At 43.1% G+C, this 72,089-nt stretch overlaps 2 protein-coding genes across 4 annotated transcripts in view; both read left to right on the plus strand.

Annotated features, from left to right (window-relative positions):
- Positions 1 to 1,745: 1,745 nt before the first annotated feature.
- Positions 1,746 to 40,224, plus strand: TNFAIP6 (TNF alpha induced protein 6). Its single transcript, XM_056534438.1, has 6 exons — positions 1,746 to 1,915; positions 19,773 to 19,910; positions 33,553 to 33,714; positions 34,526 to 34,754; positions 37,296 to 37,336; positions 39,617 to 40,224. Exons 1-6 carry the CDS (start codon positions 1,816 to 1,818, stop codon positions 39,772 to 39,774), a joined length of 828 nt encoding a protein of 275 aa, XP_056390413.1. The 5' UTR covers positions 1,746 to 1,815; the 3' UTR covers positions 39,775 to 40,224.
- Positions 40,225 to 60,350: 20,126 nt separating this feature from the next.
- The window catches only part of RIF1 (replication timing regulatory factor 1), a 57,623-nt gene continuing 45,884 nt past the window's right edge, over positions 60,351 to 72,089 (plus strand). For 2 of the 3 annotated variants that reach the window (XM_056534426.1, XM_056534428.1), the window contains exons 1-6: positions 60,351 to 60,487; positions 65,829 to 65,942; positions 66,349 to 66,427; positions 68,088 to 68,184; positions 70,195 to 70,325; positions 70,911 to 71,002. In XM_056534426.1, coding sequence (XP_056390401.1) covers positions 65,836 to 65,942; positions 66,349 to 66,427; positions 68,088 to 68,184; positions 70,195 to 70,325; positions 70,911 to 71,002 — 506 coding nt within the window. In that variant the 5' untranslated portion in view covers positions 60,351 to 60,487; positions 65,829 to 65,835. Of the gene's footprint in view, positions 60,499 to 65,828; positions 65,943 to 66,348; positions 66,428 to 68,087; positions 68,185 to 70,194; positions 70,326 to 70,910; positions 71,003 to 72,089 lie in introns of all 3 variants that reach the window. The other variant, XM_056534427.1, reaches the window with a different exon arrangement.

Consider the following 72,089-nt stretch of genomic DNA (forward strand, 5'->3'; position numbering starts at 1 on the left):
AGCTCGACCAAATTACAAGATTACAATGAAACACACATACACATAGCATCTCCCACATATCCTACCGGTATATGCAATTTGATCAGATAACAGCACTGTCTTTTATAGTGTAAATTGTCCATTATGACATAGTTCAGCCAAACCGGAGAAAAAAAAAAACCCATCTACGTTGTATAGTCTTCTTATCTTTATTCCATATGGTTCTTGGCAGGGCGTGATGACATGGGCGTATTACACTCATAAGCAAAACTTAGAAGGAGTACATTTTGTAAGAAAAACTAAAATCCTCGTGAAAAAGCAAAGTGTAATTGTTTCATTGTCTTTTAAGAATCAACTTGATATTAAACTCAGGAAAGGTGGTAGAAATTAATTGATTTCTTTAACATTTCCCTTGGGGCAGATGGCATTGACCCCTTGTATTCGTGTCGCCAGGGCATGGTTTAGTCTAAAACCACCCAAAGGTATACCGCTGGATCCTGGGCAAGGCACAGGGGCAATAAAGACTCCGACACCAAGTTACGGACAACGGAAAGCTTTACTGAGGGTAGACAGTTGGTAAAGTCTATACAGATCAGTCAGGCCCAAGGAGGTGACCAGTGACGCAGAGACCTTAAGGGCTTACTGGGACTTGCAGTAGGACTGGACAATGTAATGAAGGCCATGATGACTTGACAGATGACAGGGACTGACTTGACTTTACTGAAGACTGACAAAGCTATGACTCTAGCTTACTTGCATTTGATGGTGGCTGCAGGACCTGACTTTGAGGCCTCCAACACTCTGGACACACACACACTAGGCACGACTGACCTCAGCAGGAAGCAAGAGCTAAGAGAGAAGGGAAGAAGCTAGCTCAAACCAGAGCTTATATGGGGGAGACTAGCAGGGAGCCCATAGGTCACTCTTGGGATCACCTGGTCACTGGTACCTCCTGGGTAACAATCACATGACATAACTCTTATAGATACAAGAATATTTATAATACAATACACTGCAGAACATATGTACTGGTGGGAAACAGGTGCAAGGGGCCCTGGGGACACTGACAAGATAGCAAGGGTACGAGGTAACATCTCCCGTACTGGGCCACCACATAAGGTTTTCTGGCTGGGCTGAAAACCGGTTCAGGTCACCATAACCGGATCCCGTCACCGTAACTACAAAACGTTATGTGAATGCAGCCTAAGCATGTCCATAACTGTCTGGCAGGTAAGTACTAAAGTCACCTTATGTTGGATAACCCCTTTAAATAAAGTAGATATAGGGTCTACGGTAACAGGGCCCATGTCTAATGTGCACCTTTGGGCCTCCTAAGGCACCAAGGCCCTGTTGCGACTGCTACCTCCTCTGCAGCCCCTATAGTCACACCCCTGCATACAGCAAGAAAGTAGTCACTGAGTTCATCCCAATCCCATTGACTATACCTTACCAGTACTCTGTCCAGACTATATGTGTCATATCGAATATTCCTCCCCTATGTTATCTAAGACAGGAAGGGTAATTGCCGTGAATGTTCGCTGACTCTCCCGGCAGACGGCGGTGGGTCATAACCGCATAGTAAGTCATTCCGATTAGGTATACTATCACCATCATCATCCTCTCCTGCCTTATATAGTCTGACGTCACCCTCATTGTGAAATACTACAGCTGCTTATTTAATAGGACCGAGCTCACCAGACTAGTAGGCAGAGGGGAAAAAAAAAAAAAAAAAGAAATCCTGCTTTAAAAGATCTGGTGACCAGATGTTTCAGAAGGGGCTCTGTCAGATGCAAGAGTAGTTTCCTTGGAAGAAATCCCTGTGAAAATTGCTGAAACATGAAAAAAATCATTTTCCTCTTTCTCGTTGCCTTGCACTTGGATGGGACTTTTGGATGGGGAATTAGGAACGGAATACTCCACAATTCCATCTGGTTAGGTAAGTCATCGTGTCAATGTCGTTGTTTTAAGGCAAATCTAAAAGCATCTGCTGCAAGAACAGGCAAGCAGGGTCTCTCTGGATGCTGTGGAACTACAAGTCCCAGGATGAGCGGGTTAATGTATAGGTATGAATGAGACGGCGACTATACGTCCATAGCAACTTCTCAAAGAGCAGGACCTGAGGTAAGAAACTAACAGGGGATCTCTCACCATACTGCTGCGGGAGCTTTACCATCATGTCCTTCCAGCCAAAGGCATGCTTGGACCTCTGGATCAGTGTTTCCCAAACAGCATACCTCCAGCTGTTGCAAAACTACAACTCCCAGCATGCCCGGACAGCCAAAGGCTGTCCGGGCATGCTGGGAGTTGTTGTTTTGCAACAGCTGGAGACATACTGGTTAGAAAACACTGCAGTAGGTCTATAGCACTACAGTATCTATACGTTACCTAAACCTTATTAAAAAATAAATATATATATATATATATATATATATATATATGAAAAAAATTATATAAGATAAATAAATATATATATGTAAAAATAAATATATATATGTATATATATATATATATATATATATATATATAGATATATATATGGGGAATTTTTTTTATAAATAAATATATATTAAAAAATATATATATATATCTTTTTTTTATTTTTTATTTCTATTATATGCACCTCTGTCCGTAGCTAAACCTTTCCTTGTTGTACTTACACTCCGCATAGCAATGAAACCCTTATGTATTCCGCTTTGATGTGAATTACTGGTTGGCAGGATTTTTCCAGGAACTAAATATATATTTTAAGAAACTGCAAACGGTACAATTTTCTTTTGTTTGCCATCTCTTTTATTTGTTCTTGAACATTGTCATTTTCTTATCCGATGTTTTTCCGCATTTTAATTTTTTTTTTTTTCATTTCTTTTAAACCAATTATATATATATTTATTTATTTATATATATTTTTTTTATTACAAGATGAATAGTTGTGACTGTGTGAGATAGTACAAATGTTTTACTAGAAAGCTTTCCAATGTTGTAAAATTTTAAGTAACGGTAATATAAAGGTAAGAACTAGGTGTCGGGATGTATATATGTTAGGTTCTGTTTAATGCGTTTTACACACTTGAAAAGAGAGAAAAAACGGATTCGCTCACAGATGATAAAAATGGATGCTGCTGTAGGTCATACAGCAGAATCTGTTTCCCATTGACTTACCCTATTAAAAAAAATTATTGAAATGTATACTTTTTTTGGTGTACACAATAGTGTCGACTATGTTTTTGCATACAACTAAATTAAACCGAAATAGTATAAGGTGGAGTAAAAAGTGTGCGGATCCAGCCTTACCTGTCATATGTCACATGATGGATAACATGTCCTATCAATTTTAGAATATCAAAAGGTGTTGCATATAGTTTAGGTCTTCCCAATGTTTAAGTCCATAGGTAGAATAAAGTAAGTACTGCACTGCTGCATACCTGGTTAAGCGGGAGGTAGTGTGAATACGATCCTACACCTGGGCACGTGAAACTTGTTACAGTGCTCAATCCTCCGGGAAAAAAGACAAATGTTCATGCTTTAAAGGGGTACTCCGGTGAAAACCTTTTTTCTTTTAAATCAACTGGTGGCAGAAAGTTAAACATATTTGTAAATTACTTCTATTAAAAAATATTAATCCTTCCAGTACTTATTAGCTGCTGAATGCTACAGAGGAAATTCCTTTCTTTTTGGAACACTGATGACATCACGAGCACAGTGCTCTCTGCTGACATCGCTGTCATTTTAGCAATCGTGCATAGTAGACGTATGCTAAGGGCAGCATGGTGGCTCAGTGGTTAGCACTACTGCCTTGCAGTGCTGGGGACTTGGGTCCAAATCCCACTAAGGACAACAATAAATAAAGCGTTATTATTATAATAACGTCAGCAGAGAGAACTGTGCTCGTGATGTCATCAGAGAGGATTCCAAAAAGAAAAGAATTTCCTCTGTAGTATTCAGCAGCTAATAAGTATAGGAAGGATTAAGATTTTTTAATAGAAGTAATTTACAAATATGTTTAACTTTCTGCCACCAGTTGATTTAAAAGAAAAAAGGTTTTCACCGGAGTACCCCTTTAAAGAAGAGAAGAGGAGGCACTTGCATTGCTACCAACGTGAAGATTATTCTTTGCGGTCAGAGATACAGCATCGGCCGACGGACCGTTTCTCGCTCACATGCGCTTAATCATGGCCATTACCTCTAACACCTCCCCCCACCTTTATATCGGGAATGTGAACAACTTTATTAGTACGCAAACCAGTAAAACACATTGTGATACAATCATAGCACTTCTCAATGTTTACATGCCACTATTCCCCACTTAAATAACTAGTCAAAGGACCTCCAAGTCTATGATCATACTTTATGCTACTTCTTAAAGGGGTACTCCCGTGGACAACTTTTTTTTTTTTTTTAAATCAACTGGTGCCAGAAAGTTAAACGGATTTGTAAATTACTTCTATTCAAAAATCTTAAACCTTCCTTAGCTGCTGAATACTACAGAGGAAATTATTTTCTTTTTGGATCACAGTGCACTCTGCTGACATCATGACCACAGTGCTCTCTGCTGACATCTCTGTCCATTTTAGGAACTGTCCAGAGCAGCATAAGTTTTCTATGGGGATTTTCTCCTACTCTGGACAGTTCTTAAAATGGACAGAGATGTCAGCAGAGAGCACTGTGGTCATGATGTCAGCAGAGAGAACTGTTTTCCAAAAAGAAAATAATTTCCTCTGTAGTATTCAGCAGCTGATAAGTACTGGAAGGATTAAGATTTTTTTAATAGAAGTAATTTTACAAATCTGTTTAACTTTCTGGCACCAGTTGATTTAAAAAAATAAAAAGTTTTCCACCGGAGTACCCCTTTATAGAGGTACTCCGGTGGACAGGTTCTCTGTCCATGTTAGGAACTGTCCAGAGCTGGAAAGATTTGCTATGGGGATTTGCTCCTACTCTGGACACATTTTTATCGAAAGGTTCCCTACTAGGTGTGACGGATGCCTGCGGTGTGGGGCTGGGTTCACATATGTCTGGCATCTGGACGCAACTGATGCCACAACTGATGACAAGTTGTCCTCAGTTGTATGGCATCTGGCATCCATTGTTTCTGCACAGCCGACAAGGACCCTGTCCAGTGCCCTCCGGCGTGTCCAACCATCCGGCGTCAAAATCGAGACACTGGATGATTGTGAACTGTCCCATTCAAATGAATGGGATCAGTTCTAGCATGTTTCCATCCAGTGCACGCCTGAGGGAAACTATGCTGGACGTCTTTTATATGTGTGGCCCTGAATATGACCCTGCCACACAGTGTTCCCTGAATATAATACTGCCACACACTGTACCCCTGAATATAACCCTGCCACACACTGTTCCCTGAATATAATACTGCCACACACTTTTCCCTGAAAATAACCCTACCACACACTGTTCCCTGAATATAATACTGCCACACACTGTACCCCTGAATATAACCCTGCCAAACACTGCGCCCCTGAATATAACCCTGCCACACACTGTGCTCTCTAAATATTTTACTGCCAGACATTGTACCTTCTGTATATAATCCTGATAAACACTGTACCCTCTGAATATAACAATGTCACACCCTGTACCCTCAAAATAAAAAAGTGTCAGACACTGTACCTTCCGAATAACCCTGAATAACACTGCCATAGACTGCACCCTCTGAATCTAAACCTTCCACACACTGTGCCCTCATTGCCACAGCCCATACCCTCTAGAAAACAACACTGCCACATACTGTAGCCCCCGTAACTGTGCCACCCTAGAAATTGTTTACAATATAGACCATACTCCTGAAATTGGGATATGGTATATGGAAAAACAGGAACAGAAAGAAGGTGGCGCTATCTAAGTGCCGTAAATAGTGGTATAGCAATATAAAAAACAATGTATTGCTGTACAAATATATATAGTTCTATAAAGGGGGAGCCAATGTGACCATATATATTGGTTTTCATGGAAAATACAGTAGATGGAAGGTGGTATCTTACAAGCACAACAATGTTGAGCACGTGTAGTGAATCATTTCACTCTCGCGTAGTCCTCTGGCAGTCCAGCATCCTGGCCCAAACATCAATTGATGCCGGTCTTTCCAACTGGAAGGAGTGGTTTTGGAATCGGCTGCTCCAGCAGTTTCCAGAAATGAGAAACAATGAATGGTAGCGGCGGCGCCTCGAGGATAAAATATGTATTCTCAGCAAGAAGACAAGGGTCCTGAAGGTATTGGATACTTGTTTATTGGAGATAAAACATAAGTAGGGTAAAACAAGAAAAGCAACGCATTTCGTGTGGTGGCCCCCACTTCATCAGGCTGGTATCATAAGATCATGCACAACTAGTGTATATATAGGCAAACAGTGAAGGAGTTTGAATCTGCGCGGGTGAAAATCTGTGATGTCACTCCATGGCGGAAGTTGTGTATTTGCAGGTGCGTTCTATGGTTGGCACGGACGCATATTGATGTGATGGCTGTCAGATTAGGGTATTGGTATTGCTAGCTGTTCATGAACTATTTCTCCCGTTACTATCTTCCGAAACAAACTAACGTCCGTTATCAATAACGGACTATAACGGATTAATATGGATATTCGAAAATCCCATAGACTATAATGGGATTTTCGAACGGACGTATAGATTTTTGTTACTGCCATTTTCAGCTGATTTTCACACGGATCTTCCTATGGATGTTTAAAAAAAGAGGATTTTGTAGTGTGAAAGAAGCCTTATCTGTCAGCAATATTAATGGCACATATGTGATTATTACTATTATCTGTCAGTGATATGAATTGTGAATATGCAAATATTATCATTGGTCAGTGATATGAACTTAAAACAATACCCTAATCTGACAGCCATCACATCAATGTGCGTCCATGCCAACCATAAGACGCACCTGCGAATACACAACTTCCGCCATGGAGTGACGTCACAGATTTTCACCCGCGCAGATTCAAACTCCTTCACTGTTTGCCTATACAGTGATCCCTCATCTTACAATGGCCTCAACATACAATAGTTTCAACATACAATGGTCTTTTCCGGACCATTGTAAGTTGAAACCAGACTCAACATACAATGCTACCGACAGTCCAGATCTGTGAAATGTGTCAATGACTGGAAGATCTGACCAATCAGAATGGGCATTTTACAGCAGCTACCCCTGCTGTATTACTGAAGTGTATGCACTGACTGGTGTCTGGTAGCGCCCCCTACAGTACAGGGTGGCAAAAGATGTTCTGTACTACTCTTTACCTGTACCAGGGTTAGCTGCTCCTTTGGACACCAGGTGAGGACGGCTCCATGTTACTTTTTTAGGACTGTGTGTACTGTACAGGACCCCGAAGAAGCTCCTGTCCTCTTCATAGACCAGTGTTTCCCAAGCAGGGTGCCCCCAGCTGTTGCAAAACTACAACTCCCAGCATGCCCGGACAGCCTTTGGCAAAATTTTTTGAGTAGTAAAATAATATAAAACCTATATAAATTAGGTATCCTTGTAACCGTATGGACCTACATAATAAAGATATGGGGTAATTTTTACCGAAAAGTGCACTGCATCAAATTAGAGGCCCCCAAAAGTTACAAAATGGCATTTTTTTTTTTATTTTTTTTTTGTGGTTTCGCCGAAAATTTTGTGGTGAAATGATTGATGTCATTATAAAGGACAATTGGTGGCGCAAAAAATAAGACCTCATATAAGTCTGTAGGTGCAAAATTCAAAGGGGTACTCCACCCCTAGACATCTTATCCCCTATCTTATACCCACCGTATCTGCTTCCGGATCCGCTGGAGGTTCTGGCTCCCGACCACGGGGACGGAAGATCGTGACATCACTCCGTGTGTGACGTCAGGCCCCGCCCCCTCAATGCAAGTCTATGGGAGGGGGTGTGACAGCAGTCACACCCCCTCCCATAGTCTTGCATTGAGGGGGCGGGGCGTGACTTCATGAGGGTGTGTGGCTATGACATCACAAGTAGTGACAGGGCGTGGCGTCACACAGGGGCGGAGTGGTGATGTCACGATCTTCCGTCCCCGTGGTCGGGGGCCAGAACTTCCAGCGGGTTCCGGAAGCAGATACGGTGGGTGCTGCATGCTAGATTGCGGGGGTCCCCAGCGGTGGGACCCCCGTGATCAGACATCTTATCCCCTATCCTTTGGATAGGGGGATAAGATGTCTAGGGGTAGAGTACCCCTTTAAAGCGTCATGATTTTTTAGATGGTGATGAGGAAAAATGAAAATGCAAAAACAGAAAAAGCTGTGGTCCTTAAGGGGCTAGTGGAGCTTATCTGCAATACCAGACACAGACAAGAGTGGCGCCTTTTGTGTAGAAAAGAACAGACAACCCATGGGGGTTTTGAATATTTGGGAACTGCTTAGGATAAATTGAGGCTTTGCTTAGATTTGCTGTAAGGCACTTGCCATACTTGTTTCCTCATAAATGATTCATGTTTTCTAAGTCCAGGACTATGTAAAATGAATTATGCAATGAGCATGAAATGGTCTGAACACAAGTGTAAGCCAAGATATTACATTTCTATGGGAGCGATTATGGTGCTTGAACATACACCCAAGTCTCCCCTGCAAGCTGCTGCTAAATGCATTAGGACATTAATGTTGATCACCTAAATTAAGTTTTAATGTGGAAACTATGCCCAGCGCGGTCAGGGAAGGTGACGCTCATTATGTTTTACTTCATAATAATTGTTCTAATTTATCCGTAAAAAAATATGGAATTCCTCCTGCGGTTATGATTGACAGGACGCAGCTTGCAGGCAATTATAAGACCTCAGAAAACCTCTCTCCCCAGAAACACAGAGAATATAACATTTTCTGGCATTCAAAACCATTAACGGTATAAAGGGGTACTCCAGTGTAAAAAAAAAAAAAAATGTTTTCATATCAGAAAAAGTTAAACAGATTTGTAAATCACTTCTATTTAAAAATCTTAATCCTTCCAGTGCTTATCAGCTGCTGTATGCTCCACCGGAAGTTGTGTAGTTCTTTTCAGTCTGACCACAGTGCTCTCCGCTGACACCTTTGTCCATGTCAGGAACTGTCCAGAGCAGGAGAAGTTTGCTATGGGGATTTGCTCCTACTTTGGACAGTTCCTGACATGGGCAGAGGTGTCAGCAGAGAACACTGTGGTCAGACAGAAAAGAATTACACAACTTCCTCTGGAGCATACAGCAGCTTATAAGTACTGGAAGGATTATGATTTTTAATAGAAGTAATTTACAACTCTGTTTAACTTTCTGGCAGCAGTTGATTTGAAACCCTTTGTTTTCCACCAAAGGAGTCTTCAAGAATCTGGACACATCCCATCATGCTCTGCAAAAATGCAGGAGGCCAAACTTATATACAACCCTTGATTTCCCTAGAGGAGCCACAGCCAGATATCTCCACTACAGGGTAAATGTAGATGAATGGTCATCCATATAATACAGTGATCCCTCAACTTACAATGGCCTCAACATACAATAGTTTCAACATACAATGTTTTTTTCTGGACCATTGTAACTTGAAACCAGACTCAACATACAATGTACAGACAGTCCAAATATGTGCAACATTTCACAACCGGAGGAACAGACCAATCAGAATGGGCATTTTACTTGTAAATTACCTGTATTATTGAAGTGCATGCACTGACTGGCTGTCTGGTAGCGCCCCCTACAGTACAGGGAGGAACTACATGTTCTGTACTACTCCTTACCTGTGCCAGGGTTAGCTGATCCTTTGGACACCAAGTAAGGGCGGCTCCATTTGGGACACTGTGTGTACTGTATAGGACCCTGAAGAAGCTCCTGTCCTCTACATAAACCATTGTTTCCCAAGCAGGGGGCCTCCAGCTGTTGCAAAACTACAACTCCCAGTTTTGCTGGGAGTTGTAGTTTTGCAACAGCTGGAGGCTCCCTGCTTGGGAAACACTGACATAGACAGTGATTACAGCTCCCAGCAGATCTTTATTACTTTTATATGTAAGGATTTGCTTTATCTATATTAGTTATCTATTTATTTTTCTTTCATCCTCACTTTTTCCTATTTTTGGATGACATTTTGGTGGCTTCAGAACCAATTACCAGGTTTCCATAGAGTTATGGTCTCAACATACAATGGTTTCAACATACAATGGTCGTCCTGGAACCGATTAATATTGTAACTTGAGGGACCACTGTACACGGTTGGAGAAAGAGACACTTTTATATTATGTCTCTCTTTTCCTACACATGGAAGGGGCATCCTGAGAAGATAGGAGAATCTGGCACAGCTTGTGTCTGAACCGCGCCCAATCAGACATAGGGGTGACTTATATACTCCAGTCCAGATGCCACTCTTATAGGACCGAATTCTGTTCTGGCATAAAGAGGGTTCATGGGACATACCTCCAAGATGGCCATCTGCCTCATAGAGCATGTGCACTGGGTTTGTTTCCATGAGACACCTCCTTTAATTCCTATTAGGATATTAGGAAATGGGTCCTCAGAGCAGGGGTTCTCAACGGGTGGTACGCATACGCCTAGTGGTACGCCACCGGTTGTGCGGGGGCACGCAATGCGCTGACCAATACCGGCCATGCATTGCCCAGTATTTGTCAGAGCACAGCGGAGAATGGCCGTGGCAGCTCTCAGTAAAGTATCACGGCCGCAGCTCCGGCCGCGGCTACTTTATGGGAGCTGCGTGGTTGCTGGGGAGACGTGTGCGCGGAGGCGCCACACAGCGCAGGAGGACATCACCCTTCTGTGCGGTGCAGAACAGGACTCCAGGAATGGGACTCTGGGAGCGGTAACCGAACAAGCCAGGTAATGTAAAAAAAATTAAGTAAAAACTAAGTGTATGGGAGGGATGTTATATATATATATATATATATCTTAGCCCAGGGGGATTGGAGGGGGGAGAGAATGGCTCAAGGGCATTAAGATGGACGGGGAGAGAGGGATAATAACAAAAGGGGATCAGAGGGAGGGGGGAATTATGGCACTGGGGGATTAAGATGGAGGGGGGGGGGATTGATTATCCCCCCCTCCATCTTTATCCCCTTTTGCCATTATTCCCCCCTCCCTCTGATCCCCTTTTGCCATTACCCCCCCCCCCCTCCATCTTTATCCCCTTTTGCCATTATCCCTCCCCCTCCATCTTTATCCCCTTTTGCCATTATCCCTCCCCCTCCATCTTTATCCCCTTTTGCCATTATCCCTCCCCCTCCATCTTTATCCCCTTTTGCCATTATCCCTCCCCCTCCATCTTTATCCCCTTTTGCCATTATTCCCCCTCCCTCTGATCCCCTTTTGCCATTATCCCTCCCCCTCCATCTTTATCCCCTTTTGCCATTATTCCCCCCTCCCTCTGATCCCCTTTTGCCATTACCCCCCCTCCATCTTTATCCCCTTTTGCCATTATCCCTCCCCCTCCATCTTTATCCCCTTTTGCCATTATTCCCCCCTCCCTCTGATCCCCTTTTGCCATTATCCCTCCCCCCTCCATCTTTATCCCCCTTTTGCCATTATCCCCCCCCCTCCATCTTTATCCCCTTTTGCCATTATCCCTCCCCCTCCATCTTTATCCCCTTTTGCCATTATTCCCCCCTCCCTCTGATCCCCTTTTGCCATTATCCCTCCCCCTCCATCTTTATCCCCTTTTGCCATTATCCCCCCCTCCATCTTTATCCCCTTTTGCCATTATCCCCCCCTCCATCTTTATCCCCTTTTGCCATTATCCCCCCCCTCCATCTTTATCCCCTTTTGCCATTATCCCCCCCTCCATCTTTATCCCCTTTTGCCATTATCCCCCCTCCATCTTTATCCCCCTTTTGCCTTTATCCCTCCCCCTCGATCTTTATCCCCTTTTGCCATTATCCCTCCCCCTCCATCTTTATCCCCCTTTTGCCTTTATCCCTCCCCCTCCATCTTTATCCCCTTTTGCCATTATCCTCCCCTCCCTCTGATCCCCTTTTGCCATTATCCCCCCCCTCCATTTTTATCCCCTTTTGCCATTATCCCTCCCCCTCCATCTTTATCCCCTTTTGCCATTATTCCCCCCTCCCTCTGATCCCCTTTTGCCATTATCCCTCCCCCTCCATCTTTATCCCCTTTTGCCATTATCCCCCCCTCCATCTTTATCCCCTTTTGCCATTATCCCCCCCTCCATCTTTATCCCCTTTTGCCATTATCCCCCCCCTCCATCTTTATCCCCTTTTGCCATTATCCCCCCCTCCATCTTTATCCCCTTTTGCCATTATCCCCCCTCCATCTTTATCCCCCTTTTGCCTTTATCCCTCCCCCTCGATCTTTATCCCCTTTTGCCATTATCCCTCCCCCTCCATCTTTATCCCCCTTTTGCCTTTATCCCTCCCCCTCCATCTTTATCCCCTTTTGCCATTATCCTCCCCTCCCTCTGATCCCCTTTTGCCATTATCCCCCCCTCCATCTTTATCCCCTTTTGCCATTATCCCCCCCCCTCCATCTTTATCCCCTTTTGCCATTATCCCTCCCTCCTCCATCTTTATCCCCCTTTTGCCATTATCCCCCCCCCTCCATCTTTATCCCCCTTTTGCCATTATCCCCCCCCCTCCATCTTTATCCCCCTTTTGCCATTATCCCTCCCCCCTCCATCTTTATCCCCTTTTGCCATTATCCCTCCCCCTCCATCTTTATCCCCTTTTGCCATTATCCCTCCCCCTCCATCTTTATCCCCTTTTGCCATTATCCCTCCCCCCTCCATCTTTATCCCCTTTTGCCATTATCCCTCCCCCTCCATCTTTATCCCCTTTTGCCATTATCCCTCCCCCTCCATCTTTATCCCCTTTTGCCATTATCCCTCCCCCTCCATCTTTATCCCCTTTTGCCATTATCCCCCCCTCAATCTTTATCCCCTTTTGCCATTATCCCTCCCCCTCCATCTTTATCCCCTTTTGCCATTATCCCTCCCCCTCCATCTTTATCCCCTTTTGCCATTATCCCTCCCCCTCCATCTTTATCCCCTTTTGCCATTATCCCTCCCCCCTCCATCTTTATCCCCTTTTGCCATTATCCCTCCCCCTCCATCTTTATCCCCTTTTGCCATTATCCCTCCCCCCTCCATCTTTATCCCCTTTTGCCATTATCCCTCCCCCTCCATCTTTATCCCCTTTTGCCATTATCCCCCCCCTCCATCTTTATCCCCTTTTGCCATTATCCCTCCCCCTCCATCTTTATCCCCTTTTGCCATTATCCCCCCCCCCTCCATCTTTATCCCCTTTTGCCATTATCCCTCCCCCTCCATCTTTATCCCCTTTTGCCATTATCCCTCCCCCTCCATCTTTATCCCCTTTTGCCATTATCCCTCCCCCTCCATCTTTATCCCCTTTTGCCATTATCCCTCCCCCCTCCATCTTTATCCCCTTTTGCCATTATTCCCCCCTCCCTCTGATCCCCTTTTGCCATAGTGGGATAATAATGGCACAAGGGGATTAAGTATTGCATTAGTATAAAGGTAAGCACAAACCTTTTGTCTGCGGGGACCCCTCGCGTGTAAATTCCATACTTTCAGTTTTTTGGGGGGTATAGTCACCAAAAAGGTTGAGAACCACTGCCCTAGAGGCAGACAATCCTTTCAGCATATGGAGATTTGTTCCAGGGCAGTAACCAGACCCTTTTTGGAAGCTTTAGGAACAGACACTTTTTGGACACAATTTTCTATTGGTCAGAAAATGTAATACAGTTCATATTATGCTTTTAAGTCATGAATGTACTTAAGTCCTAAAATAAGAAGTATTACGAAGCTTTAGCTAAGCTTTTGGCAGATGGATGTTCAAAAAGTAATTTTTCAGACCATATGACCTGATCTATTAAAAATGTAGCGCTGTGTCATAACGGCAGATGAGCTTCATGGCTGGAGTGAGCAGTTCCCACGCTGCCAAATTTGCCGCTATGTCTTCAATTCGTTTTTTTCTCCACTCGGCCATCTCATAGTGTCTTCAATATCCCACATGTTTAATATTATTTTACAAGCTGATGAATTCTTTAATATGACACAACTATTGTCTCTTATCCATTGACATTTATGATTTTTGCAGCATGATTTCCTCATATGTTCCTCGAATTGAAGAGCATGAAGAGCAACACTAAAATGGAGCAGGTGTTGCTGAGTTACATATAAAGGGACATAAAGACAACCAATTTGTATATGCCCAATTATGGTATATGGATGTCATTAAGGGGGGGGGGGGTCCCCTGTCCTATGGTCCAAAATAGGGTCTCCCCCCCAAGGAAGACTAGGATGAATACTTCACAACTTTTTTTGAGAGCATAGAGGGATATATATATATATATATATACACACATATATATATATATATATATATATATATATATATATAAAAACGCATATATTGCGAGAAGGTGAAAGGTGTCGAGGTATGAGGCGGTATTTTCCAGTACGTGTGCTGTGGTGCAGCCTGATACTGTGCCCGTAGTATGGCTGGAAGGCCAATCCGGGACGGCTCTTACCGGGAATGACCAAGTGCTGGGTGGGGGTCATTCCCCCTAATCCAAGCTGACTTTTGTTGGCCTTAAAGCTGGGCTGTCTCACCAGCTGGGGGGGATTTGCTATTTGCAGCTCACAATGCAAGTGAAAGCTGAGTTCTTCTCTCTGGTTGCTCCAAGAGTGGGAGCTGCTGAACAGCCTAGTTGGAGGCTTGGAAAAGTCTTGCTTAGTGTCATACAGCACAAACTCAGGTGTGAACTAGTGTTGCTCGCGAATATTCGCAATTCGCAATATTATTCGCGAATATCGCATATTCGCGAATTCACGAATTTCGCGAATATAGCGCTATATATTCGTAATTACGAATATTCGTTTTTTTTTGTTTTTTTTTCTTCACAGCACACATCACAGTGATCACCCCTCTCTGCTTCCAGCTTGTGTGGTGTAAAGAAGGCTGTAATACTACTGTGTGAGACTGCCGTGCAAATTTTCGCATATGCTAATTTTCGCATCTGTAAATTTTCGCATGTGCGAAAATAAAACGAGGGTATGACGAATATGCAAATATTCGCGAATATATGACGAATATTCGTCCATATATTCGCGAATATTCGCGAATTCGAATATGGCCTATGCTGCTCAACACTAGTGTGAACAAACACCAAGGAAATACAGGTGGACTTTGTTATGTTTTCCTTTGTTCTGAGTTTAAAGACTGTTTTGCTGTATGCTCAAGTGTGAATAAAACGCTGGACTTTGACTTAAAATCGTTATCTCCTTACCTCAATACTGCAACCGCACCTGTCTGCAGCAGTGAGTCATCACATTATATATATATATAGATATATATATGGTGTTATGGGCAGTGTGTTGCAGCCATCAGCCACACCTCAGCCACGCTCCTAACCACACCTCACCCTCACTCGAGTACACTCAGCCTCCTTCTTAAATATTCTCCCACTGCTGTCCATAACACACCGCGCCGGTGCGGCCAACACTCCATTCATTGTTTATGGGGCAGTGCCTCTCAATACAGAATGAATAGGGTGCTGGTCCACTCTCTCTATATTTTGGGGGACATTTCTTCTCAATTCTGGTGATTTGTGAAGGTTCCAATGGTCAGACCCCCACTGATCAACTATTCATCCCCCAAATTGTTTTAAATTGTGGGAATACCTCCTTAAGAGAAATAATGTTGTCAGCCTGTGACCTAAGTTTAGAAGGACCTTCTATGCTGACAGACTGACTACAAAAACTGCTATCATTATCATGAGAACCATGTGTGTCTATGGTCCTTCTCAGGTGGACTCAGTCCTAGTCCCCCAGCCCCACACTCCTCAGGACGCTAGATAATTTATTGTACATACAAATGGTTAATGTATTTGCTTTAGATGTATATGCCTTTAAGTCCTGTTGTTAAGACATGTAACCAGGGAAGGTGTCAGGGACCAGGTGACTTGTGTGGTGACCTATAGGACCCCTCCAAATTACTCACATATAAACCAAGGGTGGGGCTAGGTAAGTCAGTCTAGAGATGTTGCTGAGTACAGTACAGTGGTCCCTCAAGTTACAATATTAATTGGTACCAGGACGGCCATTGTATGTTGAAACCATTGTATGTTGAGACCATAACTCTATGGAAACCTGGTAATTGGTTCTGAAGCCCCAAAATGTCATCCAAAAATAGGAAAAAGTGAGGATTAAAGAAAAAGAAGTAGATAAGTAATAGAGATAAAGCAAATCCTTACATATAAAAGTAATAAAGATCTGCTGGGAGCTGTAAATCACTGTCTATATCAGTGTTTTCCAACCAGGGTGCCTCCAGCTGTTGAAAAACTACAACTCCCAGCATGCCCGGACAGCCTTTGGCTGTCCGGGCATGCTGGGAGTTGTAGTTTTGCAACAGCTGGAGGCACCTTTGTTGGGAAACACTGGTCTATGTAGAGGACACTGGTCTATGTAGAGGCTTCTTCAGGGTCTTGTTGGGTCTTCAGGGTCACCCTCATTGGGAAACACTGGTCTATGTAGAGGACACTGGTCTATGTAGAGGCTTCTTCAGGGTCTTGTACAGTACACACAATGTCCTAAAAAAGTTAAATTAAGCCGCCCTTACTTGGTGTCCAAAGGAGCAGCTAACCCTGGCACAGGTAAAGAGTAGTACAGAACATGTTATACCTCCCTGTACTGTAGGGGGCACTACCAGACAGGAATTCAGTACTACATGAACGCACTAATACATGGGTTTTACCAGTGAAATACCCATTCTGATTGGTCGGTTCTTCCGGCCATTGACATGTTTTGCAGATCTGGACTGTCTGTAGCATTGTATGTTGAGTCTGGTTTCAAGTTACGATGGTCCAGAAAAGACCATTGTATGTTGAAACTATTGTATGTTGAAGCCATTGTAAGTTGAGGGATCACTGTACAGTCAAGACCTGAGAGTGTCTGGTGTCCTGAAGAGACCCAAGGCCTAACCACGCAGCCACGCTTCCACCAACCAAGTGCCCCACAGGTGAATGTCAAAGCCTGGTAAGCTACACAAGGGGTGAAGTCTTGTCAGTCAGTCATGGTCAATTCAGTCAAATCTGCTAAAGTCAGCGTGGGTCTGCATAATTCAGTCAAGTCCACTACAAGTCCAAGCGAGCCCGCAAGTCTCCTAAAGTCCACTGCTCATCTCCTTGGGCCTAACTGAGCTGTAAAAACTATTCCATCTGTCTGCCTCAGTAAAGCTGCAGTTGTTCCGCAACTTTGCATCGGAGTAATTATTTGTCCCGCGCCTAGCCCAGGAGCCAGCGGCCATACCTCAGGTGGTGCCGAGGATAACCATGCCCTGGCGTCACGAATACAAGGGGTTAATGGCATCTGCCCCTAGGGTAATAACATCTGCCCTTGCATCGCACCCTCACCACACATGATTGCAGTGCAGTTACATCTGGTGATGCCCCTACAGAATGCCTATAAAATACCCCCACCACAACTGATATTCTGCCCACTACAGACCTAACAAAAAAACTAAAAACATACCCAACCATCAGGCTTTGCAGGGTACATTGTGGGACTATATATAGTTAGATTAATATGGATAAATAGATATGGGATAGATAGACGAGGACTTGGTGCAACCGCGATGGGGGCCGCCACCTGACACCATGTCAGTATTAGTTTAGGGACCCATTCTTGTCAGGTGGCCTTGACATGGAGAGTGGGCTTGGATGGAGCTATTGAAATTATGCTGAGAAGCAATGAAGTCATAGTACAAGTTGTGGATGTGTGGCCATCTTTTTAGATTTTACATACAGTAGATAGATAGATAGATAGATAGATAGATAGAAAAAGGATTTCTGCAGCACACAAAATCCATGAAAATCAAATGTGTATTTATTCCATTAGCAAAGTGTCCAAGAACAACGTTTCAAATTAAATTAAGAAGTTATGAAATAGTGAGGTACTTAGCTTGCAATTTGGCCACCAAATTGCAAGCTAAGTACCTCACTATTTCATAACTTCATAATTTTACATTTCCATTTATTGCACCATAGCTGTATAGCTTTTCATGTTGTATCTATATACTCATGTTTTATCTATATCTTTGTGCTAGCAGTGTGCTGCTGTATTCTCCTGTTGCTGCTGAGATAGATAGATAGATAGATAGATAGATAGATAGATATGAGATAGATATGAAATAGATAGATATTAGATAGATAGATATGAGAAAGATAGCTATTAGATAGAGAAAAAGCAGGTAGAGCAGCACTCAAAAGAGGATGTAATGTAACGGGTGCAGGCTGTGGATGGGCCCTGGTCCTTGAGCCCCAATCAGATACAGCAGCAATTAGACGCAGCAGCACTCCAGCATAGTGAGAAATAGTGACTTTATTTATCACCAAAATGAATTGCGACGTTTCAACCACCTCTCGTGGCCGTCCCCAAGCCTTGAGGACGGCCACGAGAGGTGGTTGAAAAGTCGCAATTCATTTTGGTGATAAAGTCACTATTTCTCACTATGCTGGAGTGCTGCTGCGTCTACTTGCTGCTAGATATTAGATAGATAGATATGAGATAGATAGATAGATATGAGATAGATAGATATGAGATAGATAGATAGATATGAGACATAGATATGAGATAGATATGAGATAGATAGATAGATATGGGATAGATAGATAGAAAGATAGATAGATATGAGAGATAGATATGAGATAGATAGATATGGGATAGATAGATATGGGATAGATAGATAGATATGGGATAGATAGATATGAGATAGATAGATATGAGAGTAGATAGATATGAGAGATAGATAGATATGAGATAGATATGAGACAGATAGATATGAGATAGATAGATATATATGAGATATATAGATAGATAAATATGAGATAGATAGATATGAGATAGATAGATATGAGATAGATAGATAGATATGAGATAGATAGATAGATATGAGATAGATAGATAGATATGAGATATATAGATAGATATGAGATATATAGATAGATAGATAGATATATAGATAGATATGAGATAGATCTATAGATAGATATGAGATAGATAGATAGATATATATGAGATATATAGATAGATATGAGATAGATATATAGATAGATATGAGATAGATAGATAGATATGAGATAGATCTATAGATAGATATGAGATAGATAGATAGATATATATGAGATATATAGATAGATATGAGATATATAGATAGATAGATATGAGATAGATAGATATGAGATATATAGATAGATATGAGATGAGATATATAGATAGATAGATATGAGATAGATCTATAGATAGATATGAGATAAATAAATAAACAGACAGATGCTTTTTGTGTCCTGAGATGCTCCTCAGATGGGGAACATTTTAATAAAAGACGAGTTATCTCTGGACTAAGAAGCCTTTATTATAGAGTTCTAGTGATCCTAAGCCTATAACTGATCCCTGAGAGAACTGACAGGATTTAATTTGCATTAATTTAAACCAGATCTCTGACTTTAACAAAAGAATTCTTAGCATTTTGGATTGTTCCGCATTACTCGGTGAGATGTTACAGAATCCACAGGAAGAAACAAACAACTTTGTTTACTGTAAAACAACAACGCGGGAGGCGACACATGGAGCTAAAATCTGGAACCAATACAACAAGATAGGATTTGATTCCTAAAAAGTTTGGTTTTTGTGTCCAGGCCGCTGTCCAACACTTGAATGAATGAAGTAAATGCTTTGTCTGTTTTTTGGCGGTAATGTACCGTAGTACGATATGCAATGCTGGAGGTGGATGGAAAACTTGGCAAACATTCTCATAATAATTTATCCTCCTCAGAACAAGCAGCTGGAGTCTATCACCGAGAATCAAGGAACGGAAAATACCAACTCACCTACAGAGAGGCGAGAGCCGTGTGCGAATATGAAGGGGGTCAGCTCGCAACGTATGAGCAACTGGAGGAAGCTAGAAAGATAGGTAAGAGTCGGGGGACTTTACTATAAACTCAAATGTCCTTAAAGGGGTACTCCGGTGAAAACCTTTTTTCTTTTAAATCAACTGGCTCCGGAAAGTTAAACAGATTTGTAAATTACTTGTATTAAAAAATCTTAATCCTTCCTTTACTTATTAGCTGCTGAATACTACAGAGGAAATTCTTTTGTTTTTGGAATGCTCTCTGATGACATCACGAGCACAGTCTCTGCTGACATTATTATAATAATAATAATAATAATAATAACGCTTTATTTATTGTTGTCCTTAGTGGGATTTGAACCCAAGGCCCCAGCACTGCAAGGCAGCAGTGCTAACCACTGAGCCACCATGCTGCCCTTAGCATACATCTGCTGTGCATCTGCTATGCACGGTTGCTAAAATGGACAGAGATGTCAGCAGAGAGCACTGTGCTTGTGATGTCATCAGTGTTCCAAAAATAAAGGAATTTCCTCTGTAGCATTCAGCAACTAATAAGTACTGGAAGGATTAAGATTTAATCCAGTTGATTTAAAAGAAAAAAAGGTTTTCACCGGAGTACCCCTTTAACCCCTTAAGGACCCAGCCATTTTACACCTCAGGACCCGGCCATTTTTTGCACATCTGACCACTGTCACTTTAAACATTAATAACTCTGGAATGCTTTTAGTTATCATTCTGATTCCGAGATTGTTTTTTCGTGACATATTCTACTTTAACAAAGTGGTAAAATTTTGTGGTATCTTGCATCCTTTCTTGGTGAAAAATCCCAAAATTTTATGAAAAATTTGAAAATTTTGCATTTTTCTAACTTTGAAGCTCTCTGCTTGTAAGGAAAATGGATATTCCAAATAATTTTTTTTTATTCACATATACAATATGTCTATTTTATGTTTGCATCATAAAATTGACGAGTTTTTACTTTTGGAAGACACCAGAGGGCTTCAAAGTTCAGCAGCAATTTTCCAATTTTTCACAAAATTTCCAAACTCACAATTTTTCATGCACCAGTTCAGGTTTGAAGTGGATTTGAAGGGTCTTCATTTTAGAAATACCCCACAAATGACCCCATTATAAAAACTGCACCCCCCAAAGTATTCAAAATGACATTCAGTCCGCGTTTTAACCCTTTAGGTGTTTCACAGGAATAGCAGCAAAGTGAAGGAGAAAATTCACAATCTCCATTTTTTTACACTCGCAAGTTCTTGTAGACCCAATTTTTTAATTTTTAAAAGGGGTAAAAGGAGAAAATGTATACTTATATTTGTAGCCCAATTTCTCTCGAGTAAGCACATACCTCATATGTCTATGTAAAGTGTTCGGCGGGCGCAGTAGAGGGCTCAGAAGGGAAGGAGCGACAAGGGGATTTTAAATGGTTTTTGGGGGGCATGTTGCATTTAGGAAGCCCCTATGGTGCCAGAACAGCAAAAATCCCCCACATGGCATACCATTTTGGAAACTAGACCCCTTGAGGTACGTAACAAGGAATAAAGTGAGCCTTAATACCCCACAGGAGTTTCACGACTTTTGCATATGTAAAAAAATAAAAATAAAATTTCACTAAAAGGTGTGTTTCCCCCCAAATTTCAAATTTTTGCAAGGGTTAATAGCATAAAATACCCCCCAAACATTGTAACCCCATCTCTTCTGAGTATGACGGTACCCCATAAGTTGACCTGAGGTGTACTATGGGTGAACTACAATGCTCAGAAGAGAAGGAGTCATATTTGGCTTTTTGAGAGCAAATTTTGCTCGGGGGCATGTCGCATTTAGGAAGCCCCTATGGTGCCAGGACAGCAAAAATCCCCCACATGGCATACCATTTTGGAAACTAGACCCCTTGAGGTACGTAACAAGGAATAAAGTGAGCCTTAATACCCCACAGGAGTTTCACTACTTTTGCATATGTAAAAAAATAAAAATAAAATTTCACTAAAAGGTGTGTTTCCCCCCCAAATTTCACATTTTTGCAAGGGTTAATAGCAGAAAATACCCCCCAAAATTTGTAACCCCATCTCTTCTGAGTATGGAGGTACCCCATAAGTTGACCTGAAGTGCACTACGGGCGAACTACAATGCTCAGAAGAGAAGGAGTCATATTTGGCTTTTTGAGAGCAAATTTTGCTTGGGGGGCATGTCGCATTTAGGAAGCCCATATGGTGCCAGGACAGCAAAATAACCCCCACATGGCATACCATTTTGGAAACTAGACCCCTTGAGGAACGTAAGAAGGCGTAAAGTGAGCATTTACCCCCCACTGGTGTCTGTCATATCTTTGGAACAGTGGGCTGTAAAACATTTTTAATTTGCACAGCCCACTCTTCCAAAGATCAGTCAGACACCTGTGGGGGGTAAATTCTCACTGCACCCCTCATTACATTCCGTGAGGGGTGTCGTTTCCGAAATGGGGTCACATGTGTTTTTTTTTTTTTTTTTTTTGCGTTTGTCAAAACCGCTGTAACAATCAGCCACCCCTGTGCAAATCACCTCAAATGTACATGGCGCACTCTCCCTTCTGGGCCTTGTTGTGCGCCCCCAGAGCACTTTGCGCCCACATATGAGGTATCTCCGTACTCGGGAGAAATTGCGTTACAAATTTTGGGGGGCTTTTTTCCCCTTTACCTCTTGTCAAAATGAAAAGTATAGGGCAACACCAGCATGTTAGTGTAAAAAGTTTATTTTTTTTACACTAACATGCTGGTGTAGACCCCAACTTCCCCTTTTCATAAGGGGTGAAAGGAGAAAAAGACCCCCAAGATTTGTTAGTCAATTTCTCCCGAGTACGGCAATACCCCATATGTGACCCTAAACTGTTGCCTTGAAATACGCTCCAAAGTGAGAGCGCCATGTGCATTTGAGGCCTGAATTAGGGATTTGCATAGGGGTGGACATAGGGGTATTCTACGCCAGTGATTCCCAAACAGGGTGCCTCCAGCTGTTGCAAAACTCCCAGCATGCCTGGACAGTCAACGGCTGTCCGGCAATACTGGGAGTTGTTGTTTTGCAACAGCTGGAGGCTCCATTTTGGAAAGAGTGGCGTACCAGACGTTTTTCATTTTTATTGGGGAGGGAGGGGGGCTGTGTAGGGGTATGTGTATATGTAGTGTTTTTTACTTTTTATTTTATTTTGTGTTAGTGTAGTGTAGTGTAGTGTTTTTAGGGTACAGTCACACGGGCGGGGGGATTACAGCGAGTTTGAGCTGCCGCGCAAAATTTGCTGCATTGCAAACTTGCAGCCCGATACTCACTGTAAGCCCCCTGCCCATGTGAATGTACCCTGTACATTCACAGGGTGGGGACCTCCAGCTGTTGCAAAACTACTACTCCCAGCATGCCTGAGAATGTTTGGGAGTTGTGGTTTTGCAACAGCTGGAGGCACACGGGTTGGGAAACACTGAGTCAGGAAACAATGTTTCCCAACCAGTGTGCCTCCAGCTGTTGCAAAACCACAACTCCCAAACATTCTCAGGCATGCTGGGAGTAGTAGTTCGGCAACATCTTTAGAGCCAGATGTTGCCGAACTACAACTCCCAGCATGCTTGGAGTTGTAGTTTTGCAACATCTGGAGGACTACAGTTTGCAGACCACTAATACAGTGGTTCCCAATCTGTGCCCTTCTAGATGTTGCAAAACTACAACCCCCAGTATGCCAAAACTGTCCAGGCATGCTGGGAGTTGTAGTTCTGCAACATCTGAAGGGCCAGATGTTACAGCACTACAACTCCCAGCATGCCTGGACAGTAAGGGCATGCTGAGAATGTGTAGTTTTGCAACATCTGGAAGGGCACAGTGGTCCCAAAACTGCGGACCTCCAGATGTTGCTAAACTGCAACTCCCAGCATGCCCAGACGCCAAGGGCTGTCATACCCCCCCGTCTTCAACTGCCATTGGTCACTAATGGCAGGGGATAGGAGGAGGTGGCACCACTGCAACCTCACTCCTATCCCTTAGGACGATCGGGGCTGTCACTGACAGCTCCGATCATCCCTATTTTCCGGGCGATCGGGTCACCAGAGACCCGATCAGCCCGGAATAGAGACAAATCGCAGATCTGAATTGATCTGCGATTTGCCACGATCGCCGACATGGGGTGGTCTCAGGGCCCCCCTGGGCGATATGCCGGGATGCCTGCTGAGATGCCTGCGGTCTCGGCGGGGACCGGAATTCCCACGGGCATATCCATACGCCCTACGTCCTTAAGGACTCAATACAGGGCGTATGCAAAAAATGAGCCTCATACATCCCTGTATAAGGAGAAATTAAAAAAGTTATAGGTGTCAGAATAGGACAACATTTCCCCTGCATATGTGTGTCCTGTGATGTTATGCATATATAATTAATTATGCAAATTAGCATGGTCAGTATTTTTTTGCAAGGTGGCAACCCTACTTTCTTTAAATCCATACACTGGCTCTTTACTGGTCAGAGCATAATGGCCCCTCCATTCTGTTGACTGATGGGCTCTATATTGTGTGCACCTACCATCACTTGCTGTTTACTGGAAGGGGGCGCTAGTTTCAGCTAATCACCACCTAAGTGATATAAAATGAAATATACAAATAATGGCCGGCATTTATCATTGTAGGTTTAAGTGAAGCCTTTTTCTACACCTTTTTTGTGTGCTGGTAATGTGTAGGAGCACCAAATTAATTAAAGGGGTACTCTGGTGGAAAACATTTTTTTTTTAATTAACTGATGCCAGAAAGTTAAACAGATTTGTAAATTACTTCTATTAAAAAATCTTTACCCTTCCAGTACTTATTAGCGTCTGTATGCTACAGAGGAAATTCTTTCCTTTTTGAATTTCTTTTTTGTGTTGTCCACAGTGCTCTCTGCTGACACCTGATGCCCATATCAGGAACTGTCCAGAGCAGAGAGAAAATCCTCATAGCAAACCTATGCTGCTCTGGACAGTTCCGGACATGGACAGAGGTGTCAGCAGAGAGCACTGTGGACAAGACAAAAAAGAAATTAAAAAAGAAAATAATTTAGCATACAGCTGCTAAAAAGTACTGGATGGGTAAAGATTTTTTAAATAAAAGTCATTTACAAATCTGTTTAACTTTCTGGCACCAGTTTATTTAAAACAAATAAAATAAGTACCCCTTTAAATGGTCACAGAGCATTTGATAAATTTTGTGCAGGTAAACATTTTCTGAAATTTCTCTCTTCACATACACCAAAAAAGTAAGCTAAGTCTGGGCTGGTGTAGTTTTAGAGACTTTTCAGTGGCTTTCCGCCTTTTTTGCGCCTTTTCGCAAAAAGGCGCAGTTGATAAAACCTGTCCATATCATGTGTATTGCCCAAATCAGTGGATTACAACTCAAAATCAGCAGAAATGTGTAAACAAAAAGGTGCAAAAAGGCGCAAATAAACCTTGCTTGCGCTTTTTTGCACCTTTTCTAGACACAAAAAACAGTCTAAAGGCAACGATAAATGTCAACCAACGAAATTACGCCAGAAGGCTACAAGGAAGATCTTCATAAACTGCATCCATATACTGACTATCATGACGGATGATGACTTGCTTTCTCCAGCATAGTTGTTAACAAGGAATCATCAGCACTATGATTAGTAGAATTGCCGTCTCCTCTCTTTCCTTTCCAAATACTTGTCAGAGCTGTCAACTGCGTTTCAATTCGCTGTAGGAGATTAATAAAATAGGTGCTGCAAACTTTCCTACTAATCAAGTCAATTATTATTCCTTCCGCTTTCCTTGACTTAACCTTGATTCTGCTACAAAAAAAACCATTCCAAACTAACAACTCTCCAAGCTCTGTGCACATTACCAATGTTTTTGGTTTTTTCGTTCAGCCATTAATCCTCTCCAACTGGTGCTAGAAAGTTAAACAGATTTGGAAATCACTTCTATAAAAAAAAAATCTTAATCCTTCCAGTACTTTTTAGGGGCTGTATACTACAGAGGAAATGCTTTTCTTTTTGGATTTCTCTTCTGTCACGACCACAGTGCTCTCTGCTGACCTCTGATGTCCATTTTAGGAACTGTCCAGAGCAGGAGAAAATCCCCATAGCAAACACATGCTGCTCTGGACAGTTCCTAAAATGGACAGAGGTGTCAGCAGAGAGCACTGTGGTCGTGACAGAAGAGAAATCCAAAAAGAAAAGCATTTCCTCTGTAGTATACAGCCCCTAAAAAGTACTGGAAGGATTAAGATTTTTTTTTATAGAAGTAATTTACAAACCTGTTTAACTTTCTGGCACCAGTTGATTTAAAAAAAAAAAAAAAGTTTTCCACGGGAGTACCCCTTTAAGAACTATTTTAGATAACTATTTCTGGCTTAATGTATGGAACCTCCAAACCCTCTTATTTTCATGGATGCAATCTCACTGCTCTGCTCTCCTCATGGATGGAACCCTCTTCTCTTGTTCTCCTCATGGGTCAAGTCTCCCTGTCCTCTTGTTTTCATGGGTCAAATCTCACTGCTCCGTTCTCCTCATGGGTGGAGCCTCATTTTCATGTTCTCCTCCCAGGTCAAGCCTCAATGGGGTTTATTTATTAACGTGATCCCTTTTTTTTTTATCCTCGGGTCTTGCGCCCAAGTTGCAACAATATTAAATAAAACCCCTCCATTTTACAAGAAAAACCCGAAAAGGGGCGTTACTACGGGAGAAAGGGGGCGTGGTCCCAACAAAAGGGGCGTGTCCCGACAGTTTTGAAATACCCCAAACATATTTACTAAGGTTTCAACGGAAAATGTGGTGGATTTGAGCTGAGAAAAAAACGTGACCGATCAGAACAGTTGTAAAATTAAGCAAAAAGTAGGGAAAAGTGCAAAATGTAGGGAAACCGTAGTAAATACCTTAGGAAAATACCTGTTGGGAATCAAAACCCACAAAGAAAACTCCACAACACTCTTAGTAAATAAACTCCATTGTCTTCTTGTTTTCATGGATGCAATCTCACTGCATTGTGGAGCCTCTTAGGACAAACCTCCCGCCATCTTGTTTTCATGCAATGTTCTTCTCGTGGGTCAAGCCTCCTATTCCTCTTGTCATTGTGAGTAAAATTTCACCGCTCGAATCTCCTCATGGGTGAAGCCTCCCAGCCTTAAAGGGGTACTCCGGTGGAAAACAATTTTTTTTTAAATCAACTGGTGCCAGAAAGATAAACAGATTTGTAAATTACTTCTTAAAAAAAAAAAATCTTAATCCTTCTAGTACATATTAGCTTATTTTATTTATTTATATAGCGCCTACAGATTCCGCAGCGCTTACAATTATGGGGTACAAACAAAGACATAAAATTACACAATAACTATTCAAACAAGAGGTGTGGGGATATTAGCTGCTGAATTTTGGAACACAGAGCTGTCTGCTGACATCATAACCACAGTGCTCTCTGCTGACATCTCTGTCCATTTTAAGAACTGTCCAGAAGACAGTCCCCATAGCAAACATATGCCTCTCTGGATAGTTCCAAAAATGGACAGAGATGTCAGCAGAGAGCACTGTGGTCATGATGTCAGCAGAGAGCACTGTGTTCCAAAAAGAAAATAATTTCCTCTCTTGTATTCAGCAGCTGATAAGTACTGGAAGGAGTAAGATTTTTTAATAGAAGTAATTTATTAATCTGTTTAACTTTCTGGCACCAGTTGATTAAAAAAATAATAATAATAAGTTTTCCACCGGAGTACCTCTTTAACCCCTTAAGGACTCAGCCCATTTTGGCCTTAAGGACTCAGACAATTAAATTTTTACGTTTTCATTTTTTCCTCCTCGCCTTCTAAAAATCATAACTCTTTTATATTTTCATCCACAGACTAGCATGAGGGCTTGTTTTTTGCGCGACCAGTTGTCCTTTGTAATGACATAATTCATTATATCATAAAATGTATGGCGCAACCAAAAAACACTATTTTTGTGGGGAAATTAAAATGAAAAACGCAATTTTGCTAATTTTGGAAGGTTTCGTTTTCACGCCATACAATTTATGGTAAAAATGACGTGTGTTCTTTATTCTGAGGGTCAATACGATTAAAATGATACCCATTATTACATACTTTTCTATTATTGTTGCACTTAAAAAAAATCACAAACTTTTTAACCAAATTAGTACGTTTATAATCCCTTTATTTGATGACCTCTAACTTTTTTATTTTTCCGTATAAGCGGCGGTATGGGGGCTCATTTTTTGCGCCATGATCTGTACTTTTTTTTGATACAACATTTGCATATAAAAAACTTTTAATACATTTTTTATAATTTTTTTTTTTAATAAAATGTATTAAAAAAGTAGGAATTTGGGACTTTTTTTTTTTTTTTCGTTCACGCCGTTCACCGTATGGGATCATTAACATTTTATTTTAATAGTTCGGACATTTACGCACGCATTTTTTTTACTTTTACATTTTTTTACACTTGAATAGTCCCCATAGGGGACTATTCATAGCAATACCATAATTGCTAATACTGATCTGTTCTATGTATAGGACATAGAACAGATCAGTGTTTTCGGTCATCTTCTGCTCTGGTCTGCTCGATCACAGACCAGAGCAGGAGACGCCGGGAGCCGGACGGAGGAAGGAGAGGGGACCTCCGTGCGGCGTTCTGAATGATCGGATCCCCGCAGCAGCGCTGCGGGCGATCCGATCATTCATTCAAATCGCGCACTGCCGCAGATGCGGGGATCTGTATTGTTCCCAGGACCTGAGGGGTTAATGGCGGACGCCTACGAGATCGCGGGCGTCGGCCATTGCCGGCGGGTCCCTGGCTGCGATCAGCAGTCGGGATCAGCCGCGCATGACACGGGCATCGCTCCGATGCCCGCGGTTATTCTTAGGACGTAAATGTACGTCCTGGTGCGTTAAGTACCACCGCACCAGGACGTACATTTACGTCCTGCGTCCTTAAGGGGTTAAAGGGGTACTCTGCTTCTCAGCATTTGGAACAAACTGTTTCGGATGCTGGAGCTGGCCCTAAGAGCTCGTGATGTCATAGCCCTGCCACTCATGACGTCACGTCCTGCCGTCTCAATGCAAGTCTATGGGAGGAGGCTTGACAGCCGTCAGGCGTTCTCCCATAGCCTTGCATTGAGGGGGCGGGGCAATTTGTCATGAGGGGCGGGGCTATGACGTCACGAGCTCCCGACTCCAGCGTTTGGAACAGTTTCCTAATATTAGGTCATCATATTATCCTCTGCCCACAGAATACAGCAGTCTACTAGATCTACCGAGCTTTGTTATGTTTTTCTTGGAAAGGACAGGATGTAAAAACCATTAGGTTGTAATGAGCTGTGACATTTTAGTATTTTATGTAGACATTGCCCTCATACATAACCCCAATGTGTTTGAATTATCACCATCGTATAGGTCATAAGCACAGTCCTTAACCCCCTGACAATAACAACTGGTCACTGATTGGGTGTCGCCTTCTACGTGTAACACGTTCTGTTCTTTCAAGATCTCTAAATCACAAAAACATATATATACACAGTGCTCCGACTCTACTAGACAAATCCCTGCCTGCAGACCAAACAGTTTACAAAGGAATTAATGTACCCAGAATCCAAAAAAAATTCTATCCCCAGTCAACAATGTGGACTCAAACGGATGCAAAATACAATCATAGAGCACAGTATGAGGCTTACAAAATCTAAGACACATTGAACTATATAGACATATAACGTGAAGTCCCTCCAGGATAGCATCAATGGGACGGATTATGGATTTCTAGATTATTGGTTGGTCATAGAAAAGTATATAAAACCCACAAGTAAGGCTGGGTTCACACTTGATATTCTGGCCAAAACTAGAAGCGGAACCAACACACAGAAAAAATATAAAATAGAAATATTTCCACCTTATTCTATGTTTTGGACCCAATCTGGGTTTTGGCTAAAAATAAATGAGCAGATGTGAGCTCAGCCTAAGGGTAAAACTTAAAGGGTCACTCTCATTAAAACTAATTTTTGCTATTTTACTCCTTATGGTAAATAAAAAATATTTCTAATATAACTTTGTTAAAAAAAAATTAAGTTTTCTATGTTTTATTTGTGCTTAAAAAAGCCTCAGAGCACATTTTCCCCCATCTTTTCCCCCATTTAGGACCGAAGTCCAAAACACAGGAAGTGCAGCCTGGAGTGCAGAGGGGGGTGTTCAGCCTCATCCAATCATATCTCCTCTCACGCTTAACTGTCATATGCTGTTGGTTGGACACCAACAGCCCCCCCCCCCCCCCCCCCCTTCAGCACTCCAGGCTGCATTTCCTGTGTTTGGGCTTCGGTCCAGAGTCTGTGTATAAGATGGGGGAAAATGTGCTCTCGAGCTTTTTTTAAGCACAAATAGAACATAGAAAACTAAAAAATTTTAAACAAAGTATATTAGAAATATTTTTTATTTACCATAAGGAGTGCAATAGCAAAAAATTTGTTTTAATGAGAGTGCCAATTTAAAGAAGTTCTCTGGTGAACTAAATAGATCAAAAGCTGGGAACATCATAAAAATGAGAAATACCTTACTGGTCCCCTCCTGCTGCCGTTTCAATTCCTGCTTGATCCCCCTGGTCTGTACTTCCCGTTCCTTCTCAACATTGGAGGTATGTTTACTGCAGCCAATCCTTAACCAGTTTTATGTTCACACCCTGTAGTGGTGACTGCCCACGGACTGCAACTATGTCCATAGACTGTCAAGGAGGAGGTCTCTCGGCTCCCAGCAGTCTCTGTCGGTTAGAAGTCTATGTCGGTTAGACGGGTAGTGAAGCACGCAACACTTTAATGTTGCAGCCAGTTTTAGTATGTTCCTCTTTCTAAGAGCCATTACTCTTATTTTTCTGCCAACAGTGCCTTATGGGGGCAATCAGTTGTACTTTGGAATTACATTGTACATTGAACCAATGAATTATGGTATGGTGACGTGCAGAGAATTCCAGCATTAAGTAGATGCAGGTTGATAAACATCAATTCAGTAGGAGGGTCCAGGGAGGAAGAAGATGGGACCCGCTGCTACGCTGACACAGGACACAAGTGGAAACATTACTTTGCCACTTGCACAGCTAGTCAGTCAGTCACAGACACGTAGAGACACAAAAAGAGGTCAACTCCAGATAAAGGGCCCACCGGGGGAATTTACCGGTTCCCCTATGGGCCAGTCTGAGTGTGCCAGTACCCTTTGGATTGAGAAAAGTTAACAATGTTAATCCAGAGCAGGGGCTGTGTTAGAATTTTAAGGCCCAGGAGCTTTAAAGGAGATCTGCAGCAGTATATATGTGCAGTATATATATGTATCCCAGGATAGGGTATAAGTGTTTGATTGCAGGGTGGGGTCCAACCGCTGGGACCACCACCACCCTGCCATGGCTCATGCTCGTGTCATCAACCTCATGAGGTCGACAGACAGGCCCCCTCCATTCAGCTCTATGGGAGAGGGGGGGTTCACAAACACTGCATCTCCACCTTTCCCATAGAGATACGTGTCGCCCACGCCTCCTGCACAGGGAGAGCCATGGCCCTGTACAGGAGATCGCGGGGGGTCCCAGTGGTCGGACCCCACAGGATCAAACACTTATCCCCTATCCTGCAGACGGGGGCTAAGATGTGTTGAAATGTTAGGCATAAAAATTTCTCGGTTTAATATATTTTACAGCAGGAAAATATTATACTCCCAGTAGAGGAACATAATGAGAACGGATCTGCCAGCACCAGCCTATGATTTCCAGTTAGCAACAACTACAGAGAAAAAAATACATAGTAAAATAGTAAGACTTAAAAATGGTGTGTATCCAGTTTAGACTATTATAGGGGAAAAAATCCTTCCCAAATCCAAATTTGGTTAGATGTAATACAGGGACGCTAGGATTTAGCTTTTACTGACCTGGAATTAATTGGTTAATTGATGGAGTTTCATTTAATAACTAATTAAACATAACATAAACATAATAAGACATAAACTAAAGTTCTTATGTGAAAAAAAAAAAGTTTAATATTCAAAATCCAAACTTGTCCATGCAAAGAGTTTACATCTTCCCCATTAAGCTTAAAGGGTGAATCGTTTTCCCAAACATCTGCGATTTATTGAATTTTGGCAAGGGTTAAATAATGGTATTGTGTAGTACAGAAGTGATAGGGCTCTTACAATTCTCCATGTGCTCACTAATATGAGATCATTTCCTTTGAAATGCTAGAAACGCAAACAAAAGCCTTCCTGACAACTTCACATTTCTTCACGAGTTGTGAAAACCATAATTGGTGCTAAGCTAAACCAGAATTGCTGTTGCTTAACTTACTGTATGTAGAAGAATCTAAACATTCTGGTGTTGGCTTCTTGTATTTATCAAAATTTTTTAGTGGAACCACAAGAAAGTTAACACTGACTTCTACATTCATCTTCAAAGCTAAGTTCAGAATTCCGCTGCTTTCCTGGTACCAGAGAGCAGTGCATTGTGAAAGAAGAATACATGACACCCACTTTTTAAGAAGGGTCCCTGAAAGGATAATCTGAACAAAGATTGTCTCGCTGTTGGGACCCACAGAGATCAGCTGTACTTTGAGGGTGAATACGACATTAAGTGCTCAGTTTGCCTACAGCACTCCCACAGGATAAGGTAAGCATTACACAGTTCCTATTGAAATTAATGGGCTATCTGTGAAATGCATTGTGGTTTCTCCAAAGCGGAAAAAGTTCTTTGTAGACAATTTCCACACTAACAGGTAGGATGCTGAATGAGAGATACCCGTCATAAATTCTGGGAACTTCATTATGGCTTTCCTACACCAGAAAATCCTCTTTATTGTTCGGTTGCACTTCGGGGTACTCCACCCCTAGACATCTTATCCCCTATCCAAAGGATAGGGGATAAGATGTCTGATCACTGGGGTCTGCAGCTGGTGACCCCCGTGATCTCCCTGCTGCACCCAGAATTCGTTTAGAGTGTCGGGTGCAGTGCTGGAGCCTTGTGACATCACGGCCGCGCCCCGCTCATGACATCACAGCCACACCCCCTCAATGCAAGTCTATGGGATGAGGCGTGACGGCCCATCCCATAGACTTGCATTGAGGGGGCGTGACCGTGACATCACGAGCGGGGTGTGACTGTGACATCACAAGCCTCCGCCCCGCATCACCAGTCATCCGGTATGGAGCGAAGTTGGCTCCGTGCACCGGATGTCTGGGGTGCCACAACCGAGATCGTGGGGGTCCCCTTTAAGGCATTTACACAAGTCAATTATGTAGTAAAGGAAGGAGAGTTCACAGGAACGCTCAATCCCAATAATTCTTATCTGGCACAGGACTATTTAGGTGCGCTGTCAGGTTACCAAGATTTCTGCCCTATTGGGTCCTCGAATAGATACATTTTTCTGTATTTGCACTTAATGAGTTGCATTTAAGCTGTATAAAATGTTTACATCAGATTCCTGAACAGAACAAATATCTTGTGTTTTCCCTTACATTCAGTATACCTCCCAGGGCCTTTCCATGCTGCGCAGTGTAAGTGGTTTTATATGTACCATTAATCTGAGAAAACAGCAAGTTCAATTGACGGAGGACTGCAGGAGGCACGCCAACATCTGATCATTAATGTCATATACAACCGTGGAAGAAATTACAAGCCATTAAACGCAATTAAACTGTATCCGAGAAAGCTAAGGAAAACATGTTTCCTCTGTACAATAATGTATCACTGTACTCTGCAGGGTTCCATGTCTGTGCCGCAGGATGGCTACACAAGGGAAGAGTGGGCTACCCCATAGTCAAGCCTACGTTCAACTGTGGATTCGGAAAAAAAGGCATCATTGACTACGGCTACCGGTTAAACAAGAGTGAAAGATGGGATGCCTACTGCTACAACCCACACGGTAAGATACATATGAAGTGTAGATTATGGAAAAAGTGAGGGATTAGTTGAACTATAAAACAACTTTTTTGAAATTTTAGGAAATTAGCACTTTAGTGTCAAGTACCCAGACAGTTGTTTCTGGCTAAAATCCAAGTAACATAAATCCAATGTACTTGGACTAACATCTTGGATGATCTATATAAAAACTCAGCTTTACAAATACCAGTTGATCTAAAGAAAGGCAAACGCCACCCCTAAAGTGGGGAAAAAAAACAAAAAACATTCCTGACCAAAAATGGCTAGGGAGTACCTGAATGTAATTTTTTTTATACATTTCCAAAAGGCATAAGAGGATGTTACTTCATGGAGAACATAGATGTAAAATTCCCAAAAAAGACATTAAAGGGGTACTCCGCTGCTCAGTGTTTAGAACAAACTGTTCCGAATGCTGGAGCCGGCGCTGGGAGCTCGTGATGTCATAGACCCCTCATGACATCACACCCACCCCCTCAATGCAAGTCTATGGGAGGGGGCGTGACAAGCTTGCATTGAGGGGGCGGAGCGTGACATCACATGGGGGCGGGGCCGTGACAATGCTCCGGTCCCCATGATCGCCAGTAATCAGACCCGGAGCGAATATGCTCCGGGGACTAATTGAAACGGGGTGCTGCGTGCAAGATCACGGGGGTCCCCAGCGGCAGGACAAGGGTAGGGAATAAGATGTCTTAGCGCCGGAGTACCCCTTTAAATATAGATGTTAAACATAACACAAAAACGTAGTGTGAACTCGGCCTCACTAAAATTCGCTTGCTTTTTTTTTTTTTCTCTAGCAAAGGAGTGTGGTGGGGTGTTTACCGAGCAAGAGAGAATTATTAAATCTCCAGGATATCCAAACGAATATGAGAATGAACAAATCTGTTACTGGCACATTCGGGTTAATATCGGTCAGCCTATTCTCCTGCAGTTTCTAGAGATGGATATTGAAGAGGATACCGACTGCATGTCCGACTACCTGGAAATATACGACAGCTATGACGATGTCTATGGTTTTGTGGGAAGGTAATTCAATTGATACATACAATGCATCGGATTACAGCTAGGTGGTGGCTTTCCCTGATCCATCCCTGAACCAACAGAAGTCCCATCTTGGTGAAGTCTGCCTTTAAAATTCTGCCAGGACCGGAGTGAAAATCTTGCAGCATATCCAGCTTGTTCAGTGCTCGGAAAGTTCCTCATTTAGGGAACTACTTTCAGGAAAGTGTAGTCTTTACATCATGCACTGTTCTGTAATCTCTAAAATGGAGTGCAGTAAAGAACGGGTGTGTCTGACCACAAGCTTTCTGACTGTTTCCACGACAAGCAGCATAATATAAGTATCAGGAATACTCCAGGAGAAAAAATGTTTTCAAATCAACTGGTGCAAGAAAATCATACAGATTTGTAAATGACTTCTATATAAAAATCTTAATCCTTCCAGTACTTATCAGCTGTTGTATGCTCCAGAGGAAGTTGTGTAGATCTTTCCTGTCTGATCACAATGCTCTCTGCTGCCACATCTGTCCATGTCAGGAGCTGTCCAGAGTAGGAGCAAATCCCCATAGCAAACCTCTCCTACTCTGGACAGTTCCTGACATGGACAGAGGTGTCAGCAAGAAAGAACTACACAACTTCCTCTGGAGCATACAGCAGCTGATAAGTACTGGAAGGATTAAGATTGTTATATAGAAGTAATTTACAAATCTGCATAACTTCCTGACACCAGTTGATTTGAAATGTTTTTTTCCCCTTAAAGGGGTACTCCAGTGGAAAGCATTTTTTTTTTTCAAATCAACTGGTGCCAGAAAGTTAAACAGATTTGTAACATAGCAGATATAGAGACAGATCAGGCAGACTTCAGATAAGTATAGGGATACATATAGTAATGGTTAACAAGAACAAATTAAGTTGCACTCACCCGGGTAGTTCTTCAGCAATTCGTGGAATCTAAATTCTGAAATCATAGCAGTAAAACAGATAAAATAATGTTCCATAGTGGGGAGCGAGAGACGGCTACTAGTTTCACATCCATAGTAACATAGTTCATAAGGTTGAAAAAAGACCAGAGTCCATCTAGTTCAACCTATAACCCTAATGAGTCCCTACTGATTTTATCCAGGGGAAGGCAAAAAACCCTCATACTAGAGGTAAAAATTCCTTCCCGACTCCAAATATGGCATCAGAATAAATCTCTGGATCAACCTTCTGTCCCTATCAATCTAGAATCCATAAATGACTTTCAGTACTTATCAGATGCTGTATGCTCCAGAGGAAGTTGTATTTCTTTGTGGAGTTATTTTCTGTCTGACCACAGTGCTCTTTGCTGACACCTCTGTCCATGTCAGGAACTGTAAAGAGTACAAGAAAATCCCCATAGCAAACCTCTCCTGCTCTGGACAGATCCTGATACAGAGAGAGGTGTCAGCAGAGAGCACTGTGGTCAGACAGAAAAGAACTCCAGTACTGGAAGGATTAACATTTTGATATAGAAGTAATTTACAAATCTGTATAACTTTCTGGCACCAGTTAAGTATTAAAGGGTGTTCAAATGCGAAGCTGTGATTAATAGGATAAATTTGGCCACGAGCAGGAAAAGCTTCAAATATCAGAACACATGTTTTTCAATTACATAAATGCAAATGTTTATTGGGCTTGGAAATAATCCCTGGCGACATGATCAGCTCACTTAATGTATTTACACACGGTTTTACTGATTGATTTCACATAAAAGACAAGAACATATGTGGTGAGGGTGTGATGCAGGGCAGATGGCATTAACCCCTTGTGTTCGTGACGCCAGGGCGTGGTTTATCCTCTTCACCACCCGAAGGAATACCGCTGGATCCTGGGCTAGGCACGGGGGCAATAATGACTCCGATGCCAAGTTATGGAACAACGGCAGCTTTACTGAGTCAGACAGATGTAACAGTCTATACAGCTTGGCTAGGCCCAGGGAGGTGACCAGTGACTTCAGAGACCTCAGGGCTTGCTGGGACTTATAGTGGACTTGGATAATTAGGATGCAGGCCACGCTGACTTGAAACAGGATGACTTGGACTGACTTGACTATGATAGACTATGACTGACTTCACCCCTTCTGTAGCTTACCAGGCTTTGTCTTGACCTGTGGGGCAATGGACTTGAGAATCTGTGGCTGCTTGACTGACTTTAGGCCTCTTCTGGACTCCAGACACACACCTAGGACTTGACCTCACTGCAACTCAGCATACAATAGAGAGCAGAGTCTCCACCCAGGGCTTATATGGGGGAGACTAGGAGGGGTCCCATAAGTCACCCTATGGTCACATGGTCACTGATACCTCACTGGGTTACAATCACATGACAACAGGTTAATCACATGTCAACTGGTCTTAAAGACATAACACTTTTATATACAATAAACAGCATAAAGATAACTATACAAGGGGAACAAGTGCAATGGGGCCCAGGGGACACTGTACGGAGGCTGCCTGACAGGGCAGATAGGCTACAGGGGTACAACTTGTGTACCGGGCCACCACACATACACAACTAAATTTTGTTCTCTTATTTTATTTTTTTTAGATTTTGTGGAGACATGATTCCTGAGGACATCATCAGTACAGGTATCACTAAAGTTTAGCTAATAATTTATTGTTTGACTATAAAATGCCTGACAGCCAAAGACTATCCTTACATGCCGGGCACCCTGGTGAAAAAACCCTGGCTTAGACACTGCGGTCCATCACAGTAAAGCCAACATAGCTGCAGTGTAAAGTATGGAGAAAGTAAAGAACTACAGCATCAGATCAGACCAGCATGAACTTTATGCTGAAGTCACTGATTGTCTGACCCTGCCTGGATATTACTAATAGATACTTTTAGGATATGTATAGAACATTGGAAGGTCGGGGCTTGTATACTTAACTCCTAAGCTGGCTATACACATAAAAGATCTATCTGCAGGCCACGGCCACATCCCCTCCATACGTTTGAGAAAAGAAAGCAAAAAAGAAAAAAGCCGAAAGCGGCGCCTTGCATATTAGCCTTTATAGATGGAGAGAAAATATGGTGGGGGAGACCCACAGGTCTTATAGGTGGGTGCTCACCAGATAATATTAATAAGAGTGCATATCACCCCATATTGGGGTACTCACTGATATCCACGGAGCTGCTATGCCGGGAGGTCCCAGGAAACAAGCGGATGCTTGTCCAGAAGAATGTGTCCAGGTGCAGGAGAAAAATACCTTTGTTATCCTGGCGCTGCCCGTTCGGTCATCAGAATAGGAGAAAGAAGGCTAAAAATAGACCTTGAGTAAAATCTTAATATTAAAGAAAGTCCATATAAAATATAATATATAAATGTTATTTGCCTTTATAATTTAATTTGCCTTTATTTAGACTGCTAATATGTATATCCATTTAACCCCGTTTATTTTGACCATTTACTGTGACTATTCTTTCACTTGGAACAGCTGTGACTTCCCACATCTGGGCCACGCCCCCTTTCTATGTTTGGCGTCATTTCACACATAAATATGGCATTATGACACCATACACACATGATCTGAGGAAGAGGGGAGCTCCCCCTCAAAATGCGTCATCCACACTTTTATTATTTTTATATTAAGCAATAAAGTTAAGATTTTACTTAAGGTCTATTTTTAGCCTTCTTTCTCCTATTCTGATGACCGAACGGGCAGCGCCAGGATAACAAAGGTCTTTTTCTCCTGCACCTGGACCCTCCATACGTAGGCATGCATTTTCACAGAGAGAGAGAGAAGAGAGGAGCCACTGCCAGAGACCTCTGGCAGCATCTTATCTCTAAAGTGAACAAAAAGATAAGGTGATGTACTCCGCCCCTGTCTGATCGTGGGGGTTCCCGCAGCAGGGGGTTCCCGAAGCTGGGGACCCCGCGATCTCCCTGCTGCACCCGGCATTTGTTTAGAGTGTCAGGTGCAGCGCCGGAGGCTCGTGATGTCACGGCCACGCCCCCTCAATGCAAGTCTATGGGAGGGGCATGACGACGGTCGTCATGCCCCTCCCATAGACTTGCATTGAGGGGGCATGGCCGTGACGTCACGAGCGGGGCATGGCCATAACATCACGAGCCTCTGCCCCGCATCGCCAGTCATCTGGCATGAGTGAAGTTCGCTCCATGCATCGGATGTCTGGAGTGTTGCAGCCGGGATCGGTAGAGCCGGATGCTCGTGACGTCACAGTCATGCCCCGCTCATGACGACATGGCCACGCACCCTCAATGCAAGTCTATGGGAGGGGGCGTGACGGACGTGCATTGAGGGGGCATGGTCGTGACATCATGAGCCTCCGCCCCGCATCACCAGTCATCTGGCATGGAGCGAAGTTCGCTCTGTGCACCAGATGTCTGGGATGCCGCAGCCGAGACCGCGGGGGTCCCCAGAAGCGGGACCCCGTGATCAGACATCTTATCCCCTATCCTTTGGATAGGGGATAAGATGTCTAGGGGTGGAGTACTCCTTTAAAGGATAGGGTATAAGGGTCTGATCACAGGGAGTATGACCCCTGACATCCCGCAATCTCTAGAACGGAGCCCCATTTCTTCTTGTTCATGGACCGGTGGGGGTCAAGCTTGCACTGTAGTTGAAGTTTTGCAACAGCTGGAGGCACACTGGTTGGGAAATACTGATCTAGACACCAATGACAATTTAGTACACCAACAAATATTCCTCAAAGCAGCAGTATCCTATAGCAATGCCATTACACCAGAGGAAGGGAAAAAACCACTAAACACTGCGTACAGGACCAAGTAATTATAATTACATCCAGCGAATAATCAAGAAGGGAGAATTGCACCCAAACAGAGTTGTAAAAATATTACGAATTCTTACTCATACTCCAGTGACCCTTTCTTCTTCTCGTTTCAGGGAATGTCATGACGTTAAAGTTCTTGTCAGACAGCTCCATCACGGGGGGAGGTTTTCAAATCAAATACACGGCGCTCGAGCCGCACTTCATCCAAGGAATCAACACAAACTCCACGGCCGAAGCCAACAATGACTTTTCACATCAGGACACTGAATAAAAAACACATTGGCGCTGACGTTTTCAAAAAGCAAAGAGCAAGTGAAATGATTCTGATGGCGGTGATTCATCTGTCCTCGCTGCGGCTAATGTGGACATTTCTGGGCAAAGCTCCAACTGACTTGACCGGGAGACGACTGGAACACTTAGCGTCCAGCAGACTTTGATAGATGACTTCTTCAAGTTTCCCTCCCGCAAACTGTAGTGACCGAGTTGATGGATTACGAGAAAGTTGGTATTTTGACACTTGTACATGAACACAGATTTGGGGTATTCTAGTTTCAGCCCATAAAGGTTATTTATTACATAATAAAAAAGGTGTATAATTTTCCAATATACTTTCTCAATCAATTCTTCTTGGTTTTCTAGACCCGTGTTTGCTGTCGTTGAACTGAAGCCTTCATTGTTTACGTCCAATGGAAAATCTGTCATAGTCAAGTGATGTACTGGCGCTCGGCAGGTTACTATTGAACTCGGGGGGAGATTTATCAAAATTTGCTCAGAGGAAAAGCTGCTGAGTTGCCCATAGCAACCAATCAGATCATTTCTTATATTTTTCAGAGGCTTTTTCAAAAATAAAAGAAGCAATCTGATTGGTTGCTATGGGCAACTCAGCAACTTTTCCTCTAAATTAATCTGTTTAAATTTGTAGTTTCTGAGTTGCCGATAGCAACCAATCAGATCGCTTCTTTTATTTTTGAAAAGTTCTCTGAAAAAATTAAAGAAGTGATCTGATTGGTTGCTATGGGCAACTCAGCAGCTTTTCCTCTGAGCAAATTTTGATAAATCTCTCACAATGGGGTTTATTTACTAAGAGTGTTGTGTAGTTTTCTTTGTGGGTTTTGATTTCCGACAGGTATTTTCCCACGATATTTACTAAGGTTTCCCTACATTTTGCACTTTTCCCTAGGTTTTATTTTACAACTGTTCTGATCTGTCGGGTTTTTCCTCAGCTCAAATCCACCACATTTTCTGTGGAAACCTTAGTAAATATGTTGGGATTTTTCAAAACTGTGGGGGACACGCCCCTTTTTTTCTGGCCCACGCCCACTTTCTCCAGTGGCCACACCCCCTTTTGGGTTTTTCTTGTAAAATGGAGGGTTTTGGTTTTTTTGCTCGCAAATTGTGTCGCATGGAACATGTGACACAATTTGGGTGCAAAACCGAGAAAAAAAAAAAAGAGTCTGGATCACGTTAGTAAATTAACCCCAATGTGTCCATAACATAACTAGGACAGGTTTGGACGCAATGGAAGCAACATTGAAGGTTTCTATTAATCCCTTTCCAACATTTGACATACATAAAAGTAAAAAAAGCCTGCTCTAATCATAGTAGGTACCAACTGAGTTTTGAAATAAGTCTGTAACCACTTACATGCGGTCAATAGTGATTACAGTATCTAAGCTGTTAGATGCAAAGACTTTGTCTGACAGTCGATTGCACCCCCCCCCCCACCCCACCCCATTCAACGTTATCATAGGTGTACCGCAGTAGGGTGGAATGGCTTTGTGGTCACAGTGCAATCCACTATAATGCAAAAGTATTGAAATGTAATGTACTATACCTGTACAATTGCACCCCCTAGTAAGACAAAAAAAAATCTAAAATAAAAAAGAGAAACCTTCACAAAATAAAGTAAAAACAATTAACAATTAAAGAAAAAGAAATCAGTAGCATTGGATCTGAACTATTATGTGGTGTCATGACACATATATGTGTAAATGTTCAGGAGGATACTGTAAAAAACAATAGTACACAATGTAAAAATAGATCACCTTGTAATAAAAAGTGATCAAAAGGTCAAATTGGTCTAAAAACGACAGTTCACCCTGCAAAGAACAAATCCCTAAGGCTGGAATTACACTGAGGATTTTTTTTCAAAAACGCAGAAAAAACACCACGTCCAGATGTTAGCTGCAAGTCAGTAGTAAACTGCAAAATGCCAGGTCCACTTGGCGTTTTTCAGTTTGGCGTTTTTTTTATCCTTTTTGGCGTTTTTCAACAATTTTAGGCTCAGAGGCTGGTTATTCAAAACGCCCAACAAAACCTAGTTTGGCATTTTTTGCACAGAAATCGTGGCATTTTCCCCCCATAGAAGTCTATGGGAGAGTAAAAAACGCCAAGAAAAACACCATTTTGGTTTTAACTTTGGCGCTTTTGCCGGTGTTTTTTATTCTTTTTTGGACTTTAGCCAACCAAAAAAGTGATGGAGATACCTTTTTATAAAAATTTTGTAGGGTACCATTTAAAAAAAAAAAAAAAGATACAGTAGTGATGGAAAAAATTGTATTTAAGGAAATGTATCTTTTTTATAATGAAATTTTTATTACTTTTTAAACAGGGATCAATTTATGTGGGCGGGCAGGGCAATAAAAATGTAGCCGATAATAATAAAAATGTAGTGTGTGCGTTTTTCACTTTTCTTTTTACATTTTTTAGGTAGTACTACTACTCCCAGCATGGATCAGACTGTTCCATGATGGGAGTAGTAGTACTTGTACTAATAGACATATCGCCCTGGGTGTTACTCCTCACACCCGATGCGATCGTCCATAATATAGCAGAGATGCGGAGCGGCTCTATACACTGCTCCAAGATGGGAGTAGTAGTACCTGTACTAATTGACAGGTCGCCCGCTGCGATCCTCCTGTATAATGTATAGATGCGGCCGGCCGCTCTTCTATGGTCCCCTGCAGTGCTGTATGTATACACCTATTCATATTTCCCTCTGAGAGCTGTGATTGGCTGCAACCATCCGGCCAATCCCCACTCTGGGCGGAAAATATGAATGATTGATGTTCTATTCACATCTCTCACCGGAGTACAAAGCAGAGATGCGAGCGCTGTATAGAGCCGCTCCGCATCTCTGCAAAAGATAGGACAATCGCATCGGGTGTCAGGAGTAACACCCAGGGTGATATGTCTATTAGTACAAGTACTACTACTCCCCTCATGGAACAGTCTGATCCATGCTGGGAGTAGTAGTACTACCTAAAATATGTAAAAAATAGAGAAAAAAAAGTGAAACACACACACACACACTTTATTAAAAATTAATTACAATTTTGTTATAAAAAAAAATTAAAATTTTTGTTAAATACTTTTTTTTTCCATCCCTACAGCATCCTTTATTTTATTTTATTTTTTTTGGTTCCCAACAAATTTCGGAAAAAAAAATGCCAAAGGGGCCAAAAAAGGCAAATTCCACACAAAGGTAAAAATGCCAGAAAAAACGCCAAAACGCAGGGAAAAACAGTGGCAGATTTTCTGGGTTTTTAAGCCTAAAAAAACGCAGGGCAAAAACCTCAGTGGAATTCTACCCTAACACGTCCCATGATAGAGAAAAAAAAATAAGTTGCAGTGACATGATAAAATACAAATTTAAGCAAAAAAAAGTTTTTGTTTTCTTAAAGTAGTAAAACATAACAAAAACTATATACCGTAGCTTTGTTATTGATGTAATCCTACTGACCCAGGGGGGAAATCAGTGAACTCTGTAAAATACAATCTCCCCTCCTCCCCCCAAACAAAAATGTTTATTACCGTATTTATCGGGGTATACCACGCACCGGCCTATAACACGCACCCTCATTTTACCAAGGATATTTAGGTAAAAAAAGTTTTTTACCCAAATATCCATGGTAAAATGAGGGTGCATGTGTGCGCGTGTATACCCCGATATACCCCCAGGAAAGGCAGGGGGAGAGAGGCGGTCGCTGCCCGCTTCTCTCCCCCTGCCTTTCCTGGGGTCTAGAGCCCTGCTGTCGGCCTTTCTCACCCCCTGGCTATCGGTGCCGGCGCGTTGCTATGCACGGCGCGGCGCACTAACGTCATGCGCTGCGCCGTTCAGCGCATAGCAACGACGCCGGGGACGCACGCCGGAGGCCTGCAACAGCGCGGACCCGACTCAGGTAATTATGCCACGGGGATGGGGGGAGGCAACGGGGCAGCGGCGCCGGCAATGGGTGCCGCTGCCCCTTCTCTCCCCCTGGCTGTCGGCGCCGCTTCTCTCCCCCTGGCTATCGGCGCCGGCAATGTCAGGGGGACAGAACGGGCAGCGGCGCCGATAGCCAGGGGGTGAGAAGGGCCGACAGCAGCGCTCTAGACCCCAGGAAAGGCAGGGGGAGAGAAGCGGGCAGCGACGGCCTCTCTCCCCCTGCCTTTCCTGGGGGTGTATCGGCGTATAACACGCACACAGACTTTAGGCTAAAAATTTTTGCCTAAAAAGTGCGTGTTATACGCCGATAAATACGGTACATTATAAAGGTACATTACATAGTATTCTAAAAAAAAAAAAAGAAAAAACTTATCGCACAAGGAATAAAAGTATCTAAGGGTTTATTCACATGGCGGAATTTCCGCCGGCAGAATTCCGCTTCAAATGAAAGCCCAATACACTTCTATGGGATTCCGCACTCTTGTTGACACTTCGGAATTTCCGTTGGCGGAATTCCGCTAGCGGAATTCCGCAAACGGAAATTCCGAAGTGTCAACGGCTAACTTGAAGGTATAATGCAAAAAGTTCTGGCTCTTGGAAGGTACTGAAGACACTGTCGAAGGAGTTAAATGACAGCAAGCAGAGGTCATAAGAAAGTCATACAGAGAGTATTTTGGATAACTGTATAACTTTTAATAATTCAGAAACTATCATTTATTTGCAGAAACTAGAATATCCCTAGTATCATATTTTTTATTATAAATATTTTTACTTGTTGGGTTCTTTGAGGCAGTTCAACCAGTATCTATTGAAATAATGTAAAGCTATTAATATGTTATCCTAAATTAAACTAAAATTTTGATCCAAACCACGAAGTTCCAAGTTATTTCTGGGAGCATTTTGTTTTTTTTCTGTCTTTAATGGAGGGGTACTAACAACTTTGTCCACGTTTGTACATGTCAGGTGGAAACCCTGTATTTGCATTAGGATCACGGAGCTTAAACTTACATCTCTGACAAGGGCCCCCGAGGGTACAGTAAAGAGCATAGTACAGTATGAAAATTGACATTACTAGGACAAAAATCTATTTATACAGATCAATGTTCTGTGCAATAAGTAACGTTGTTTTAGCTACATGTAGAGTAAGCGTTATTCTTAACTCCACCAGAACCAAGGGCGTACAGGAACGCCCACGCATCCTGGGAATTAAAGATCAAGGACCTACCTGTACGCCCTCAGCATTTCGGTCCACCGCAGGTAACCGGTCGGTGAACGAAACGGGATGCCTGCTGAAATCGTTCAGTCAATTCAGACTGGCGATCTGCGGCGATTCCGGGTCATAAGGGTCTCCGGTGACCCCGAAAGTAAAGGGGATCCGGGCTGTCAAAAAACAGCTCTGATCACCCTGAAGGGATAGGAGTAAGGTGGCAGGGGTGCCACCCCTCCTATCCCTGCTATTGGTTGGTCAGAAGCGACCACCAATATCAGATCGGGGCAAGGGGGTTAAAGCCCGGACTACCATGGGTGGGCAGAGCAGGGGAACTGTGCTCAGATAAGCGGCAGAGGTCGCCTACCTATCGGCGGCTGGCCATCCTCCTCTGCGTGCAACAGCGGCGATCCAGCAACTGACATGTGAGTTGTTGCCTAGCAACATTTGGAGGACCACATTGTCCCTAATTTAGGCCTCAAATGCGCATGGCGCTCTCTCACTTCGGAGCCCTGTCGTATTTCAAGGAAACAGTTTAGGGCCACATATGGGGTATTTCAGTACTCGGGAGAAATTGCGTTACAAATTTTGGGGGGCTTTTTCTCTTTTTACCCCGTATTAAAAGGAAAAGTTGGGGTCTACACCAGCCTGTTAGTGTAAAAAAAATGAAAACATTTACACTAACATGCTGGTGTTGCCCCATACTTTTCATTTTCACAAGAGGTAAAAGGAAAAAAAAGACCCCCAAAATTTGTAATGCAATTTCTCCTGAGTACGGAAATACCCCATATGTGGACATAACATGCTCTGTGGGCGCACAACAAGGCTCAGGAGTGAGAGCGCACCATGTTTATTTGAGGCCCAAATTGTTGATTTGCACAGAGGTGGCTGATTTTACAGCGGTTCTGACATAAACGCAAAAAAAAATTAATACTCCATACTCCATAAATACATGTACTCCATTTTGGAAACTACACCCCTCAAGGAACATAGAAAGGGGTATAGTGAGTGTTACGCCGAGCGCTCCGGGTCCCTGCTCCTCCCCGGAGCGCTCACGGCTTCTCTCGCTCTGCAGCGCCCCGGTCAGACCCGCTGACCGGAAGCGCCGCACTGACATTGCCGGCGGGGATGCGATTCGCATAGCGGGACGCGCCCGCTCGCGAATCGCATCCCAAGTCACTTACCCGTCCCGGTCCCTGGCTGTCATGTGCTGGCACGCGCGGCTCCGCTCTCTAGGGCGCGCGCGCGCCAGCTCTCTAAGATTTAAAGGGCCAGTGCACCAATGATTAGTGCCTGGCCCAATTAGCCTAATTAGCTTCCACCTGCTCCCTGGCTATATTACCTCACTTCCCCTGCACTCCCTTGCCGGATCTTGTTGCCTTGTGCCAGTGAAAGCGTTTAGTGTTGTCCAAAGCCTGTGTTTCCAGATCTTCTGCTATCCATATTGACTACGAACCTTGCCGCCTGCCCCGACCTTCTGCTACGTCTGACCTTGCCTCTGCCTAGTCCTTCTGTCCCACGCCTTCTCAGCAGTCAGCGAGGTTGAGCCGTTGCCGGTGGATACGACCTGGTTGCTACCGCCGCAGCAAGACCATCCCGCTTTGCGGCGGGCTTTGGTGAATACCAGTAGCATCTTAGAACCGGTCCACCGACACGGTCCACGCCAATCCCTCGCTGACACAGAGGATCCACATCCAGCTAGCCGAATCGTGACAGTGAACCTTAACACCCCACAGGTGTTTGACGAATTTTCGTTAAAGTTGGATGTGAAAATGAAAAACTAAATTTTTTTATCACTTAAATGCTGGTGTTGCCCTAAATTTTTCATTTTCACAAGGGAAAATAGGGGAATAGCCCCCCCCAAAATTTGTAACCCCATTTCTTCTGAGTATGGTAATACCCCATATGTGGATTTAAAGTGCTCTGTGGGCGAACTGCAATGCTCAGAAGAGGAGGAGCGCCAGTGGGATTTTGGAGAGAGAATTTGTCCGGAATTAAAGGCCATGTGTGTTTACAAAGTCCTCATGGTGCCAGAACAGTGCCCCCCCCCCCATATGTGACCCCATTTTGGAAACTACACCCCTCACGGAATGTAATAAGGGGTGCAGTAAGCATTAACACCCCACAGGTGTCTGACAGATTTTTGGAACAGTGGTCCGTGAAAATTAAAAATTTAATTTTTCATTTGCATAGCCCACTGTTCTAAAGATCTGTCAAACTCCAGTGGGTGTAAATGCTCACTGCACCCCTTATTACATTCCATGAGGGGTGTAGATTCCAAAATGGGGTCAGATGTGTGGGTGCGTGGGGGGTCGACTGTTCTGGCACAATGTGGGCATTGTAAATGCACATGGCCCCCGACTTCTATTCCTAACAAATTTTCTCTCCAAAAGCCCATTGGCGCTCTCTCTCTTCTGAGCATTGTAGTTCGCCAGCAGATCATTTGGAGTAACACCAGCATTTTAGGGGAAAAAATCTAATTTTTCATTTTCACTTCCATCTTTAGGGAAAATTCGTCAAACACCCCTTGTTACGTTCCTTGAGGGGTGTAGTTTCCAATATACTATGCCATGTGGGGGTTTATTTTCTGTTCTGGCACCATAGGGGATTCCTAAATGCGACATGCCCCCCTAAAAACATTTCAGCAAAACTCACTCTCCAAAATCCCATTGTCGCTCCTTCTCTTCTGAGTCCTCTAGTGCGCTCACAGAACATCCACATATGAGGTTTTTCCTTACTCAAGAGAAATTGGGTTACACATTTTGGTGGGCTTATTCTCCTTTCACCCCTTGTAAAAATGAAAAAAAAATATAAAAATAAAAAAAGGGACTACAAGAATTGCTGAAATTTTATGAAATTTGGCGGCTGTGGGATGAATACGATACATAGCAAGAACACCATAGACAAAATAAAAAATAATTAAAAAAATAAATAAAATAAAAACTACCAAAAGGTTGAAGGGGATCATGCAGCTTGTCTTTTTAGTTTGTGTTTTTTTAATTTTATCTATAACTACTTTTATTTCCTTTCGATTTACCCTTTTTTTTTTGATTATTTTTTTTTATTTTTATTTTTCATTTTCTTCTTTTCTATTTTTCTTTTTCTTCTCTCTTTACTTAAAATGGAATATGTTCAGCAAGGCGGTTATACTGGTCATGTAGATAAGCTAACTTGCCATGTGTAGAATGGTAAGCTTAATCTATTTTCTATCGACTTACTTAATTAGGTATAAAAAAAAAATAGCATGTATTGTATATTGAAGCATTGTGACAATGCTACTTATTGTTATTGTGATGTCATAACTCTGCTATATATACATGACACTGATATGTTTTAATTTCCATTTTTGTCTTTATACCTTAGCTCTATTTTCCTTTGTTATCATTTTGTAAAATTGTAAAAACTACAAATAAACAGTTTTATAAAAAAAGAACAGATGTTGAATTTTCTCCTCCACTTTGCTGCTATTCCTGTGAAATGCCTAAAGGGTTAACAAACTTTCTGAATGTCATTTTGAATACGTTGAGGGGTGCAGTTTTCATAATGGGGTCTATTATGGGATATTTCTAACATAAAGACTTTCAAATTCACTTCAAAACTAAACTGGTCACTGAAAAATTCAGATTTTGAAATTTTCGTGAAAAATGTGAAAATTGCTCCTAAACTTTGAAGCCCTCTAATGTCTTCAAAAAGTAAAAACATGTCAACTTTATGATGCAAACATAAAGTAGACATATTGTATATGTGAATCAATATATAATTTATTTGGTATGTCCATTTTCCTTACAAGCAGAGAGCTTCAAAGTTAGAAAAATGCAAAACTTTCAAATTTTTTATGAAATTTTTCAATTTTTCACAAAGAAATAATGCAAATATCAATGAAAATTTACCACTAACATAAAGTAGAATATGTCATGAAAAAACATTCTCGGAATCAAATTCATAAGTTGAAGCATCCCAGAGTTATTAATGCTTAAAAATACAGTGGTCAGATTTGCAAAAAATGCTCTTCCCCATCACACCGGGTTGGTCCCGGGTGCTAATGATAGCCGGGACCATGGGCTAATAACCCTTCAGACGCGGCAATCAAAGTTGATTGCCGCATCCAAAACGAAAGTAAAAGCTTCCCGGCAGCATAGTCGGGCTGATCGGGACTATCGCGATAAAATCGCGATGTGCCGATCAGCTAGGACGTGAGTGGAGGTCCCCTCACCTGTCTCAGACGCGTCCGAATGGTGTTTGATTGCTCAAGCCTGAGCTACAGGATTGAGCAATCAACCCCCTATAACGCTGATCCATGCAAAGCTATGGCTTTGCAGGGATCAGGGTAAAAGATCAGTGTGTGCAGTGTTATAGGTCCCTTGAAAATTTCTCCTGAAATCTCCCTTGACTGTAGTGGACACCCTGTCAGTTTGGGATAGGCTGATCTCTCTCTTTCCTTGTTCTCTACTCAACTCAAGACAGGTGGATCGTTTTTTTTTTCTTATTGACTAACTCCATGTGTTTTGGCTCTTAAAGTGAACCTGTCATATCACAGAAAAAAAAAATGATGCCTATATATGTTACTCACTACTAGGTCATGCAGATGATTTTCATGTCTTTCCTATGTGTCTAGCTTCTGTATTTGGCTCACAGATCCCTTTGTTCTAATGCTTACTTATTCTGGCATTCACTGCTCAGGTGTGTGTCCGAGGCAAGCACTGAGCCCGCCCTCACTCACCATGCTTTCACTTCCTCCCTAAATCTGCTGTGCTGTGTCTCTTCATGCAATCACTGCACAGGCTGCTCTGTAACCCCCTCCTCTCTATTTTCAGACAGAAGTCTGATAGACAGGACAGGAGTGAGCACAGAGGAGTGATAGTCCCGACATCACTTCCTGTCCCTGCCGGTGCTTCAGCAGGGATGAAGTTGCTGCTGCAGCCGGACAGAATTATGTTCTGGATGGTATGGGGACCCCTAGTGGTCTTTTTTTATTAACCATGATTTCTACAAGAAGGAGATCATTTTTTTGTATGAAATATATTAGAAATGTTAATGTTTCAACAAGATTTACAGTGCCCATTGAGGCTGGGTCCACACCACGTTTTTGCAATACAGTTCCCGTATACGTTTTCAATTTGAAAACCGCACGGAACCGTATTGAAAACCGTATGCATTGACTCTCTATTGAAAACCGTATGCCAAACAATGCGTCCGGTTGTGTCCGTTTTGCATCCTGTATGGTTTTGTCAGTTTTTTCCCCCGTATACAACACCATAGACTACCACGGTTTTTGGTCTGGGTGAAAAACCGTATTGAAACATATGGTTTTTTTTTTAACATGGGAGTCAATAGCAACCGTACAGAACCGTATGTGCGTACGATTCCATCCGGTTTTCACCATACGGTTTTTGACTTTAAACTGTTTTTTTCCTTGGAATTTCAATCAAACAAGTGAAACTTTATTCATAATGGAGTGAAAAGTTAAAAACATATGTTTTTTTCTTAAAAAACGGATGCAACCGGACATCATTTTTCAAACCGTATACGGATTAAAATTTGTACACACGTTTTTATACAGTTTAGTCAGGTTTTGAGGAATCCGATTTTTTTTATCAAAAACCTGATACCGGAACTGTATTGCAAAAACGTGGTGTGAACCCAGCCTTAAAGAGGACCTAGCTCTTTGTGCAACCTGTGCAGCACGTGTGTGTGGTGCATTAACCCTTGTGGTACCTTGCAGCAACAGTTAAACTGGCAAAATTCAGAAAATCAAACAATGGGAATAAAGACATATTTTACCAATAGTACTGACAAAGGCGTTTATCAGCCACCCAAGGCTTTAACCCGTTGTGGAACATGACAGACACTTTACTTTTTTTATGTAATGCTTTTTTCAGATGCACAGTATACTAACATTACACTTTAATGTCAATTATACAGACACTGTGCTGCCACCTACTTGGGAGATGTGGTACAACACATTATCTACAGTATATATCAGTTTACTTTTACACAGCGGTTTAGTGATTATTTTCATTACAGCATTAATCTTCTAATCTTTTTGTAGATTTTCTTGAAAGTACGGTAGTTAAATTTAATTTAATAATTGGACAGCTTGTGAGGTTTTGCAGATTTGCTGCCGAGATTTACAGGGTGGCGGTAGAGCTGTATACTATTTCAAACTTTTTTTTTTTTTTCAATTTTGTTATAGAACATTTATTATTCTTTTATTAATTTTATTTCCATAAGTAAAACACACCATACTACACTATACCCTTTGAAATAAAGTGAAAGACACCATATTTACACACCCCCTAAAAAATTATATTGGCCCAAAGGGTATTACCAGCCGAGGAGGCATACGCCCTGCTTGCCTCTGATGACATTGAGTCCACCAGTGAGGAAGAAGAGGAAGACCCCACCTTCCTCGCCTCCCCTTTCTCTCATTATCATCCAGTGATGAGCCCCCTAGAAGGCAACACCAGACGGTAATTAGTGTTGAGCGGCATAGGCCATATTCGAATTCGCGATATTTTGCGAATATATGGACGAATATTCGTCATATATGCGTTAAATTTGCATATTCATAATATTCGCGATTTATTTTCGCATATGCGAAAATTATCATAAACCAAAATTAACATACGTGAAAATTCGCAAATGCGAAAATTCGCACGCCAGTCTCACACAGTAGTATTACAGCCTTCTTTACACCACACAAGCTGGAAGCAGAGAGGGATGATCACTGTGAAAAAAAAAAAATTACAAAAAAAAAAATACGAATATTCGTAATTACGAATATATAGTGCTATATTCGCGAATTCGCGAATATGCAATATTCGCGAATAAAATTTGCATTGCGAATATTCGCGAGCAACACTAACGGTAATGCCAGTGGAGGACCCTGAACTAATGATCCTATCCCCCATACAAGAGACCCTGTCTCCCACACTAATACAAGTTTGTCTGGACCCCAGTCCCTGATGAAGGAATCCAGTTTGACCCCACAGGCCTCACTGATAAGAACTTTTTCAAGTTATTTTTCAGTGAGGACTTTGTCAACCTGATGGTGACACAAAACTAATTTGTACGCTCAACAGTTTGTGGCCCATAACCCTAATGCTTTTTTGGCTAGGCTAGATGGGAAAAATGTTGGGCCTTGTGCTGCATATGGGCCTAGTCAAAAAGTCAAGCATTAGACAATACTGGAGTGGGCATGTCTTGTACAATACACCACTTTACCATATGGCCATGCAATGGACACTCTTTAAAGCAATTCTAAAAAGTTTGCATTATGCTGACATTGCAACATGCCCAAACCAAGATGGCCCTATGACCACCTGTTCAAAATAAGACCAATCCCTGATAATTTTGCCTAAATTTGTAGAGGCCTACATCCTCCTATAGTGCATTGCCATTGACAAGATGCACCTATGGTTTCTGAATGGAGACACACGGGTGCCATGACTGCCCTAGCATCTGAATATTTCCAGTTCAGGGAATTTTCCAGACCCAGGGAGGTGTGGGACTAATATTGACCATTTCCCCACATCTAACCTTAGAGTAACCTATTGGTGTAGCCACAGCCACGACCCCCTCTATGCAAGTCTATGGGAGGGGGCTCCCATAGGCTTGCATTGAGGGGGAGTGGCCGTGATGTCACGAAGGGCGTGGCCGACCCCCGCAGCGTGAAAACAGCATTCGGAACATATACTTCCGAACGATGGCCAGTGGAGTACCCCTTTAACCCCCTCCCCACACTGTTAAAAATAAATAATTATACATATCATTTTCTTGATATCACAAAAAATATATATTTATCCGAACATCATCTCATCATCTGATGTTTATATTATATTATGTAAAAACTTTTGTTTATGGTTTCTGTTTATGGTTGTCACAGCTTTATCGGCAGGTACTCCAGGCCAGAGACATAGTCAATTGGGGAGTTAGACCTAGAGATGCTACCCCACGGGTTCCTCTCTTAGGCAGAGACTCGTGATATAGCGGACTTTTGGTTCTTCATACCAGCAGCTACCTGAAGCATATGGTTAATTTTCTAAAACAAGGTAAAGGTTAATGAAGCTGTGGACATTTTAAACAAACAAATTGTGCTGACTGAGTTATTTCAAGGGTATCTATTTGGCACATGGGTACGTGCAAGGCAGTCTCCTCGGTTTAGGTCTCTTATATTTTACGTAGAGCTCCCACACTTGTACATTATAGTATGGAGAGCAGCAGGGGTTCGGATCCGCACTTGAGAACCACCGAGGTGATGCGGGTAATGAGGGTAAGGACCCTGGACCAGAAGGGCAATAGGGCAGGGCAGGTCAGCCAGATGTGTAGCATGGTACTTCTTGCGGTAGAGCATCTCCAGCACAGATCAAAAGTCTCCGGGTACATGGTAGCAAGCAGAGCCGGGACCCGATACCACCACAACAGAACCTTATAATTAATCTCCTGAGTCTTGCAGGATATCGATGTAGAATGGCATCGAGTTAGGGCAATCTTCCAGTCAGACTCATTAATCAGGTGACCTATATCCCTCTCCCAGCCATCTCTGTATGGGATGGGTAGGGAAGAGTGGACCTGCATGACTAGGGGGTAGAGTACACTTATGGTATGAGGTATTGGCGTCCGAAGGAGACATGGAGTTTCGAACTGAGTGGGTTGTCGGTGGAGATTGAGGGTATGCCTGGAAGCTAAGTAGAAATGTCGTAGTTGCGCATATTGGAAGAGTTGGATTGGTGAGGGTTGGGTTCCTTCCAGTATGTCCCCCAGGGTCTTCAGCGAAGAGACCATGAGAAGTGAGCGGAACGGGACTTGTTCCCTACTTTGAAACCCCAGAAAAGATGTACAGGACTGGGCCGGGGGGGAAGCAGGGTTGTAAAGTAAGGGCATGAGCGGTCCGTCCTGGGTGAAAAAGGCCCTACGGGACGTGTAAAGGGACTTGGAGAGATGTATGGAGGATAGGACTGGTGGGAGTGTATCATGATCTGAGGAGCGTGGTAGCCTTCGAGGGCTCCATAGAAATGTTCTCAAGTCGCATCCCACAGTCTCGGATTCGAGTGGGATCCATTGTTTGTCAGTAGGGTGGTGGACAGTCTTCAGGTAGTAAGAGTAGAGGTCGGGGAGAGCGAGGCCCCCTTCGCGCTTACGTCTGAACAGTGTGTGCCTAGCTAGTCTGGGGTGTGTATGAGCCCAGACGAAGTTGGATTGAGTGGCCGTGAGGTCCCTGAAAAAGTGGCGGGGGGGGGGGGGGTGTTACCGGTAAGCAGGAGAAGAGATACAGCAGACGAGGGAGAATATTCATTTTAAATATGTTGATTCTGCCTAACCAGGAAAAATCTTTCTTCTCCCATTTAGACAGGTCCGCTCGGATCGCGTGAAGAATTAATTAAGACGGAAGGCTTGAGATAAATTAGACAGGACTTTAACACCTAGGTATGTTACGGAGGTGGGTTGACCCTTAAATGGGTACGATGATTGGAGGAGTTGCACTACTCGTGGAGGAAGCGTGATATTAAGGGCTTCACATTTTGACATGTTTAACTTGAAATTGCTAAGGGAGGAGAAGCGGTCGATCATGGCCAATAGGGATGGGAGGGAAATGTGCGGGGAGGAAAGGTACAGTAGTAAGTCATCGGCGAACACTTTCTCCACATCCAATGATAAGAAGAACATGGGTATATCCTGTTTACGGGCACTTTGGATGACAGAGAAAGTGTGAAGGGTGTTATCCCTGGCCTTGCGGCCCCTAACGAACCCTACCTGATCCGGGTGGACTAGGAGTTCCATAAACAGGGCCAGTCTGTTAGCCAGCAGTTTCGCATACAGTTTGGTGTCGGAGTTAAGGAGTGAGATGGGTCGGTAGCTCGTGCAGAGTAATGGCTCCTTACCATCTTTAGGGATCACTGTGATGAACGCTCTCAAGAAGGATGGAGGGGGAGGGGTGGAGGCAGTGATTGTGTTAAGGGCATCAAGTAGTGGCGGGGCAAGCTCATCTCAGAGAAATTTATAAAATTTGGAGGTCTGGACTTTTTCCGGCCAGCATCGTTGCTATCGTGTAAAGGAGCTCTTCTCTTGAGAAGGGCTCTTCCATCGCCCGTACGGCCTCTGACGGTAGACTGGGAAGGGCTGTGGTAGTAACGTATTGGGCTAGTGTCGGGGTCTCGGGTGCAGGGTGTCGGCCTACCTGGTGTCGGAAGGTTGTATAGCGACTTGTAGTAATCCCTAAAGGAGAGCAAGATGTCAGTCGTGAGGTGGGTAACGGTTCCAGATCGGGGTTTTGTGGAAGGGATAAACAAGGAAGATTTTCTCGCCCTGATGGCCCTTGCCAACAATTTTCCTGCCTTGTTACCCCATTCATAATACAGTTTTCCCATTAGCTGTTTATAGTGCCGGTGTTTAGCATTCATGAGTGCCAAGAGTTGCATGCGGACTTTATTGAGGTCTCTGTAGACTAAGTCTTGTTGAGTGCGTTTGTGAAGAGATTCCAGCATTTGTTGCTGCGCCTGAAGGGCCAGAAATTTCGCCAACGCCTCCCTCTTTAGCTTCATTAAAACTCCCCATAGAACACATTTCAACGCCTCCCATTTTATCAGGGGGGAGGATGGGTCAGAGTTGTGGTCATTCAGAAAATTGGTTACAGAGTCTTTAAGGTCTTGGAGACACATAGCATCAGAGAGCAGTGATTCATATAGGCGCCACGTAGCCCGGGGTCCAGCCAAGGTCGGGAGCAAGAGCGAGCAAAAAACAGGGGCATGGTCTGAGAGGGTCATTGTACCAATAGATGAATGCACAACTGTACTGAGGAGATGGTGGGGGCAAAAGAGATAATCGAGCCTGCTGTATGTTTGTCTAGCATGAGAGTAGAAGGAGTAGTCCCTTCCCTGGGGGTGGAGGGTCTGCCAAGTGTCGCTAAGCTGAAGAGTGTGGAGTTTCCTACTCAGGGCCCTGAGTCTGGTATGGGAAATGGCTGAGGCTCCAGTGGAGGTGTCAACCAGTAGTGTTGCTCGCGAATATTCGCAATTCGAATATTATTCGCAAATATCGCATATTCGCGAATTCGCGAATTTCGCGAATATAGCGCTATATATTCGTAATTACGAATATTTGTTTTTTTTTTTTTCTTCACAGCACACATCACAGTGATCACCCCTCTCTGCTTCCAGCTTGTGTGGTGTAAAGAAGGCTGTAATACTACTGTGTGAGACTGGCGTGCGAAAATTCGTATATGCGAAAATTAGCATATGCTAATTTTCGCATATGCGAATTTACGCGCGTGCTAATTTTGTATTTGCTAATATTCACATATGCTAATTTTCGCATATGCGAATATTCGCATAAGCGAAAATAGAACGAGAATATAACGAATATGCGAATATTCGCGAATATATGACGAATATTCGTCCATATATTCGCGAATATTCGCGAATTCGAATATGGCCTATGCCGCTCAACACTATCAACCAGGGAGAAAAGTGGAACATTAAAGTCACCACCAAAAATAATCAGGCCGGTCGCGAAAGCTTTCAGAGTCTCAAGAGTCACGAGGAGGAATGGGATTTGGTCACGGTTTGGCGCGTATATGTTCGAAAAAGGTGAGCTTACATCCCTGCAAGTCACAATTTACAAACACATAGCGGGGGAGGGGGTCTATTTTAGAGGACGTGATCGTGACAGGCAGGGACCTGTGAAAGGCCACGGAAGTGCCCTTAGAGCGGGAGTCAGGGTTCACACTGTGTAGCCAATTTTGTATTGAGTGGAAAACTTCAGGAAATGTCCCTACTTTGAAGTGTGTTTCCTGCAAAAAGAGGACATGTACCTTCTGTCTGTGGAAAGAATAAAGGGTCTGAGCCCTCTTCTCCGGTATATTAAAACCTTGGACATTGAGGGAGGCTATCTTGAGGCTAGTCGTCATGGTCAGTCAATGTCCGTCTGGACCTCTTACCTCTGTCGTCAGGGGGCCCCAGGTCATCCGATCCGCCTTCCGATTTGCAAAGTTGAGCGAGGGTCCTGTGGGAGGTAGAGAGACAGAGAAAAGGAGTTAGAGAGCATGAGGGGGAGATAAGAGGCAGGTACCCATAAGGTAATGGGGATGTCGGGACTACAAGATGGGCCATAAGGGCCAGGAGAAAGATCAGGTCCAACCCAATCAAAAAGCTAATGGGGGAAAGTGGAAGGGCTCAGGAGGAGTACCGCAAGGGAGGTGGAAATTCGGGTCACAGCCGTGACCGATATTGGGTGCTAAAGAGGGTTCCACTGGAGAGCATAAGGCTCGGACAGCGAACCATACAGGGCTATGGGTACCTAGACGAGGAGGGTTCGCAGACCACCTCTAATGATAGCAGTGGCATGGGAGAAAACTAACACATAAAAATAAAGTACGAACAGGCAGAACATTTCGTGTAAACATATGAAAGGAGAGTAAACAGGTTAGCCTCAGCCGAGGCCTAGCAGTCAGTAGGGGTACAGTAGGGTCCAGCACAGGGGTGGGGTAGACCATAGAGGTGAGCCTCACATAGCTATGCAATTAACCAATAACGAAAAGGCAAGGAAGATAAACAATATAGTAAGGTCGGGGCGTAAATGAGGTGGGTGTCAACAATGAGTGTACCCATGGGTCGTCTTGGGTGGCCGAGCATCCGAGGAGTTCTTTACGGGATCCACAGTCAAAGTGGTCAGTTTAGGCCACATGTCTATTTTTATTATGTTTACATATTTTTTTGTATGGAATTTGGGAAAAGGGGGGTGATTTCAACTTTTAATATGGAAGGACCTTTTTAATTTTCTTTTTTTTTTTTACACTTTATTAGTTTAAGGAGGAATCATTAGATTCCATAGAACTCCATTGATCTGTACTCATTTGGTTGAGCCTGGTCCAGGGGGGGGCACGATCCACCCCACTGGACCACCAGGGAGCATTTACATGTCCCTTTAGGCAGCACTTTCAGGTTTGACAGCGGTAATTTAAAGGCTCAATAGCCGTCTGTGGCGATCGCTGCTTGTTGGCCATTAACAGAGGTCCTCAGCTACAGGAATCAGCTGGGAGCCGGCCGGTATGGCGCAGGCTCAAGTCAGGAGTTTGCGCCATACACCGGTTGCCATCTCCTTATCAACAACCGGTTAAATGGCTATCCAGCGGCTGCGGAAGTAGTCAGCGCTGCTGGATAGCCGTTTTTGCGATGGCCCCGACACACAAAAGCATCGTATGTTGATGCTGCCTTCAACATACTATGGGCTCTGAGAGGCCATTATATGTTGAAAGTATCGTATGTCAGGGGATCACTGTATATAGGTCAGAACACAGCAATGAAAATATCCTTTTTTTTAATTTCACTTTTCAAGTTTTCTTTTTTTTTTTAACCATGAAGCGAAATATAAATTATCCAAGTTTGGTATCATTGGGATCATACTGACCTGTACAATAAAGTTTGCGTGTCAGGCAAAAAAGTTACTGCCCCACAAAAATTGTGCAATACCATATTTTTTCTTCCAATTTTTTTCTGGCTTCATAATACATTATGTGATCAAATAAAGTGTATCTATGAAAAGTACAACTTGTCCCGCAAAATGTAAGTCCTAATACAACTTTGTCTGTGGAAAAAAAAATAAAAATAAAAAAAAGTTATGGGTCTTAAAGGGTGAGGAGGAAAAAAATGTTTGCACAAATAATATATTTGCTGGGTCATGAAGGGGTTAAAACAAAAAAAGTTTAACGACTTAAGGACCCAGGGAGTACCTGTACGCCCTGAGTCGGCTCCTTTTCTATAATAATTTTCTCATAATTCATAGCGGATCGGGCCCGGCCTCTAACCAGGGCCGGGACCTGAAGCTAATTGCGCATGGCACTGATGGCGGTGCCGTGTGCTATTAACCCTTTTGACACGGTGCTCAAAGTTGAACGCTGCATCTAAAGTGAAACTAAACTGCTGCCGGTTAGCTCAGGGGGCTGTCCGGGATTGCCACGGCAAAATCGCGGCGTCCCGACCAGCTGTAGGACCAAGGAGGGTCCCTACCTGCCTCCTGGTGTCCAATTGCCGAATGACTGCTCAGTGCCTGAGATCCAGTCATGAGCAGTCAAGCGGCAGAATCATTGATCAGTGGTTTCCTATGAGAAACCATTGATCAATGTGAAAGATCAGTGTGTGCAGTGTAATAATCCCCTATAGGAGCTATAACATTGCAAAAAAAAATTTAAAAAAAGTTAATAAAGATCATTTAACCCCTTCCATAATAAAAGTTTGAATCACCCCCGTTTTCCCATAAAAAAAACCCTGTGAAAATAAAAATAAACATATGTGGTATCATCGCGGGCGGAAATGTCCGAATGATAAAAATATATAGTTAATTAAACCGTATGATCAATGGTGTACGCGCAAAAAAATTCCAAAGTCCAAATTAGCGTATTTTTGGTCACTTTTTATATCAGGAAAAAATGAACAAAAAGCGATCAATATGTCCGATCAATACAAAAATGGTAGGGCTAAAAACTTCAGATCAAGGCACAAAAAAATGAGCCTGGATACCGCCCCATACACGGAAAAATAAAAAAGTTATAAGGGTCAGAAGATGACAAATTTAAACGTATACATTTTCCTGCATGTAGTTATGATTTTTTCCAGAAGTACGACAAAATCCAACCTATATAAGTAGCGTATCATTCTAATCGTATGGACCTACAGAACAAAGATAAGGTGTCATATTTACCGAAAAATGTACTGCGTAGAAACGGAAGCCCCCAAAATTTACAAAATTGGTTTTTTTTCTTCAATTTGGTCACACAATGATTTTTTTCCCCATTTCGCCATAGATATTTGGGTAAAATGACTGTCATTACAAAGTCGAATTTGTGGTGCAAAAAATAATCAACCATATGGATTTTTAGGTGCAAAATTGAAAGAATTATGATTTTTTAAATGTAAGGAGGAAAAAAACGAAAGTGCCAAAACGGAAAAACCCCGTTAAAGTTTTAAAGTTTTTGTAAGTCCTAATACAACTTTGTCTATGGGGGAAAAAAAATAAAAAATAAAAAAAGTTATGGGTCATAGTGAGGAGGAAAAAAAAATGTTTGCCAAATAATATATTTGCTGGGTCATGAAGGGGTTAAAAAAAAAAGTTTAAAAAGGAAAATAAAAGTTTTGCTGCTCAATAAAGCTATGGCTCACGTTGTGACAGCTCTGCACACATGTGGCTATAAATGACCGTATTCTCAGCGGCCCCATGGATAAGCTCTGCGCTCCCCTGGTCGCCTTCCTCAGAGCTGCGCGCATTGAGCTCCCATCGATCCGCTCGGTACTCCATTGCCCAGGCACGCGGCGCGCGCTCTCCTCTTCTCCCATCGATGCGCCCGGCGGGTAGATTGGTCGTGTAATGTCAACACGCATCGATTAGCTCGGCGCTCCATTACCCAGCCCTCTGCTTTCTGTCCAATCTGGCGCCATTTTAGTCGGCGGGAGTTGGAGGGGGAGGTGTCAGCAGAGCGCGGGTAAATCCGGAGACTACTGCAGCAGCATCGGCGGCGGGGATAGCGGAGCTCCGGGGGAATCTGAGGCCTCCTCCCCGCCACTGTGGATATAAGGACGGGTGAGCCCGGGGTGAGGGCACGGGGGTCCCCCGTAGGTGTCATCTACTGATCATGTCAGATGTTTGTCTAGTGACAACTAGTTATAGTGTGCTAAAGAGGTTCTGCAGCAGCTGAGATTGGTGTACACCCCTATTCAGGAGAATAGTTTATGACTTGCGTGGAACTACAAGTCCCATCATGCCCATCTCTTATAGAACTGATTATGGGACCACGCGACTCCTTAAAGGGGGAGTCCGTATAGGTGTCAGAGGGGTCGTCTCCATGACTGTCAGACATTGGTGCCATTTAAAGCTGTGTTTCCCAACTAACAACTCCCAGTATGTTACCCCCTGCTGGGAATGCTGGGAGTTGTAGTTTTGCAACATCTGGAGGTCCACAGCTCTGAGACCACTGGACTAGACTCTTCTCTCACTTTCTGTATTAGATTCCTTAAAGAAGCATGTATTATGACTAAAAGTTATTTAGCCACAGCAGTGTTTCCCAACCTGGGTGCCTCCAGCTGTTGCAAAACTACAGCTCTCAGCATGCCCGGACAGCTGGGCATGCTGTGAGTTGTAGTTTTGCAACAGCTTGGAGACACCCTAGTTTGGTGACACTTATCTACAGCCAACAGCTGTCTGGGCATGCTGGGAGTTGTAGTTTTGCAACAGCTGGAGGCATCCTGGTTGGGCGACGCTGATCTAGGACAGGCACCCCCACAGATCCTAAGGGTGCGTTCACACTACGGAATTCTCGCGGCTGAATTCCGCGAGCGGAGATTCCGCCTGGCAGCCGCTGCCGGAGGTACTTCGGCGCCAGGGCCGCGGGGCACTGAGCCGTCGCCATTGACAGCTATGGTCCGCTCGCGGATTCCGCACAAAGAAGGAACATGTTTCTTTCTTTGCGCAGAACACTTTCAGCGGCGGAAATTCCGCAGTGTGAACGGGTCTCGCGGAAAAGTTCACACCGCGGAATTCCGCGGCAATTCTGTGGTATGAACGTACCCTAAGAAGGAAAATAGTCCCCTGAGTCAATTTCCCAAGCAGGGTGCCTCCAGCTGTTGCCAAACTACGACTCCCTGCATGCCCGGACAGCCAAAGGCTGTCCGGGCATGCAGGGAGTCGTAGTTTGGCAACAGCTGGAGGCACCCTGCTTGGGAAAGACTGTCCTGAGTGAATGGAGCAGTAGGATGTGTGTCTGACAACCACTCCATTGTCTATGGGACTGCAGAACTATAACTCCCAGCATCCTGCCTGTTTCGAGGATGAGTTCACACTACGTTTTTAGCAATACGGAACCGTATGGGGGGGGGGGGGGGGGACAAAAACCGGGCGCTGTAATCCAGCCGTATCCGGCCCGTATGTAATGCATTTCAATGAGCCGACCGGAGTCAAACGCGGACTCCGGTCGGCTCATTTTTTGCCCCATATACCGTTTTCCCACCAGACCTAAAACTGTGGTATAGAGAACCGTATACGTGGCTAAAATGAGCCGACCTGAGTCAGCGTTTTACTCCGGTCGGCTCATTGAAATGTATTACATATGGGCCGGATACAGGAGCGCCTGGTTTTCACTCCCCCCGGCCGTATACGGTCCCGTATTGCTGAAAATGTAGTGTGAACCTGTAGTTTTGGAACAGCTTTGGGGGGGCACTGGTGTTGTCTTTACTAGGGATCAATCGATTATCGGTTTGGCCATTATCGGTATGGGCAATTACCTTGCTGATAATGCTCCGGCCAGGGACGACCGCTGCCCCATTTCCTCACCCATCCCTGGTTTTATAATTACCTGTTCCCGGGGTCCGCGCTACTTCTGGCTCCTGCAGGGTCCTGCACTGTTGCTGACAGCAACTGAACTGACCGCTCAGGACACCGCCGGAGCCAGAAGTAGCGCGGACCCCGGGAACTGGTAATTATAAAATCGGGGATGGGGGAGGCAATGGGGCGGCGGCGGCGGTGGTTGGAGTCAGGATCGGCAGGGGGAGAGAGGAGGAGGAGGGCAGCGGCGGTCTCTGGCCAGAGGATAAGTAGGGGGGCGGTGGCAGCGGTGGTGGTGGTTGGACTCAGGAGGACCCCAGGACTGGCAGGGGGAGAGAAGCGAGTGGCGGCGGTGGTCTCTGGCTCTGCAAAAGCCGCTGCAGGTCATTGATTTAAAGCTCGCTTTCAATCATTGATCTGCGGGGGGGGGAGAAATAGCCGATAGCTTATACCGGAATACCGGTATAAGTTATCGGCTATCGGCTTGAAAGGTCGCATATTATCTGTATCGGCCCTAAAAAATCAATATCGGTCGATCCCTAGTCTTTGCAGGTGCACACACTGAGATCTACACTGCGGCTTGTGATGTGGTAATCCCGTCTCCTCCACCTGTGCGACACTTGTTACCCACCCATAATGGGGATAGGAGGGCAGTGGCAGCACCCGCACTAACAATAGCAGGTGCCAGGGGTGTCTTACGGGCCAGGATCATTCCCCTTGGGTCATACCATCATGCTCCTGGCTTCTCGGCCTTTTGGCTAAGATCAACCTTTCCTGTTAGGCCCCTTTCACACTACAGGTATCATCCTGCATTATTTTACAATAACGGATGAGAAAAAAAAAAGATGCAATAACTGGTAATAACGGATGATAAATATTGACCATCATCCATTATTTTTAATGTGTTTTTTTTTTTTTCTTAAAAAAAAACTGATGATCATCCGTTAACCAGTTACATCCGTTTTATTTTAAATCAGGTTTTTAACCCTTTTTTTTGTAAAAAGAAAAAAGAGAGAGAACAAACTTTCACTTACCTTCCTACGTTCCCCCGGAGCTCCGCAAAAGCTGATCTGCCGGGTTGTCTACTTCCTCTAATCCCTTAGCGCGGAATGTCACACGGCGCTTCAGCCTATCACCGGCAGTGTGACGTACCGGGCTAAGGGAAGTAGTAAGTAGACAGCCCGGCCGACCGATCAGCTGTTGCGGTGCTCCGGGGGAACGTAGGAAGGTAAGTGAAAGTTTTTCTTTATTTTTTATTTTTATTTTTTTGCAGCCCGGGCGGGATGGAATAGGAATAGCCCGCACCGGACATCTCCTTTTAAATTTTAATGTCCGCTTTTTCATCTGTTTTTTTTATTTAATTTTTTTATTTACCGGACCAAAAATTTGTGCATGCACCATATTTTTTGCCGTCAAAAATAACGGAAATTAGTAAAAACAGACATGCCTGTTAAAAATGATGTTAAAAAAAAAATCCCATTGACATGAATGGGATTTTTTGCCGGCTGTTTCCAGGACTTTTTGCCGGGAATAATAACGGAGATTTTTTACAGGATGACACCTGTTGTGTGAAAGGGGCCTAAGGCTGCTTTCACACTGTGTAATTGCTCCGTTACAAATGGACATTTTTTCCCCTTCAACTCTGTGAGCCATTAACGTCCCTTATTGTAATGGAGCATAACTGGAGTTATAACGGGCAACGAGGAGCCTATTCACTTGAATGAGATTCCTCTAACGTCCGTTATAACTCTTGTTATTGCGGCCGAAGATAGCGGGAGAAAAAGACGGCGCCATCCTTCAAGTTTGTCGCCCCACTTGAAGGATGGCACATAGCACACACTTTCTCTCTCAGCCTTCTGGGCACCCACCTTTAGTATCCTGGCCTTCCGGCTAGGATCAGGGAATTTTTATAGATCTGGTCAGATGTCCGGGCAGTATCAAACTGCGCACATCCACTTATTTTTTTTAATTCTGTGTCAGTGTCCATGTTTTGTGTTCCTTCGTGTGTCACTAGTATTGGTCAGGGTGCGGTAACCCTTCTGGGTGTCCCTCCTGCCGGTCTAGGCGAGGTGTTTGTGGCCATTAGGTTCCTCACCTCCCTGCCATGCCCCAGGCATCTTTGCTTCAGCAGGGGTGCCAAACCAGTTTTACTGGCTCCTTGGTGACAACTTTGTTTTTGCCCGGTTGTTCGCCGGGAGCTCATTTTGTCCCTGAGCAGCTTCAGTGAAAGGGGACATCGTACCTGGAGCCTTGCAGGTGCCTTTTGGCCCAGAGGTGAAGGGTTTGGTTTATTCTTTCACCAAAAGCTCAATGGCGCTCCTCCTCTTCTGAGCATTGTAGTTCGCCCGCAGAGCACTTTACATCCACATATGGGGTATTTCCATACTCAGAAGAAATGGTGTTACAAATTTTGGGGTTCTTTTTCTCCAATTACCCCTTGAGAAAATGAAAAATTTGGGGTAACACCAGCATTTTAATGAAGGAAAAAAAAATTATTTACACATCCGACTTTAACCAAAAGTCGTCAAACACCTGTGGGGTGTTAAGGCTCAGTGGACCCCTTGTTATGTTCCTTGAGGGGTGTAGTTTGCAAAATAGTATGCCATGTGTTTTTTTATTTTTATTTATTTTTCTGCTGTTCTGGCACCATTGGGGCTTCCTAAATGTGGCATGCCCCCCAAAAACCATTTCAGAAAAACTCTCCAAAATCCCATTGTCGCTCCTTCCCTTCTGAGCCTTGTAGTGCACCCACAGAGCACTTGACATACACATATGAGGTATTTCCTTACTCGAGAGAAATTGGGTTACAAATTTTGGGGGCTTTTTCTCCTTTTACCCCTTGTAAAATTTCAAAAACCTGGGTCTACAAGAACATGTGTGTTTTAAAAAATAAATAAATTAAGATCTTGAATTTTCCCTTTAACCTTGCTGCTATTCCTGTGAAACACCGAAAGGGTTAACACACTTTCTGAATGTAATTTTGATAACTTTGGGGGGGGGGGGGTGCAGTTTCTACAATGGGGTCATTTATGAGGTATTTCTAATGTGAAGATCCCTCAAATCCACTTCAAAACTGAACTGGTCCCTGAAAAATTCCGATTTTGAAAATTTTGTAAAAAATTGGAAAATCGCTGCTGAACTTTCAAGCCCTCTGATGTCTTCCAAAAGTAAAAACATGTCAACTTTATTATGGAAACATTAAATAGACATATTGTATTCATGAATCAAAATATAATTTATTTGGGATGTCTATTTTCCTTACAGACAGAGTTTCAAAGTTAGAAAAATGCATCATTTTCAAAATTTTCATGAAATTTTGGGATTTTTCACCAAGAAAGGATGCAAGTAACAACGAAAATTTACCACTATGTTAAAGTAGAATATGTCACGAAAAAACAATCTCTGAATCGGAATAATCGGTTAAAGCATCCCAGAGTTATTAATGCTTAAAGTGACAGTGGTCAGATGTGCAAAAAAGGGCTCAGTCCTTTAGGTGAAAAAGGGCTGAGTCCTTAAGGGGTTAAACTAAAGTAAATGTTGTTTAACAAATTAAATTTTTCCTTTTTTTTTTTTTTTTTTTTTTTTTTCTTGTTTTAATATCCAGGACAAAAATGGCTGCTGTTTTAGATGATTCACAATTGGTGCCTTTACTAGAAACTTTGGAGGACTCCTCTACCTCACACACAGAGAAGACAGATGCCTACCTCTCCATCGCCAAGTGAGTGCATGTAAAATCCAATAGGTTCACACCGTGTTTCCACTTTGTCGTCATTTCTCTGAAAATAGGATTCCGGCGCATACTGTGGCACAGAAGAGGGGGTGCTAAAAATTTATATATTTTTTATTTTATTCTTTATTATTTAATGCGCAAGAATACAAATTTTCAAAAACCATCTACTTCAATACAACAATTACCCTTACCCTTTTTTTTCCCCCTGAAGCAGTGTTTCCCCAATCAGGGTGCCTCCAGCTGTTGCAAAACTACAACTCCCAGCAAGCCCAGACAGCCTTCGGCTGTCTGGGCTTGCTGGGAGTTGTAGTTTTGCAACAGCTGGAGGCACCCTGGTTGGGGAAACCCTTTTCTACAGTATAAGCTAACCCTCTATTTTGTTCTCTTGATCTAGCCGTCTGAGTGGAGAGGATGGGAAAGCGTTCTCGGCTCTTGTCGGAAAACAATTCTCACGTCTTTACAAAGCTTTTAAGGTACAAAACAAACTACAAATGTTAAAGGGGTATTCCAGGAAAAACTTTATTTCTTTATTTTATATATAATCTCTCAACTGGCTCCAGAAAGTTAAACAGATTTGTAAAATAATTCTATTAAAAAAATCTTAATCCTTCCAATAATGATCAGCTGCTGAAGTTGAGTTGTTGTTGTTTTCTGTCTGGCCACAGTGCTCTCTGCTGACATCTATGCTTGTCTCTGGAACTGCACAGAGTAGAAGAGGTTTGCTATGGGGATTTGGTTCTACTCTGGACAGTTCCCGAGACACGTGTCATCAGAGAGCACTTAGACAGAAAAGAACAACTCCACTTCAGCAGCTCATAAGTACTGAAAGGATTAAGATTTTTTTAATAGAAGTAATTTACAAATCTGTTTAACTTTCTGGAGCCAGTTAATGTCAATGGGATTTTTTTTTATAACAATCCGTGAACATCCGTTTGCTCCCGTCTGCACTCATTTCCATATTATTTACGGCAGAAAAAATCGACACATGCAGTACTTTTTTTTTTTTTTCTGTCAAAAAACGGATACCATAAATTTAACATTGAAGTAAGTCTATGGAAAACGGATGAGCCTTTAATGTCATCCATTTGTATCTGTCTTTTTTATTTATTTTATTTATTAATTATTTTTTTACTTCTGAGCATGCTCAGAAATTATTATTTTTTTTTAACGGGAGAAGGCGACCGTGTGAACGCAGCCTTATGGCATTCCTGGTGACATAGGTTTATGACGGGTAACGTGTGTTTTTTTTTTTTTTTCAATGCCACGCCCCCTCAATGCAAGTCTATGGGTGTGGCCATGACTTCACAAGGGGGCGTGGTCGACCCACACAGTGTGAAAACAGCATTCAGAACACTTACGAACGCTGGCCAGTGGAGTACCCCTTTAAAAGCAAAGCTCTATCAGACTCTGTTTTAGGCTGGGTTCACACCACGTTTTTACAATACAGTTCCCAAATACATTTTCAATTTGAAAACTGTACGGAACCGTATTGTAAACCATATGCTTTGAAAAACGTACGCCAAATGATGCATCCGGTCGTTTTTCTTTTCCTGTACACAAAACCGTAGCACATATATATATATATATATATATATATATATATATATATATATATATATATATATATATAAAATATAAAATTTTTTTTTTTTTTTTTACATGGGAGTCAATGGGAACTGTGTGTGCGTACGGTTCCATCCGGTTTTTGACTTTGCACAGTTTATTTATATTTTTTATTTTTTGGAATTCAAACAACTGAAATTTTATTCATAATGGAGTGAAAAGTTAAAAACTTAAAAAAACGGATGCAACCGCACATAATTTTTCAAACCGTATACAGACTAAATCTTGTACACGTTTTGATACAGTTTAGTCAGGTTTTGAGGAATCGAAAACCTGATATTGGAACTGTATTGCAAAAATGTGGTGTGAGCCCAGCCTTAGGCTGTGTACTGCTGTTTTGCTCTCCTGTTCAAGGGCTGACACTACTGGAAGGAGCCATCTGTCACCCCATTGGGGTACCCCCCCAGAGACGCGCTTGACTGTGATTTATGCTGACAGACCAAATACAATGGAGGAGTGTAGAGATGCCATAATGGACCATACCCTCAGCCTGTTTCTTCTACCTTACAGATACACATTGCTCACCAGCATTCTGATCTCAATAATGCAGCACTTCAGACACTGGGATTTTGTGTTTTTAACAGTACGATAGCATCTGGCATATCAGGTAAGTAGTTTTTTATGCTACAGATTGTGCATTTTCCCTTTTTACAGTCTTTGTGTGTTACCTTTTTTAATGTTGTGTGTTGCTCATGTGCAGCTGTTTGTTTCCAGTATATCTTGTATACAGACATTTTCCATCAGGAAGGAAGTTCTTTGTACCTGGGATTTGGAAAAAGGCAACTTGTGGCACCTTAGCTTAGTAACTCTAGAATGGGCAAATTGCTTTATGCTTCTTTACTCTGTAGAACTTACAGTAAATTCGATTCGTCACAAACTTCTCAGCTCGGCAGTTGATGTCTTTTCCTGCATAAATTAGTTCAGCTTTCCGGTGCTCCCGTGGGCTGGAAAAGGTGGATACAGTCCTAGGAGACTCTTTCCTAGGACTGTATCCACCTTTTCCAGCCCACCGGAGCACCTGAAGGCTGAACTAATTTATGCAGGAAAAGTCAGCAACCGCCAAGCTGAGAAGTTCGTGACGAATCGAATTTACTGTAAGTTCGCTCATCTCTAGTCCTGGCCATGACGGAACCTGTGGATACCTAAGACGTTAATAGGGTCCTGATATTTTTGACATCAGGATTAATGCTGCAGATATATTGTGATATTCCTACTCTCAGAATACTTAGTGCCAGAGTGAACTCAGCCATAAAGCAAGTCTGTCAGGATACAGGATAAAAGATAAGTGTTAACATCTCTAAGGTTAATGGGAAATGTTAAAGGGGTACTCCACAGGAAAACTTTTTATTTTTATTTTATTTATTTAAGTCAACTGGTGCCAGAAAGTTAACACAGATTTGTAAATTACTTCTATTAAAAAATCTTAATCCTTCCAGTACTTCAGTTGCTGTATGTTCCACAGGAAGTTAATTTCTTTTTTTTTTTTTTTTTAATTCCCTTTCTGCCGGACCACAGTGCTCTCTGCTGACACCTCTGTCCATGTCAGGAATAGTCTAGAGTAGGAGCAAATCCCTATAGAAAACCTCTCCTGCGCCGGACAATACCTAAAATGGACAGAGGTGTCAGCAGAGAGCACTGTGGGTCAGACAGAAAGGAAATTCAAAAAGAAAAGAACTTCCTATGGAGCATACAGCAGCTTATAAGTACTGGAAGGATTAAGATTTTTTTGAATAGAAGTAATTTACAAATCTGTTTTAACTTTCTGGCACCAGTTGATTTAAAAAAAATAAAATAAAAATATCCAGGGGAGTACCCCTTTTTTTTTTTATTTTTTTTTATTTTTTAAAGGAGTGAAATTCTTTAAAATCCAACACTCTGCTCCCTGCTTCCACCTCCTGGACAGTTCCTGACACAGACAGAGGTGGCTGCGGGCAGTGTCAAGATGGATAGGAACTACACAACGTCCTCCCAGAGTGTACAACACCTGACTATACTGCAGTGTTTCCCAACCAGGGTGCCTCCAGCTGTTGCAAAACTACAACTCCCAGCATGCCCGGACAGCCGTTGGCTGTCCGGGCATGCTGGGAGTTGTAGTTTTGCAACAGCTAGAGGCCCCCTGGTTGGGGAAACACTGAACTACTGGAAGGTTTGACTGTTCTGACATGGTTGTAACTTAAAACTTGTATATGGCACAAGTTCTGAAATCAATTTTTATTTATTTATTTTTCTTCCTGAATACCCGTTTTAATGTGTATCTGTCACTTGCTTTAACCAACTAAGTCCACTGACAGTGTAATATTTTAGTTGTACTTTTTATTTTTTATTTTTGGTAACCCAGGTTCCGCCAAGCCCCTGAGCCTTAACACCAGTCTCCTGTGACGTCATGCCGCCAATGGCTTCTGACACACAGGGCTCTCCTGCAATCGGCGGTCTTATGTGCGTTGCCTGCGCTCTCAATAGGGATGTCCTGCATAAGGGCACTAACACCTATAACATGCTCAGCAATTTTCAGATGGTTAAAGCAAGTGACGGATGCCTATTAATGTTACTGATAGCTCCCCCTGTACTACTTAGGGTCATTTGCGACTAAACCCTACTCGTGTGTTTTCCCTTGTAGCATCTGATGTGCAGGAATTGCTATCTACACTAAACAGTATTGCCGTGAAAGCAGTCGATAAAAACTCATGCACTAGAGCACTTTGGGTGATTTCGAAACAAAACTTCTCTCCAGAAGAAGTTGGGAAGGTGGTAAGTGATCATTTGTGTTTTTTATTTTATTTTTATATTTTGACTCCAGCTTTTACATTTTTTTTTGGATAAAGGAGATCTGCAGCTAGGGGATAAGTGTTTGATTGCGGGGGTCCGACTGCTGGGACCCCCATGATCTCCCATATGTGGACCAGGCACTGCCACGGCTCTGCGCGATCGTTGACCTCTATTCAGCTCTGAGAGAGGTGGGGGTGCACGAACACTGCTTCTCTACCTCTCCCATAGAGATACATGAAGGGGACGTGTTCATACTGGACATGGTGGGGGGGGGGGGGGTCTCAGCGGTCAGACCCCCCCCCGCGATCACTTATCCCCTATCCTGTGAATGGGGCATGCATAGGCAACCTTCAACACGGCAGATGTTTTGGACTACATCTCCCATGATGCTTTTGCAGCATTTTGGCTGAAGGAGCATCATGGGAGATGTAGTCCAAAACATCTGCAGTGCCAAAGGTTGTCTACGCCTGGGATAGGGGATACGTTTTATATACCGCTGCAGATCTCTTTTAAAAGTGCGTGCAGTGTCCCCTGTTTCGGTGTAATACGAACCCTCTTGTCTTTTAGGTACCCTCTATACTTTCTACATTAGAAAATGTACTTAATAAAGATGTGCAGTCAGTTGTCATTGCATATGAAGCACTGAATGTCATCATAAGGTAAGAAGATAAACCTGTTTCTTCAGTATCAGAACCTGATCCATTGGGGGAGATTTATCAAAACGTTGCCCAGTTGCCCATAGCAACCAATCAGATCGCTGCTTTCATTTTCAACAAGGCCTCTGCAAAATGAAAGAAGCGATCTGATTGGTTGCTATGGGCAACTGGACAACTTTTCCTCTGCACAGGTTTTGCTAAATCTCCCCCCCCCCCCCCCCCCCCATTGTATCCATTTGCCTGGATTGTAAAATTCTTACAAGATTCATGTATCAGTCATTGTTGACATAACGAGTCGGACTCCTGCAGATTTCACTACACCTGAGTGACTATCTAATATATGGGGGATTTTTAGCCCTCCCTACCCCTCTGGACAGCGGGTGGGGGTGATGGAGAAGGATTACGCATATTGGATTTTACTATGTCTAATCCCCCGTGATCAAAGTTCTGGCAGCGACTTATTTCCCTATTGAGAACGTGTGTATTTGTGGGACAAGTATTGATACGTCTTGAATTTTGAGTAAGGGTGGGTTCACACTACGTTTTCCCCCATACGGGAGCGCATACAGCAGGGGGGAGCTAAAACCTCGCGCTCCCGTATGTCATTCATTTCAATGAGCCGGCCGGAGTGAAACGTTCGGTCCGGTCGGCTCATTTTTGCGCCATATGCGCTTTTACAACCGGACCTAAAACTGTGGTCAACCACGGTTTTAGGTCCGGTTGTAAAAGCGCATACGGCGCAAAAATGAGCCGACCGGACCGAACGTTTCACTCCGGCCGGCTCATTGAAATGAATGACATACGGGAGCGCATACGGTGACATACGGGAGCGCGAGGTTTTAGCTCCCCCCTGCTGTATGCGCTCCCGTATGGGAGAAAACGTAGTGTGAACCCAGCCTAACCAAGAGAATTGTGCAAACGTTAGAAACCATTCCGCATCTGACATTGATCATTCAGCTTTCATAAATTCTCCCCAGGTTCTTATTAATTCATCTATAGGGCCCAAGATAGCCGTACACATTATGGGGGGAAATCTATCAAAACCTGTGTAGCGGAAAAGTGTTGCAGTTGCCCATAGCAACCAATCAGA

Source organism: Hyla sarda, chromosome 8, assembly GCF_029499605.1.
Source record: "Hyla sarda isolate aHylSar1 chromosome 8, aHylSar1.hap1, whole genome shotgun sequence".
NCBI classification, from domain to species: Eukaryota; Metazoa; Chordata; class Amphibia; order Anura; family Hylidae; genus Hyla; species Hyla sarda.

Coding starts and splice junctions, on each gene's coding strand:
- TNFAIP6 (XM_056534438.1), top strand. CDS start 1,816: ATGAAAAAAATCATTTTCCTCTTTCTCGTTGCCTTGCACTTGGATGGG. Junction 1,916..19,772: donor CCACAATTCCATCTGGTTAG/GTAAGTCATCGT, acceptor TATCCTCCTCAG/AACAAGCAGCTGGAGTCTAT. Junction 33,715..34,525: donor CTACTGCTACAACCCACACG/GTAAGATACATA, acceptor TTTTTTCTCTAG/CAAAGGAGTGTGGTGGGGTG.